The sequence below is a fragment of the Bufo bufo genome, chromosome 4 (assembly GCF_905171765.1).
Source record: "Bufo bufo chromosome 4, aBufBuf1.1, whole genome shotgun sequence".
Classification (NCBI taxonomy): Eukaryota; Metazoa; Chordata; class Amphibia; order Anura; family Bufonidae; genus Bufo; species Bufo bufo.
Window position 1 is genome coordinate 609,015,680 of NC_053392.1, and position 71,095 is coordinate 609,086,774.

General features: G+C 47.0%; 4 protein-coding genes across 4 annotated transcripts; all 4 read left to right on the top strand.

Annotated features, from left to right (window-relative positions):
• The first annotated feature begins 7,215 nt into the window (after positions 1 to 7,215).
• On the top strand, positions 7,216 to 9,524 carry LOC120997559 (hemoglobin heart muscle subunit alpha-type-like). Its single transcript, XM_040427649.1, has 3 exons — positions 7,216 to 7,315; positions 8,904 to 9,108; positions 9,388 to 9,524. Exons 1-3 carry the CDS (start codon positions 7,221 to 7,223, stop codon positions 9,496 to 9,498), a joined length of 411 nt encoding a protein of 136 aa, XP_040283583.1. The 5' UTR covers positions 7,216 to 7,220; the 3' UTR covers positions 9,499 to 9,524.
• Positions 9,525 to 23,854: 14,330 nt separating this feature from the next.
• On the top strand, positions 23,855 to 52,465 carry LOC120997563 (hemoglobin heart muscle subunit alpha-type-like). Its single transcript, XM_040427655.1, has 4 exons — positions 23,855 to 24,108; positions 25,885 to 26,089; positions 26,307 to 26,442; positions 52,382 to 52,465. Exons 1-3 carry the CDS (start codon positions 24,014 to 24,016, stop codon positions 26,415 to 26,417), a joined length of 411 nt encoding a protein of 136 aa, XP_040283589.1. The 5' UTR covers positions 23,855 to 24,013; the 3' UTR covers positions 26,418 to 26,442; positions 52,382 to 52,465.
• Positions 50,211 to 52,444, top strand: LOC120997560 (hemoglobin heart muscle subunit alpha-type-like). The gene is made up of 3 exons (XM_040427650.1): positions 50,211 to 50,310; positions 51,769 to 51,973; positions 52,252 to 52,444. Exons 1-3 carry the CDS (start codon positions 50,216 to 50,218, stop codon positions 52,360 to 52,362), a joined length of 411 nt encoding a protein of 136 aa, XP_040283584.1. The 5' UTR covers positions 50,211 to 50,215; the 3' UTR covers positions 52,363 to 52,444.
• A 15,277-nt stretch (positions 52,466 to 67,742) lies between the features above and the next one.
• Positions 67,743 to 70,348, top strand: LOC120997564 (hemoglobin heart muscle subunit alpha-type-like). Its single transcript, XM_040427656.1, has 3 exons — positions 67,743 to 67,831; positions 69,624 to 69,828; positions 70,108 to 70,348. The coding sequence occupies exons 1-3, from the start codon at positions 67,743 to 67,745 to the stop codon at positions 70,216 to 70,218; spliced, it is 405 nt and encodes a 134-aa protein (XP_040283590.1). The 3' UTR covers positions 70,219 to 70,348.
• The last annotated feature ends 747 nt before the right edge of the window (positions 70,349 to 71,095 follow it).

Genomic DNA, 71,095 nt, shown 5'->3' on the forward strand with positions numbered 1-71,095 from the left:
TGGAAGACCATTTCAGGGGACTACCTCTTGAAGCTCATCAAGAGAATGCCAAGAATGTGCAAAGAAGTAATCAAAGCAAAAGGTGGCTACTTTGAAGAACCTAGAATATGACATATTTTCAGTTGTTTCACACTTGTTTGTTATGTATATGATTCCACATGTGTTAATTCATAGTTTTGATGCCTTCATAGTCATGAAAATAAAGAAAACTCTTTGAATGAGAAGGTGTGTCCAAACTTTTGGTCTGTACTGTATGTGAGGCTCTCCACATCAATCAGGGTCTCCATACTCCTTATCATCCCCAAAGCAGTGGCAAGGTGGAGAGACTAAACGGTACTATCAAGAACAAGTTCTCTAAGATCTCCGCCAACACGGGTAAACCATGGTCCGAGTGTTTGTCCATTGCACTCTACTCTGCGCGCAATGCACCAAGACGGCCTCATGGGCTGTCCCCATATGAGATTCTGTTCGGGAATAGACAAAAGACGGGGTTGTACTTTCCCCAGCAGCTGTCATCTTCACATTCTCAGCTGATGGGGTATGTGCAGTCTCTTCAACGGGAACTCCAAAAGATACACCAGAGAGTTTATGAATCTATTCCTGATCCAGAATCTATAACTGGTTTGCATTCCATACAACCAGGTAATTGGCTGGTCGTTAAAAAACATCAGCGACAGGGACTGGTGGCGAGATATACCGGGCCGTACCAGGTTCTACTTACAACACCAACCTCCCTCAAGGTCAAGGAGCGTGACAGGCGGATCCATGCCAGCCATTGCAAGAATCTACTGGACCACAAAACGCAATGATCAGGTACCTCGTATTCTTTTATTCTTTCGGTCTAATGCACTGTGGAAAATGTTATGGAGTCACATCCGAATTTGTTATTCAGAATGCATTTGCAGTTAGCAAAGACGGCAAATAGATCCAACTGCTGGGTGTGCTCCAAACCACCTCCGTGTCAGAGCCTCCCGGCCATGGCGGCAGTTCATGCCCTTTATGACATCAGGGTGGGCATGAGAAAAATCAACCCTTTAGGTAAATCTGTGGAGCGTCACCTATCCATAGAGTTCAACCATAATTCTTAGATGGTAACGTCACTTATGGTCTTGATGTCAGCCCAGAGACTAGTAGTAGGCTTAGTAGACCCTTGTGGGTATCCGGTCAATTTGGGGTGACCCCAGATTTGTTTTAATATCAGCTCTGGATTTGGAGCTAAGTCCATGGGTCGGACCGAATGCCTATCTGGGATCATTGTCCAGATCGAAAATAGAATCCCTGACCATAACAACATAACCACCAGACACGACTATATCTCCTGGGGGGGGGAGGGTTTGACATTCAGGACGGTACAGCAATCCCTTTATCCATCCAGCTGTTGCTAAACTCCTGTAACCGGAACCCTAATGACCTTTGTGTCTCTCTAACTGGGCCCTATTACTTCTTGTGTGGGCAGGCTGCTTACAGAGTCATTCCCACGAATGCTAGAGGGTCATGCTCCCTCATGTCAGGTTAGTACAAATCCAATAGACAGCTCACGATACCTGTGTGTGTTGCGCGGGAAGGGGCAATCCCTAAACAACTGGTAATGAGAAAATCCCAGCAACGTTTTTTCTTCTGAGTAGATATTCTTTTATTTCATCCACAAATGATATGGTACAGGATGCGTTTCGGCCCGTCCAGCCTTTCTCAACTGCATTTGAGAATGGCTGGACGGGCTGAAACGCGTCCTGTACCATATCATTTGTGGATGAAATAAAAGCATATCTACTCAGAAGAAGAAACGTTGATGGGATTTTCTCATTACCTTAGTCAGGTTAGTCTCCGCCTCCTACATTGCTGATGGTCACGAGGATCTGATGGTGCAGAGGAGGGTGAGTATGGGAAGAAGGACTAGGAGGGAGCTGTTCTCTGCAGGGGACCGTGCTTGGGCATGGTTTCCAGCATGGACCGGATGGGGTATAGAACTTTTAAAGCGGCTGAACAAATTTTCTACCATAGTGGATGAGATGTTCAACAAGACAGTCGAAGCCATGAGAGAAGTCTCCTCCGAACAACGACAGTTAATCAACTCTTCTCCTCCAGGAGAAGATGGCTCTCGACTATCTTTTAGCTGAAAAGGGGGGTTTCTGTGAATTCATCGGGGAGGATTGCTGCACCTGGGTGAAAGATACTGGTGACAAGGTTCAGGCTCATCTAGATAGAGTTAAGGCGTTACAGGGGCAAGCACGTGTGATTGCAGATGAAGGTTGGAACCCCTTTAAAGGTCTGGGGGGCTTCGGTGATATGTTTTTATCTATAGGATCGTGGCTTAAGGAAATAGGAGTGTATGTCCTGTTACTGCTGTGCTTTCTATTTCTTTTCTATGTGGTGGTGAGAATGACCTGCTGTTTGATGAATCGAGTCGCGAGGAGCCATTCAGAGGACCACGTTATAATCGCAGAGAACCATCAGAGTCTTACTCCAGGAGGACCGACCCAAGAAGAACCACCGCATTTTAAGGAACCGTCATGGAGAATCACCCTTCCTTTTGAAGGCATTTTTTTTATTAGAGACACTTTAGAGACTTTTCACTGTCACCACCCTTGCCGGACGTCGCGGTCAAGCAACCGAAGAGGCCCAAGAATGATAGGCCAGGTTCTTCTTGTTAGTGCATCTGTAGTGTAGCATGTTCCCCTTTACATGTTTATTCCCTTTAGAGGTCTGGTTTGAGTGATTGTAGTGTTAGGGAGCCGCTGAAATGACGACATATGGCCAAAAAGGGGGGAACTGGTGTGGAAAATTATTGTTCGCCGTCTGGCCGCCATCTATCCTATGGAGATGCGCAGATTCATTCGCGTTCGAATCACGCAGAAACTTTCGCACAATGGTCTGGTCGTCCTGACCTGTAGCTGATTTGTGCCCGGCATAGTATTACTGCAGGATACCAGTGTCATGGCGCCGGCTGAGGCGGGAGGGATGGGGACCGTCGAACAAAGGTTTCTTCATCCGCGAGGATGAGCACGGCAACGAAAACGGCGCGAATAAGTTTGTGCGATCATTCACATCTTCGCCAGCCAATCACTTCATACCATAACCTGTCTCCCCATTGGTCATGATTGTAAGACCGCCTTCCAGCCAGTCACCTGTCTCCCCATTGGTCATGATTGTAAGACCGCCTTCCAGCCAGTCACCTGTCTCCCCATTGGTCATGATTGTAAGACCGCCTTCCATCTTCTGGTATAAATAAACGTCGCCTAGCTGTTGGAAACAGGCACATTATTGGATCCTACTTGAGAACGTTATTTTGGACGTTATCTGGCGGTCATTTTCGGTTGTGAGAACGAGACAAAGGAGCAAATGGCGATATCACCACTTACCTAATAAAATCTATCAAAAGGTAGACCGTTGTACAAATACACCTTGAAAGAACCAACTGGTCCTACCACATCCAGGGTGTCCCTGGCATGTTGACGTGATGTCCGGAGGATCTGGAACAAGGTCCCTGTGGCGATAGAGCAAAAATAATAATCACACAAGGAATAAATATATCAGGGGTCAGTACAGAGATCACTCCCATCATCTAGTTATCCCCAGGACTGTGACTGTGACGAGGGGACATCCTCTGCGTCTGGAGGAAAGAAGGTTTCTACACAAACATAGAAGAGGATTCTTTACGGTAAGAGCAGTGAGACTATGGAACTCTCTGCCTGAGGAGGTGGTGATGGTGAGTTCACTAAAAGAGTTCAAGAGGGGCCTGGATGTATTTCTGGAGCGTAATAATATTACAGGCTATAGCTACTAGAGAGGGGTCGTTGATCCAGGGAGTTATTCTGATTGCCTGATTGGAGTCGGGAAGGAATTTTTTCCCACTAAAGTGAGGAAAATTGGCTTCTACCTCACAGATTTTTTTTTGCCTTCCTCTGGATCAACTTGAATGATAACAGGCCGAACTGAATGGACGGAGGGCTTTTTTCAGCCTTAAACCCGTGCTGCGGACAAGAAATTGCGGTTTGCAATGCACGGGCACAGACCGTGGGGCAGCCGCATTCGGATTGCGGACCCTTTCACTTGAATGGGGTCTACGATTCGCATTCGACAGTCCGCACCGCAAAAAAATAGTGCATGCCCTACTTTTTTGCAGTGCGGAGGCACGGCTAGAAACACCATGAAAGCACTCCGTAGTGCTTCTGTGGGGTTCCGATCCGTGCCTCCGTTCCGCATCTCCGTGATTGCGGACCCATTCAAGTGAATGAGTCCGCCATCTGTGATGCGGAATGCACACGGCCGGTACCCGTGTATAGCTGGCCTAATATACTATGTTACTATGTAAGGAAGGGAAATCCCTAGCAGGGGGCGCTGTGCTGGTTCTGTAAGACCAACCCATTCTAATTAGGCTTAGACCTCCTGCACACGAACGTGTGCTGCCTGTTGCCGTATTGCAGACCGCATTTGTGGGTCCGCAATACATTGGCGCCGTTCCGTGGGCATTCCGCATTTATTTCAATGGGTCCGCAAATCCGGAGATGCAGAACAGAAGCACGGAACGGAAACCCACGGAAGCACTCCGTAGTGCTTCCGTGGGGTTTCGTCCCGTACTTCCGTTCCGCAAAAAGATAGAACATTTCCCATCTTTTCGCGGAACGGGTGGATCGCGGACCCATTAAAGTGAATGGGTCCGCGATCCGCTGTGGCTGCCCCACGGTCGGTGTTCGTGCTTTGCGGGGCGCACACGTTCGTGTGCAGGAGGCCTTAAGCGAATCGACTTTCAGATCATAGATCTGAAGTCAATTAGTTCAAAAACTTCAATGTTAATGCATTTTCTGCACAGCATTAAAATGTATGGGCTTCGTGGAGCCAAACTTCATCTCGCCCAAAGTCGCGTGAGACTTTGGTGAATTCCTACTGTGTTCATATCTGAGGATTTAAAAACAATTAAAATGGCAATCCGAACTTGGGTTTGGTACTGGCTGGTACCTCTACCAAAGCCCGCTTTAGATTCCTATTTTAAATGGTTTTTAAATAAGCAGATATGAATACAAGACTAATGCCCACATTGTGCCCCCTCACAGTAGTTATGTCCTCCTTGTACCCCCTTTGGCCCCTAGTGCCCTCTCCAGCTCTATTAAAAAATAAATAAATACCTGCTTCCCTGATGATCGGCACATCCTGCGTTCCCAGCAGCAGCAGGACGCGCTCACACACACATACGTCGCGCTGCAGGCGGCTGATTCCCGGGCTTTTAGCGCTCCTCCCCCTGCCAGCAGCGCGGCCTGAGCGGGGAGCGCCGGAGACCAGCGGAACAGTAAAGCAGGGAGCGGACGGCTTCCTGCTTCACCATGGAAATAAACCGCCCGACTCCCAAAAGTTGAAGTCCCATACTGGGATAAGTATAATAGGTAAAAAAAAAGAGAAAAAGCCCTTTCCCATCAGCAAGCCATTTTCAATTAGAAAATAAAAATAAAAAAAATAAAAAAAATAGACATATTAGATATCGCCATGTGTGTAACATCCATAAAAATATAATATGATCTGCCCTGTCAGGTGATCGACATAAAAAAAATAGTACCAAAATAGACATTTTTTGGTCACAAAAAGCAGAATATCAGGCAATCAAAAAAAATGAAAACATCTCATCCTGAAAAAAATCAAGCCCCACAGCAGTATATGAGCCCATATGGGGTGTTGCTGTGGTGGATTTACTCCTGTTACCCCAAGCCCCAATGAATATGGCCCAGTTCTCTAAGTCACCCCCCCTCCCCCGCACACCACATTTTGCTGTACTTGCTATACAGCAGCTCGTACCTCTCACCTCCAGGGCCTCCCAGGTGACGTCTCCTCCGATGTAGATCTTCTCTGTCATCATCTTCTCCATTTGGTCCGTACATCTTTTCTCAGCCGCCTCGTCTCTGCAGAGTGCGACACACAGACGTCTTAGCTTCCTCACTTCTCCATCATCACCCCCAACCTGGAGTCCCCACAGTGTTAGGGCTCATACACACGACCGTGTGCTGGCCAGGCCTGTGTTGCAGACCGCAATTCATGGGCACCGACTGTGGGGCAGCCACATGCGGATTGTGGACCCATTCACTTGAATGGGGTACGCGATCCGCATCCGACAGTCCACACCGCAAAAAAGTAGTGCATGCACTACTTTTTTTGCGGTGCGGAGGCACGGACAGAAAACCACTCCGTAGTGGTTCCGTGGGCTTCCGATCCATGCCTACGTTCCGTATCTCCATGATTGCGGACTAATTCAAGTGATGCCCTTGTATTGCGGACCCCCTGTATGCGGCCCGTGATACGGCCACGGTGTGCATGAGCCCTTATCCTGCTGCTCGCTGTGCCCCCCGATACCCCCAAATACTATCCTGAAGAAATAGTAATACTGCTCCTCATAGTCCCACCAATAGTAATTCCCTTCTAGAATGCTCCCATTAGTAATACTGCCCCCTACAGTGCCCCCAACAGTGATAACGCTACCATGTGTTACTCCACCCTGAGGTTTCCTCCTCGCACACATTCTCTCTGGAATCGTTTTCTCCCACTAAAAATATGCCAGAAAAATGTGTTTTGTTTTTTGTTTGTTTGTTTTTGCTTAGTAGAAGCGCTTTTTATTTTCTATCTTTCATTTTCCAAAGAAGCTCTGACAAATAAAAGGTGAAATCTGATTGGTTGCTATGGGCAGCTCAGCCAGATTCCCTTTGTACCAGTTTTGATAAAACTCCCCCGTTGTGTTTAAAAAAAAATGCAAGAGGAGCAAAAACACTCGCTTTATTGCCCTGAGTTTCATATTTAGACGTTCAGATAAGTTCTGGAGCTGGTGGTTTTCATGAAAAAAATAACGCACCAAAGAACGCAATAAACAGCAAAAAACATCACATAAAAACATTGGCCTAATTTATTACAACTAACAGCAGGACTTATAAAACCACAAGCGGGAAAAAAGCGATGTTTGAATTAACATTGAAATAATTGGGAATTTATCTTTGGTGCTAAATGTCAGTGAAAATCCATAACAAAAATCTGTCCTGTGAACATTCCCCTAATCTACAAGAGCCGCCAGCTGATTGTGTCTGCACTCCAGTCCAGGAGTTGTCAGCCAGGCCAGGTTGTCAGGCTCTCCTGTAGGGCCCCAGGTGTGCTGGATCAGCAGCCATTCCTCCCTATATAAAGGTGATGATGGAGTCTGGGGCCCCTCAGTGCAGATTGGCCCTTGTGCTGGAGCGTCACATCCCAGGATGGCGCTATCAGATGCTGAGAAGGCGGCTTTGGAGCCCTTGTTTGTGAAGATTGACGCTGACGCTGAGAAGATTGGAGGTGAAGCCATGGAGAGGTGAGCGGCAGAGCCAGATAGTCACTGCTACAAGGGGCTGGGAAGGAGGAGCTGATACATTGTTACACCTGGTGCTCCGCCCCCTGCACTACATGCAACAATGTATCAGATTTGTTTGGAATCTTCCTTGATCATGAAAAACTGTAATCCAGGAATGGAGCTGAGCATGCATGTTTATCTCAGTGGGGGAGGGGAATGTGTTGGTAGAAAGACAGTGTCCATAGAAGTCTAAAAGTATTTCTCACAAATGATTAATAGTTTTTTTTTTTTTTGAAGGTGGTAGAAGCGCTATACTCTGCATATAATCACACCCCGTATGTCTAGTGACTCTCTGTAAGCTGTCATGGGTTTTGGCCACTTTTTATTTTATTTTTATTATATTTCCGTGGTTAATCAGTTAAAATGTAAAACAAATACTAGAGGGTTCCATATGATTTAAATAAATTGGCTGCTTTCTGTCCCAGTGCTACACCTGTCCTCAGACTGATATCAGTTCAGCCTCATTCACTTCAATGAACTGAAGCACAATACAATCAGACCGGTGAGGCGCTGCTATCACATGAAGGTAGCGATGTCTTCCTAAAGCCTCATTCACACGTTCGAGAAGGTGGTCAGTGACGCATCCGTGAAGGATTCATGTTGGGTCCATGTTTCAGTGTTTGTTTGTTTTTTGCTGTCCGTGTTTCACTGACCCTGCACAGCTGAGAAATAATTTTCATAGTATCTCTTCCTAATGATCCGTGGCATCTGTGTTGCACCCATGGATTTCACGGACCCTTAGACTATAATTGGGGTGATGGATCCGTGAACATGGACAAAATAGAGCATGCATCAACACAGACATGTTAAAACATAGTGAATACACCCATTAAAATGAATGGCGACGAGTGCTGTCTGTGGAGAACACTGACATGTGAAAGAGGCTTAGGGCTTCTGCCACCCCCCCTCCCCCCACCACCATTTTTCAGTTTGACTTATTATATTTGTTAATGTAAGCAGATTCCATATATGCCCCTCTTACCTCGTGCAGTAATTACAGTAAAAAAACATACTTTTATTATATGTAAATTTCTTCACTACCAGCAAGTTGGGCTGATTTGCTGGTAGCCGCCGCATCCTCTGTTTGAAAAAACGCCCCCTCCTCCACTTGATTGACAGGGCCAGCGAGCGCCTGCAGCCTCAAATTCCGCGCCTGCACCGTGCTCTGAGAGAAGGACGGCCGCTCCTTCCTCAGTGCGCCTGCGCCGATGACGTCAGCCCTACACCCGGAAGAGAAGACAGAGGATGCGGCAGCTACCAGCAAGTCCGCCCAACTTGCTGGTAGTGAAGAAATTTACATATAATAAAAGTACGTGTGGTTTTTTTTTTTTTTTTTTTACTGGAATTACTGCACAGTTCGAGGTAAGAGGGGCATATATGGAATCTGCTTACATTAACAAATATAAAGTCAAAAACTGAAAATTGGGGGGTGACAGAAGCACTTTAATACTTCCTTCCCGCCCCCTTAGTGTCTGGCCATCTTTATTTCCTTGGTACATGGGGTAAGTACATTGTTCTCCTATAACACCGGATGCTCCTCTTTCCTCAGTCTCTTCCAGCACCATCCAGACACCAAGTCCCACTTCACTCACATGGACGTGACCCCCGGCAGTCAGGATCTGAAGACACATGGAGGGAAGATCATCCACGCCATTAATGATGCCCTCAACCACTATGTAAAACTGCAGGAGAACTTGGCCACACTGCGGGAGATGCACACCAACAAGCTCAAGCTCAGTGTGGACACCATCAAGGTGAGGAGCAGATCTGTCCAGTGGGGAGCAGAAAGTCTGCTGAAAAATGGTGCCACTCTTGCCCATGGCTGTATCTGGTACTGCAGTTCCTCCACAATCACTGTCAATGGTGTTGCACTACAGAACCCATGGACAAGTGGTGCCATTTCTGGGCAAAATGGAATCTAGGTAATACCAATAACAAATCTTCAATCTCCACATCTGATCTGCAATTATACGGCTGTGTGCATGAGCACTTATAAGAGTTGTGTGCATTAACTCCCATCATCCATCCCCCAGCTGCTGTGTGGTTGTCTACTGGAGGTCATCGTCAAGCATTTCCCAGATGTAGACAAGTCGGCCTGTGACAAGTTCCTCAATGAGGTTGCCGTTGCCCTGATCTCCAGCTGACCGGGAGGATTCTTCTCAGATCTATGTCTCCTGTAACAAGCGTCTGTCCTCCATGACCTGGGATCTCTTCTCCTGATCTGTGTAATAAATATTATATACTTGTACATCCCGTCTCCTGGTATTTTTAGTCTGAGCTTCTGTTGCCGTGAATTTGGTTAATAATGGCGTCTACATCACCAAATCCAGTAGACCAGGGATGCCCAACCTGCAGCCCTCCAGATGTTGTATAACTACAACTTCCAGCATGCCCAGACAGCCTACAGCAGGGCATGGTGAGAGTTTGGGTTTTACAACAGCTGGAGGGCCACAGATTGAGAATCCCTGCAGAAGAGTATGGGGGCGGAAGGAATGATGTCCCGAGGTGTAGAAGACATAAATGGGCTTGTCTGGTCTCGTATTTCATATTAATTCCTTATTCTTAACCATCTATCATTGGGCCAGTTTAAGATCTCTTGAGTTTTCCTTTGTCTCCCTCCTTACGGTGCAGCACCATGGATTGTCTGAATGTTACTTAGAACCTACAGAAGGTCGGGGGCCTCTAATCCAGGTTCTCTGGATGTCCTGTGGGGACACTTTATAAAACAGATTTGCAGTACAAATTCTTTGTTTAATATTCCAATGTATTCAGCCCACATAGTTTTGTATGGAAAGGTCAAGATTACCAGTCCTGACTCTGCCCCATAGGAGGCTAGGAGTTGGAGACTTAGGTCTGCCCCTAGGTTTAGTGTCTGTTAGCTGAGGAAGTACATGTGCTCACATCTCAAGCTAAGTCCTCAGTGTCAGACTGACCCACCAGAAGATCCTCCTGGTGCCCGTCTCTGATTCATTAATGGGTACGAAAGGTCCAGGGTTAAAAAAAAAGCCCATTTGGCGCTGCCTTTGAAGATAATCACTTGCCACTAGGGTCTATATCTATTAGGTTTTTAATTAATTAGACATTTATTAAGGATATAGAGGTTGGACCCAGAGAATAACTTCCTCTGGGCTAAGGAACCCCCCTCTAAGATTGTTAGGGATTCTCTGGGACTTAGAACTATCTCTGAGATATTGGTCTCAATAAAGCCACCTCATAGTGCTCCAGAGAGCAAGAACTAGAAGGTACAAAATTTGCAGGATGAGCACAGTAAGGTGTTTACTGACTAAACGTTTATTCCAATAAGAGAAAGCTATTCCCTATCCACAGGATGGAGGAAAATGAATTTTAGTGGGGGTTCTACTACTGGGACCCCCACTGGTCAAGAGACTGGGGACTTCATACTTCGTGGAGCAGCTGGTTGGAAATATATGCCACCGCTCCATTCTTTTTCTTTTTATGGGAGTGCTGGATGTAGCAAAGTAGTCCTGTAGATAAGAGAACTTTCTGTAACTGGAATTCCCCCTTAAGTCTGCAGTGAGGAGGACATAGCTGGTATCTCCTTTACACTTGGACATGCTCCTGGCCAGCTGTATCTTAAGCCCCTCAGCTGGAAATTATGGCCATGTTTGTGAGTCTTATTGCCAGCCTTAGATTCTGCAAAGAGACTTCGGAAAGATGGAGAGGAGTACTACAACCTCCATCATTGCTGATATCCATACATTGCTATTGGGAAGATTTGCACTGTGAATTGTTTGGAACTGCTTTTTGATACCGTTGGATGTACTACAGCTCCCATTCTCCACCATAGCAGAGGTGTAGCTAGGCTATCCAGCACCTGGGGCATGGGTTCAGAATTGCACCCCCTGCTGTTGCCACTCCGCCCAATGCATAACTGTACTCACCCAGTCCCACTGTTGTGGAAAATTATTGTTCGCCGTATGGTCACAATCTATCCTATGGAGATGCACAGACTATCGCACGATGGCGTGGTCGTCCCGACCTATAGCTGATTTGTGCCCGGCCTGGTATTACTGCAGGATACCAGTGTCATGGCTGAGGCGGGAGGGATGGGGACCGTCGAATAAAGGTTTCTTCATCCGTGAGGATAAGCGCGGCAACAAAAAGGGTGCAAATAAGTGTGTAAATGCGCAAACATTCACATCTTTGCCAGCCAATCACTTCATACCATAACCTGTCTCCCCATTGGTCATGATTGTAAGACCACCTTCCATCTTCTGGTATAAATAAACCTCACCTAGCTGTTGGAAGCAGGCACATTATTGGATCCTACTTGAGAAAGTCTCTGACGTTATTTTGGAGGAATTGAGCACACATCGACGCACACTACACCAAGGATTTCCTGGATGTACCTCTGGCAGTCGTTTTTGGTTGTGAGAACGAGACAAAGGAGCAAACGGCGATATCGGTTGGCGAGCCAGGTAGGAGGCCAAGTCGGCCAAAATCATGACGCATTTGAGTTAATTGCCCATCGGATCTGTTACACAGTCCAACAGCTCAACCCGATAGGGAAACGGCAAACCGGTGTCAGCTCATGTCAATCTGTTTCTTGAGGAATTGCCATACCCTCTATCCTGCCTCATTGACACCAGCGCAGCCAGAACTGTCCTAAAAACCCAAGACCTCAGAGGCAGGATTCCACTTTCTGGCAAGGCTACCCCCACCGTTGGACTTACAGGTCAATCAGTGACTCTCAGATAGACTAAACCATTGCACTGTAAGTTAGGCCAACACACAGAAGCAGTTAGATCTTTGATATCAGATGATGTCCCTATTATCCTTTTGGGGGCAGACATTCTGTCAGAAATTCAGGCCAAAATCTCCTATACTCCGGAGGGTGTTGTGGTTACTAGTGTACTCACAGACGAGCTGCTGTGCAGTGGTGGCATTTCCGTATACTGGAGAACCTGACAACTTTGTGTCCCTGGACGTACTGGCCGAGGTAGATCCTAAACTTTAGGCGGTTGACAAGTATTACTGGCCTATTGCCAGTACCTCCAGCCACTATACGGATTGCCCCCTGTTGCGTATTACCAAGATTACCGCAGTACCCGCTTTGACCCCCAGATTGACAGGTATCTTCAAATCGGGGTCTTGACCCCAACTCAATCCCCATGTAGCACTCCGCTATTTCCGGTGGCAAAGAAATCAGCCAAGGGCCAGGAAGTCACATTACTTGCTTCTATCCCTCCTAAAGCTTCGTACTTTAGTGTCATTGTCTTGTCCAATGCCTTTTTCTCTGTACCACTGGATCCCCAGTGTCAATATCTCTTTGCTTTTTCATTCCAGGGTAAACAACTTACATGGATCCGGTTACCACAAGGGTCCATGACTAACCAGTTGGAATACAGTTGTAAGCTAAAGGTGGTATTAGATCAGTGGGTGCCAGAGGATCCGGAGGTCGCCCTATTGCAATATGTGGACGAATTGTTAGTTTGTCGTTGCTTAACCATCTGGCATCCACTGGGAATAAGGCTAGCAAGGAGAAATTGCAGTTTTGTATGGAGAAGGTTACTTTTCTAGACCACTGTATCTCAAAAGGAACTTGACATTTGACAATGCAACGGATACATTCTCTCAAAGACTTTACTCAACCTCGTTATGCCCGACAGTTGAGAGCCCTTCTAGGTCTAATCAATTATAGCAGAGATTGGATCCCTAACATCTCATCCAAACTGGGTCCTCTCTATACTCTTCCGTCACAAACACCATTTCAATTAGTAACATAGTAACATAGTACATAAGGCCGAAAAAAGACATTTGTCCATCCAGTTCGGCCTGTCATCCTACAAGTTGATCCAGAGGAAGGCAAAAAAACCCTGTGAGGTAGAAGCCAATTTTCCTCACTTTAGGGGAATAAAAAATTCCTTCCCGACTCCAATCAGGCAATCTGAATAACTCCCTGGATGAACGACCCCTCTCTAGTAGCTATAGCCTGTAATATTATTACGCTCCAGAAATACATCCAGGCCCCTCTTGAATTCCTTTATTGTACTCACCATCACCACCTCCTCAGGCAGAGAGTTCCATAGTCTCACTGCTCTTACCGTAAAGAACCCTTTTCTATGTTTGTGTACAAACCTTCTTTCCTCCAGACGCAGAGGATGTCCCCTCGTCACAGTCACAGTCCTGGGGATAAATAGATGATGGGATAGATCTCTGTACTGACCCCTGATATATTTATACATAGTAATTAGATCTCCCCTCAGTCGTCTTTTTTCTAACGTGAATAACCCTAATTTTGATAATCTTTCAGGGTACTGTAGTTGCCCCATTCCAGTTATTACTTTAGTTGCCCTCCTCTGGACCCTCTCCAGCTCTGCTATGTCTGCCTTGTTTACAGGAGCCCAGAACTGTACACAGTACTCCATGTGTGGTCTGACCAGTGATTTGTAAAGTAGTAGGAATATGTTCTCATCACGGGCATCTATGCCCCTTTTGATGCAACCCATTATCTTATTGGCCTTGGCAGCCGCTGCCTGACACTGTTTTTTGCAGCTTAGTTTGCTGTTTATTAAAATTCCTAGATCCTTTTCCATGTCAGTGTTACCGAGTGTTTTACCATTTAGTATGTACGGGTGACTTGCATTATTCCTTCCCATGTGCATAACCTTACATTTGTCAGTGTTAAACCTCATCTGCCACTTATCTGCCCAAGCCTCCAATCTATCCAGATCCCTCTGTAGTAGTATACTGTCCTCTGGAGTATATATATATACAGTATACCGTCCTCTGTAGTATATATACAGTATACTGTCCTCTTCAGTGTATATATACAGTATACTGTCCTCTGTAGTATATATACAGTATAGCGTCCTCTGTAGTATATATACAGTATACTGTCCTCTGTAGTATATATACAGTATACTGTCCTCTTCAGTGTTAATTACTTTACACAGTTTAGTGTCATCTGCGAAAATTGATATTTTACTATGCAAGCCTTCTACAAGATCATTAATAAATATATTGAAGAGAATAGGGCCCAATACTGACCCCTGAGGTACTCCACTAGTGACAGTGACCCAATCTGAGTATGTACCGTTAATAACCACCCTCTGTTTTCTATCATTGAGCCAGTTACTTACCCACTTACAGACGTTTTCTCCGAGTCCGAGCATTCTCATTTTATATACTAACCTTTTATGAGGTACAGTGTCAAATGCTTTGGAGAAGTCCAGATACACGACATCCATTGATTCGCCGCTGTCAAGTCTAGTACTTACCTCCTCATAGAAACTGATTAAATTAGTTTGACATGACCGATCCCTCACGAAGCCATGCTGATATGGCGTTATTTGCTTATTTCCCATAAGATGCTCTAACATAGCATCTCTCAGAAAACCTTCAAGCAGTTTACCCACAACAGATGTTAAACTTACCGGCCTATAGTTTCCAGGCTCTGTTTTTGGACCCTTTTTGAATATTGGCACCACATTTGCCATGCGCCAATCCTGTGGGACATTCCCTGTCAGTACAGAGTCCGCAAATATCAGAAATAAGGGTCTGGCTATGACATTACTTAATTCCCTTAGGATACGGGGGTGTATGCCATCCGGTCCAGAAATTAACTGATGAAAACTGGTCAACCCTCCAGGATCTGATCCAGGAACTTTCTAAAGCCCGGCACTAGGTATTCCCAACTACAATCTACCCTTTTCCCTTTTCTGTCATGAAAGTAAAGGGCATGCCACTGGGGTACTGACCCAATTACACATCAAAGACTCAACTGGGTGCATCCGAGCTGTAGCTGCCTGCGCTGTACTATTGCACAAAGTAGGTGATATAATTTTAGATTCCCATTTGACCCTTTTCACCCCACACTCTGTCCAAGAGATCCTTAACCAGGTCCAAACCAAACATCTTTCGGCCAGCCATTTGACCAAATATGAAGTGGCTCTCCTTACCCCTACTAACCTTACACTAAGATGATGTACCATCCTCAATCCTGCATCTCTTATCCCAACTCAATCAGACTCTGAAGAAGAGAGGGGGGACGAAAGGATTGTGACCGACGCTAACACAACCATGACTGAAAACTCAGATGATCACAACTGTCTCAAGCTCATGGAGCTTGAGACAGAAGCAGTTAGCCCTGTCAAGGTGGTAAACCTCACACGGCCTACGCTGTAACAGTCGACAAAATAGTAGAAAAAGGCTCACTCAGCAGCCACATGTCGGACCAAGAGGCCGAACTAGACGCATTGGCCAGAGCCTGTGAGAAACATGAAGGATTAAGGATCAATGTATACACGGATTCAAGGTACGCTTTCGGAATAGCCCATGATTTCGGTCCAATTTGGAAGGCCAGAGGATTCCTCACTAGCTCGGGGAAACCTGTGAAGCACGCCGAACTAATCAACAGATTGTTCATAGCGTTTACACTCCCATTAGAAGTGGCTATCTTAAAGGTCAAAGCTCACACCACAGAGACCACCATGGAAGCTAGGGGCAATGCAATGGCAGATATGGCTGCTAAAGAACGAGCCCTAGACCCCTCTCCCCTGACGCTAATGCTGGCTAAACCCGCTGATGTGTCGTTGGATGAGTTCAAGAAGTTGCAAGCTCAGGCAGAGAACACAGAGAAGTGGAAATGGGCAGCGTTGGGGGCAACGGAGGGGGCTGATAAGATCTGGGATCTCGGTAGTAAGTGGTGGTTGCCAACAGTATTGTATCCAATGATGGCCCATTTAGCTCACTACTTCAGTGACCAGTCCAAAACTGTCATGTGTGCTCAAGTGGAAGAGTACTGGATAGCTCCAGGATTCTCCACCACAGCCACCAAATTTTCTAGTGCTTGCCTGGTCTGTGCTTTACACAACCCTGGACGACCGGCTATAACCCCAAAGAAACATTCCCCAAAACCTGAGTACCCTTTCCAGAGAATACAAATTGATTACATCAACATACCTAAAAGTGGGCCCCACGAGTATGCTTTGGTCTGTGTAGACATGTTTTCTGGATGGCCGGAGGCTTGGCCCGTTAAAAAAGCTAATGCCACAACAACCGCCAAAAAGATCCTTTCTGAGGTTGTCTGTCGATGGGCAGTACCCGAAGCCATTGAATCCGACCGGGGGACTCACTATACAGGATAAGTTTTCAAGGAGATATGTGAGGCTCTCCACATCAATCAGGGTCTCCATACTCCTTATTATCCCCAAAGCAGTGGCAAGGTGGAGAGACTAAACGGTACTATCAAAAACAAGATCTCTAAGATCTCCGCAAACAGGGGAAAACCGCGGTCCGAGTGTTTGTCCATTGCTCTCTACTCTGTGCGCAATGCACCAAGACGGCCTCATGGGCTGTCCCCATATGAGATTCTGTTCGGGAGTAGACCAAAGATGGGGTTGTACTTTACCTAGCAGCTGTCATCTTTACATTCTCAGTTGACGGGGTATGTGCAGTCTCTTTAACGGGAACTCCAAAAGATAGACCAGAGAGTTTATGAATCTATTCCTGAACCAGAATATATAACTGGTTTGCATTCCATACAACCAGGCGATTGGGTGCTCGTTAAAAAACATCAGTGACAGGGACTGGAGGCGAGATATACCTGGCCGTACCAGGTTCTACTTACAACACACACCTCCCTCAAGGTCGAGGAACATGACAGGTGGATCCACGCCAGCCATTGCAAGAAGCTACTTGACCACAAAGCACAATGAACAGGTACCTCGTATTCCTTTATTCTTTCTGTCTAATGCACTTTGGAAAATGTTATGGAGTCACATCCGAATTTGCACTTCGCAAAGATGGCAAATAGATCCAACTGCTGGGTGTGCTCCAAACCACCTCCGGGTCAAAGCCTCCCAACCATGGTGGCAGTTCATGCCCTTTATGACATCAGGGTGGGCATGAGAAAAATCAACCCTTTAGGTAAATCTGTGAAGCTTTACCTATCCATAGAGTTCAACCATACATTCTTAGATGGTCAAGTCACTTATGGTCTTGATGTCAGCCCTGAGACTTGTAGTAGGCTTAGTAGACCCAAGTGGGTATCCGGTCAATTAGGGTGACCCCAGATTTGTTTTAATATCAGCTCTGGATTTGGAGCGAAGTCCATGGGTCGGACCGAATGCCTATCTGGGATCACTGTCCAGATCGACCATAGAATCCCTGACCGTAACAACCTAACCACAAAACACGACTATATCTGCTGGGGGGGGGGGGGGGGGGGGGTGACATTCAGGACGGTGCAGCAATCCCTTTATCCATCCAGCTGTTGCTCAACTCCAGTAACCGGAACCCTAATGACCTTTGTGTCTCTCTAACTGGGCCCTATTACTTCTTGTGTGGGCAGGCTGCTTACAGAGTCATTCCCATGAATGCTTGAGGGTCATGCTCCTTAGTCAGGTTAGTACAAATCCAATAGACAGCTCACGATACCTGTGTGTGTTGCGCGGGAAGGGGCAATCCCCAAATACCTGGTAATGAGAAAATCCCAGCAACGTTTTTTCTTCTGAGTAGATATGCTTTTATTTCATCCACAAATGATATGGTACAGGACTCGTTTCGGCCCGTCCAGCCTTTCTTAACTGCAGTTGAGAAAGGCTGAACGGGCCGAAACGCATCCTGTAGCATATCATTTGTGGATGAAATAAAAGCATATCTACTCAGAAGAAACGTTGCTGGGATTTTCTCATTACCTTAGTCAGGTTAGTATCCGCCTCCTACATTGCTGATGGTCACGAGGATCTGATGGTGCAGAGGAGGGTGAGTATGGGAAGGACGGACTAGGAGGGAGCTGTTCTCTGCAGGGGACCGTGTTTGGGAATGGTTTCCGGCATGGACCGGATGGGGTATAGAACTTATAAAGCGGCTGAACAAATTTTCTACCATAGTGGATGAGATGTTCAACGAGACAGTCGAAGCCATGAGAGAAGTCTCCTCCGAACAGCGACAGTTAAAAACTCTTATCCTCCAGGAGAAGATGGCTCTCGACTATCTTTTAGCTGAAAAGGGGGGTTTCTGTGAATTCATCGGGGAGGATTGCTGCACCTGGGTGAAATATACTGGTGACAAGGTTCAGGCTCATCTAGATAGAGTTAAGGCGTTACAGGGGCAAGCACGTGTGATTGCAGATGAAGGTTGGAACCCCTTTAAAGGTCTGGGGGGCTTCGTGATATTTTGTTTTCTATAGGATCGTAGCTTAAGGAAATAGAAGTGTATGTCCTGTTACTGCTGTGCTTTATATTTCTTTTCTATGTGGCGGTGAGAATGACCTGCTGCTTGATGAATCGAGTCGCGAGGAGCCGTTCAGAGGACCACGTTTTGATCGCAGAGAACCATCAGGAGGACAGACCCAAGAAGAACCACCGCATTTTAAGGAACCGTCATGGAGAATCACCCTTCCTTTTGAAGGCATTTCTTTATTAGAGACACTTTGGAGACTTTTCACTGTCACCACCCTTGCCGGACGTCGCGGTCAAGCAACCGAAGAGGCCCAAGAATGATAGGCCAGGTTCTTCTTGTTAGTTCATCTGTAGTGTAGCATGTTCCCCTTTACATGTTTATTCCCTTTAGAGGTCTGGTTTGAGTGATTGTAGTGTTAGGGAGCCGCTGAAATGACGACATATGGCCAAAAAGGGGGGAACTGGTGTGGAAAATTATTGTTCGCCGTATGGTCGCCATCTATCCTATGGAGATGCGCAGATTCGTTCGTGTTCGAATCGCGCAGAAACATTCGCACGATGGTCTGGTTGTCCTGACCTGTAGCTGATTTGTGCCCGGCATGGTATTACTGCAGGATACCAGTGTCATGGCGCCGGCTGAGGCGGGAGGGATGGGGACCGTTGAACAAAGGTTTCTTCATCCGCTAGAATAAGCGCGGCAACGAAAACGGCGGGAATAAGTGTGTGAACGTGTGAACATAAGTTGTTGCGATCATTCACATCTTCCCCAGCTAATCACTTCATACCATAACCTGTCTCCCCATTGGTCATGATTGTAAGACCGCCTTCCAGCCAGTCACCTGTCTCCCCATTGGTCATGATTGTAAGACTGTCTTCCATCTTCTGGTATAAATAAACCTCGCCTAGCTGTTGGAAGCAGGCACATTATTGGATCCTACTTGAGAACGTCTCTGTGATGTTATTTTGGAGGAATTGCGCACACATCGACGCTCACTACACCAAGGATTTCCCGAATGTATTTCTGGCGGTGGTTTTCGGTTGCGAGAACGAGACAAAAGAGCAAACGGCGATATCACCACTTACCTAATAAAATCTATCAAAAGATAGACCGTTGTTCCAATACACCTTGAAATAACCAACTGGTCCTATCACATCCAGGGTGTCGCTGGCATGTTGACGTGATGTCCGGTTGATCTGGAACAAGGTCCCTGTGGCGATAGAGCAAAAATAATAATCACATAAGGAATAAATATATCAGGGGTCAGTACAGAGATCTCTCCCATCATATTTTTATCCCCGTGACTGTAACGAGGGGACATCCTCTGCGTCTGGAGGAAAGGAGGTTTGTACACAAACATAGAAGAGGATTCTTTACGGTAAGAGCAGTGAGACTATGGAGCTCTCTGCCTGAGGAGGTGGTGATGGGGAGTTCACTAAAAGAGTTCAGGAGGGGCCTGGATGTATTTCTGGAGCTTAATAATATTACAGGCTATAGCTACTAGAGAGGGGTCGTTGATCCAGGGAGTTATTCTGATGTCTGATTGGAGTCGGGAAGGAATTTTTCTCCCTTAGGCCCCTTTCACACGGGCGTTGCGGGAAAATGTGCGGGTGCGTTGCGGGAACACCCGCGATTTTTCAGCGCGAGTGCAAAACATTGTAATGCGTTTTGCACTCGTGTGAGAAAAATCATGCATGTTTGGTACCCAAACCCGAACTTTTTCACAGAAGTTCGGGCTTGGGTTAGGTGTTCTGTAGATGTTATTATTTTCCCTTATAACATGGTTATAAGGGAAAATAATAGCATTCTGAATACAAAATGCATAGTAGGTGATCAATTGAGGGTTAAAAAAATAAATAAAAATTAACTCACCTTCTCCTCTTGTTCGCGTAGTTCCCGGTCTCTTCTTTACTTCTTTAATGATGAGCTGTGGGCTAAAGGACCTTTGGTGACGTCAGATCACATGCTCCAATCACATGGTCCATCATGATGGACCATGTGATTGGAGCATGTGATCTGACGTCACCACAGGTCCTAGCCGATAGTTCATCTTTTAAGAAGTAAAGAAGAGACCGGGAACTCCGCGAACAAGAGGAGAAGGTGAGTTAATTTTTTTTATTTTTTTTAACCCTCAATTGATCACCTGCTAAGCATTTTGTATTCAGAATGCTATTATTTTCCCTTATAACCATGTTATAAGGGAAAATAATACAGTGAATAGACTGTCACCTAGAAACCATGCGTGAAAATCGCACCGCATCCGCACTTGCTTGCGGATGCTTGTGATTTTCACGCAACCCCATTCACTTCTATGGGGCCTGCGTGAAAAACGCAGAATATAGAACATGCTGCGATTTTCACGCAACGCACAAGTGATGCGTGAAAATCACCGCTCATGTGAACAGCTCCATAGAAATGAATGGGTCAGGATTCAGTGCGGGTGCAATGCGTTCACCTCACGCATCGCATCCGCGCGGAATACTCGCCCGTGTGAAAGGGGCCTTAAAGTGAGGAAAATTGGCTTCTACCTCACAGGGGATTTTTTGCCTTCCTCTAGATCACCTTGCAGGATAACAGGCCGAACTGGATGGACAGAGGGCTTTTTTCAGCCTTAGGCTACATGCACACGAACATTAGGGCTCCGTGCCCGTGCTGCGGACAACAAATTGCGGTTTGCAATGCACGGGCACAGACCGTGGGGCAGCCGCATGTGGATTGCGGACCCATTCACTTGAATGGGGTCCGCGATTCGCATTCGACGGTCCGCACTGCAAAAAAATAGTGCATTCGCTATTTTTTTGCAGTACGGAGGCACGGCTAGAAACACCACGAAAGCACTCCGTAGTGCTTCCGTGGGGTTTCGTCCCGTACTTCCGTTCCCCAAAAAGATAGAACATTTCCCATCTTTTCGCGGAACGGGCGGATCGCGGACCCATTAAAGTGAATGGGTCCGCGATTCGCTGTGGCTGCCCCACGGTCGGTGTTCGTGCATTGCGGGGCGCACACGTTCGTGTGCAGGAGGCCTTAAGCGAATCGATCTTCAGATCATAGATCTGAAGTCAATTAGTTCAAAAACTTCAATGTTAATGCTTTTTCTGCATAGCATTAAAATGTATGGGCTTCGTGGAGCCAAACTTCATCTCGCCCAAAGTCGCGTGAGACTTTGGTGAATTCCTACTGTGTTCATATCTGAGGATTTAAAAACAATTAAAATAGCAATCCGAACTTGGGTTTGGTACTGGCTGGTACCTCTACCAAAGCCCGCTTTGGATTCCTATTTTAAATGGTTTTTAAATAAGCAGATATGAATACAGGACTAATGCCCACATTGTGCCCCCTCACAGTAGTTATGTCCTCCTTGTGCCCCCCTTTGGCCCCTAGTGCCCTCTCCAGCTCTATAAAAAAAAACACAAATACCTGCTTCCCTGATGATCGGCACATCCTGCGTTCCCAGCAGCAGCAGGACGCGCTCACACACATACGTCGCGCTGCTGGCTGTGCAGGCGGCTGATTCCCGGGCTTTTAGCGCTCCTCCCACTGCCAGCAGCGCGGCCTGAGCGGGGAGCGCCGGAGACCAGCGGAACAGTAAAGCAGGGAGCGGACGGCTTCCTGCTTCACCATGGAAATAAACCGCCCGACTCCCAAAAGTTGAAGTCCCATACTAGGATAAGTATAATAGGTAAAATATATTTTCAATTTAAAATAAATAAATAAAAAAATAGACATATTAGATATCGCCATGTGTGTAACATCCATAAAAATATAAAATGATCTGCCCTGTCAGGTGATCGACATAAAAAAATTGTACCAAAATAGACATTTTTTGGTCACAAAAAGCAGAATATCAAGCAATCAAAAAGTCATATCAGCCCCAAAATGGTTCCAATGAAAACATCATCTCATCCTGAAAAAAATCAAGCCCCACAGCAGTATATGAGCACATATGGGGTGTTGCTGTGGTGGATTTTCTCCTGTTACCCCAAGCCCCAATGAATATGGCCCAGTTCTCTAAGTCACCCCCCCTCCCCCGCACACCACATTTTGCTCTACTTGCTATACAGCAGCACGTACCTCTCACCTCCAGGGCCTCCCAGGTGACGTCTCCTCAGATGTAGATCTTCTCTGTCATCATCTTCTCCATTTGGTCCGTACATCTTCTCTCAGCCGCCTCGTCTCTGCAGAGTGCGACACACAGACGTCTTAGCTTCCTCCCTTCTCCATCATCATCCCCCAACCTGGAGTCCCCACAGTGTTAGGGCTCATACACACGACCGTGTGCTGGCCGGGCCTGTGTTGCAGACCGCAATTTGCGGTCCGCAATGCATGGGCACCGACTGTGGGGCAGCCACATGCGGATTGTGGACCCATTCACTTGTATGGGGTCCGCGATCCACATCCGACAGTGCATGCACTACTTTTTTGCGGTGCGGAGGCACGGACAGAAAACCACTCAGTAATACTTCCGTGGGCTTCCGATCCATGCCTCCGTTCCGCATCTTCATGATTGCGGACCAATTCAAGTGATGCCCTTGTATTGCGGACCCCCTGTATGCAGCCCGTGATACGGCCACGGTGTGCATGAGCCCTTATCCTGCTGCTCGCTGTGCCCCTCGATACCCCCAAATACTATCCTGAAGAAAAATTAGTGCCCCCATAGTAATAGTTCTTCTCATAGTCCCACCAATAGTAATTCCCTTCTAGAATGCCCCCATTAGTAATACTGCCCCCTACAGTGCCCCCAACAGTGATAACGCTACCATGTGTTACTCCACCCCGAGGTTTCCTCCTCGCACACATTCTCTCTGGAATCGTTTTTTCCCACAAAAAATATGCCAGAAAAATGTGTTTTGTTTTTTGTTTGTTTGTTTTTGCTTAGTAGAAGCGCTTTTTATGTTCTATCTTTCATTTTCCAAAGAAACTCTGACAAATAAAAGGTGAAATCTGATTGGTTGCTATGGGCAGCTCAGCCAGATTCCCTTTGTACCAGTTTTGATAAAACTCCCCCGTTGTGTTTAAAAAAAAATGCAAGAGGAGCAAAAACACTCGCTTTATTGCCCTGAGTTTCATATTTAGACGTTCAGATAAGTTCTGGAGCTGGTGGTTTTCATGAAAAAAATAACGCACCAAAGAACGCAATAAACAGCAAAAAACATCACATAAAACATTGGCCTAATTTATTACAACTAACAGCAGGACTTATAAAACCACAAGCGGGAAAAAAGCGATGTTTGAATTAACATTGTAATAATTGGGAATTTATCTTTGGTGCTAAATGTCAGTGAAAATCCATAACAAAAATCTGTCCTGTGAACATTCCCCTAATCTACAAGAGCCACCGGCTGATTGTGTCTGCACTCCAGTCCAGGAGTTGTCAGCCAGGCCAGGTTGTCAGGCTCTCCTGTAGGGCCCCAGGTGTGCTGGATCAGCAGCCATTCCTCCCTATATAAAGGTGATGATGGAGTCTGGGGCCCCTCAGTGCAGATTGGCCCTTGTGCTGGAGCTTCACATCCCAGGATGGCGCTATCAGATGCTGAGAAGGCGGCTTTGGAGCCCTTGTTTGTGAAGATTGACGCTGACGCTGAGAAGATTGGATGTGAAGCCATGGAGAGGTGAGCGGCAGAGCCAGATAGTCACTGCTACAAGGGGCTGGGAAGGAGGAGCTGATACATTGTTACACCTGGTGCTCCGCCCCCTGCGCTACATGCAACAATGTATCAGATGTGTTTGGAATCTTCCTTGATCATGAAAAACTGTAATCCAGGAATGGGGCTGAGCATGCATGTTTATCTCAGTGGGGGAGGGGAATGTGTTGGTAGAAATACTGTGTCCATAAAAGTCAAAGTATTTCTCACAAATGATTAAGTTTTTTTTTTTTTGAGGATGGTAAAAGCGCTATACTCTGCATATAATCACACCCCGTATGTCTAGCGACTCTCTGTAAGCTGTCATGGGTTTTGGCCACTTTTTATTTATTTTTATTATTTTCCCTGGGTTAATTAATCAGTTAAAATGTAAAACAAATACTAGAGGGTTCCATATGATTTTAAAAAAAAATGGCTGCTTTCTGTCCCAGTGCTACACCTGTCCTCAGACTGATATCAGTGCAGCCTCATTCACTTCAATGGAACTGAAGCACAATACAATCAGACCGGTGAGGTGCTGCTATCACATGAAGGTAGCGATGTCTTCCTAAAGCCTCACTCACACGTTCGTGAGAAGGTGGTCAGTGACTGATCCGTGAAGGATTCATGTTGGATCCATGTTTCAGTTTTTTTTGCTGTCCGTGTGCCATCCGTGTTTCACTGACCCTGCACAGCTGAGAAATTTTCATAGTATCTCTTCCTAATGATCTGTGGCATCTGTGTTGCACCCATGGATTTCACGGACCCTTAAACTATAATTGGGGTGATGGACAAAATAAAGCATGCATCAACACAGACCATGTTAAAACATAGTGAATACACCCATTAAAATGAATGGCGACGAGTGCTGTCCGTGGAGAACACTGACATGTGAAAGAGGCTTAGGGCTTCTGTCACCCCCCAACCACCATTTTTCAGTTTGACTTATTATATTTGTTAATGTAAGCAGATTCCATATATGCCCCTCTTACCTCGGGCTGTGCAGTAATTCCAGTAAAAAACGTATTATTATTATTATATGTAAATTTCTTCACTACCAGCAAGTTGGGCGGACTTGCTGGTAGCCGCCGCATCCTCGGTTTGAAAAAACGCCCCCTCCTCCACTTGATTGACAGGGCCAACGAGCGCTCTCCTCCTCTCGCTGGCCCTGCCTGCAGCCTCAAATCCCGCACCTGCGCCGTACCGGTCGTCATTCGGCGCAGGTGCTCTGAGAGAAGGACGGCCGCTCCTTCCTCAGTGCGCCTGCGCCGATGACGTCAGCCCTACACCCGGAAGAGAAGACCTCTCTTCCGGGTGTAGGGCAGGCGCACTGAGGAAGGAGCGGCCGTCCTTCTCTCAGAGCACCTGCGCCGAATGACGACCGGTACGGCGCAGGCGCGGGATTTGAGGCTGCAGGCAGGGCCAGCGAGAGGAGGAGAGCGCTCGCTGGCCCTGTCAATCAAGTAATGGAGGGGGCGTTTTTTCAAACCAGCAAGTCCGCCCAAATTGCTGATAGTAAAGAAATTTACATATAATAATAGTACGTTTTTTACTGGAATTACTGCACAGCCCGAGGTAAGAGGGGCATATATGGAATCTGCTTACATTAACAAATATAAAGTCAAAAACCTGAAAGTTGGGGGGTGACAGAAGCACTTTAATACTTCCTTCCCGCCCCCTTAGTGTCTGGCCATCTTTGATTTCCTTGGTACATGGTATAAGGACACTGGTCTCCTATAACCCTGGATGCTCCTCTTTCCTCAGTCTCTTCCAGAACCATCCAGACACCAAGTCCCACTTCACTCACATGGACGTGACCCCTGGCAGTCAGGATCTGAAGACACATGGAGGGAAGATCATCCACGCCATTAATGATGCCCTCAACCACTATGTAAAACTGCAGGAGAACTTGGCCACACTGCGGGAGATGCACACCAACAAGCTGAAGCTCAGTGTGGACACCATTAAGGTGAGTAGCAGAAAGTCTGCTGAAAAATGATGCCACTCTTGACCATGGCTGTATCTGGTACTGCAGTTCCTCCACAATCACGGTCAATGGTGTTGCACTACAGAACCCATGGACAAGTGGTGCCATTTCTGGGCAAAATGGAATCTAGGTAATATCAATAACAAATCTTTAGTCTCTATACGAGTTGTGTGCACTGACTCCCATCATCCATCCCCAGCTGCTGTGTGGTTGTCTCCTGGAGGTCATCGTCAGGCATTTCCCAGATGTGGACAAGTCGGCCTGTGACAAGTTCCTCAATGAGGTTGCTGTTGCCCTGATCTCCAGCTGACCGGGAGGATTCTTCTAAGATCTATGTCTCCTGTAACAAGCGTCTGTCCTCCATGACCTGGGATCTCTTCTCCTGATATCTGTAATAAATATTATATACTTGTACATCCCATCTCCTGGTATTTTTAGTCTGAGCTTCTGTTGCCGTGAATTTGGTTAATAATGGCGTCTACATCACCAAATCCAGTAGACCAGGGATGCCCAACCTGCAGCCCTCCAGATGTTGTATAACTACTACTCCCAGCATGCCCAGACATCCTACAGCAGGGCATGGTGAGAGTTTGGGTTTTGCAACAGCTGGAGGGCCACAGATTGAGAATCGCTGCAGTAGACTATGGGGGCGGAAGGAATGGTGTCACGAGGTGTAGAAGACATAAATGGGCTTGTCTGGTCTCGTATATCATATTAATTCATTATTCTTAGGCCTCATGCACACGACCGTTGTGTGCATCCGTGGCCGTTGTGCCGTGTTCCGTTTTTTTTCGCGGACCCATTGACTTTCAATGGGTCCGTGGAAAAAACGGAAAATGCACCGTTTGGCAGCCGCATCCGTGAGCCGTGTTTCCTGGCCGTGAAAAAAATATGACCTGTCCTATTTTTTTCACGGCCAACGGTTCACGGACCCATTCAAGTCAATGGGTCCGTGAAAGAACACGGATGCACACAAGATTGGCATCCGTGTCCGTGATCCGTGGCCGTAGGTTAGTTTTTATACAGACGGATCCGAAGATCCGTCTGCATAAAAGCTTTTTCAAAGCTGAGTTTTCACTTCGTGAAAACTCGGAACCGACAGTATATTCTAACACAGAAGCGTTCCCATGGTGATGGGGACGCTTCTAGTTAGAATACACTACAAACTGTGTACAAGACTGCCCCCTGCTGCCTGGCAGCACCCGATCTCTTACAGGGGGCCGTGATCAGCACAATTAACCCCTTCAGGTGCGGCACCTGAAGGGGTTAATTGTGCTGATCACGGCCCCCTGTAAGAGATCAGGGCTGCCAGGCAGCAGGGGGCAGACCCTCCCCCCCCCGGGCAGACCCCCCCCCCCCCCCCTCCCCAGTTTGAATATCATTGGTGGCCAGTGCGGCCCCCCCCCTCCCTCTATTGTAATAATTCGTTGGTGGCACAGTGTGCGCCCCCCCCCCTCCCTCCCGCTATTGTAATAATTCGTTGGTGGCACAGTGTGCGCCCCCCATCGGCCCCCCCTCCCTCTATAGCATTAACAACATTGGTGGCCAGTGTGCGGCCTCCCATCTCTTCCCCCCCCCCCCCCCCATCATTGGTGGCAGCGGAGTTCCGATCGGAGACCCAGTTTAATCGCTGGGGCTCCGATCGGTAACCATGGCAACCGGGACGCTACTACAGTCCTGGTTGCCATGGTTACTTAGCAATAGTACAATAGTAGAAGATTCATACTTACCTGCTCCAGGCTGCTGCTGCGATGTTAGTGTCCGGCCGGGAGCTCCACCTACTGGTAAGTGACAGGTCTGTGCGGCGCATTGCTAAATGAACTGTCACTTACTAGTAGGAGGAGCTTCCGGCCGGACACGAACCTCGCAGCTCCCAGGTAAGTATGAATCTTTACTATTGTACTATTGCTAGTAACCCGCTGCCACCAATGATCGGGGGGGGGGGGGGGGGAAGATGGGAGGCCGCACACTAGCCACCAATGTTGTTAATGCTATAGAGGGAGGGGGGGCCAATGGGGGGCGCACACTGTGCCACCAACGATTTATTACAATAGAGGGAGGAAGGGGGGGGGGCACACTGTGCCACCAACGAATTATTACAATAGAGGGAGGAAGGGGGGGGGCACACTGTGCCACCAACAAATTATTACAATAGAGGGAGGAGGGGGGGGGGGGCCCGCACTGGCCACCAATGATATTCAAACTGGGGAGGGGGGGGGTCTGCCCCCTGCTGCCTGGCAGCCCTGATCTCTTACAGGGGGATATGATAGTACAATTAACCCCTTCAGGTGCCGCACCTGAAGGGGTTAATTGTGCTGATCACGGCCCCCTGTAAGAGATCGGATGCTGCTAGGCAGCAGGGGGCAGTCATGTACACAGTTTGTAGTATATTCTAACTAGAAGCGTCCCCATCACCATGGGAACGCCTCTGTGTTAGAATATACTGTCGGAAATGAGGTTTCACGATCTCACTCATATCCGACAGTATATTCTAACATAGAGGCGTTCCCATGGTGATGGGGACGCTTCAAGTTAAAATATACCATCGGATTGGAGAAAACTCCGATCTGATGGTATAAAAGGGACTCCAGACTTTACATTGAAAGTCAATGGGGACGGATCCGTTTGAAATGGCACCATATTGTGTCAACGTCAAACGGATCCGTCCCCATTGACTTGCATTGTAATTCAGGACGGATCCGTTTGGCTCCGCACGGCCAGGCGGACACCAAAACGACTTTTTTTTCATGTCCGTGGATCCTCCAAAAATCAAGGAAGACCCACGGACGAAAAAACGGTCACGGATCACGGGAAAACGGAACCCCGTTTTGCGGACCGCAAAAAAATACGGTCGTGTGCATGAGGCCTTAACCATCTATCATTGGGCCAGTTTAAGATCTCTTGAGTTTTCCTTTGTCTCCCTCCTTATGGTGCAGCACCATGGGTTGTCTGAATGTAACTTAGAACCTACAGAAGGTCGGGGGCCTCTAATCCAGGTTCTCTGGATGTCCTGTGGGGACACTTTTTATAAAACAGATTTGCAGTACAAATTCTTTGTTTAATATTCCGATGTATTAGTTTTGTATGGAAAGGTCAAGATTACCAGTCCTGACTGCCCCATAGGAGTTGGAGACTTAGGTCTGCCCGTAGGGTTTAGTGTCTGTTAGCTGAGGAAGTACATGTGCTCACATCTCAAGCTAAGTCCTCAGTGTCAGACTGACCCACCAGAGGATCCTCCTGGTGCCCAGTCTGATTCATTAATGGGTACGAAAGGTCCAGGGTTAAAAAAAAAAAAGCCCATTTGGCGCTGCCTTTGAAGATAATCACTTGCCACTAGGGTCTATATCTATTAGGTTTTTAATTAATTAGACATTTATTAAGGATATAGAGGTTGGACCCAGAGAATAACTTCCTCTGGGCTAAGGAACCCCCCTCTAAGATTGTTAGGGATTCTCTGGGACTTAGAACTATCTCTGAGATATTGGTCTCAATAAAGCCACGTCATAGTGCTCCAGAGAGCAAGAACTAGAAGGTCCAAAATTTGCAGGATGAGCACAGTAAGGTGTTTACTGACTAAACGTTTATTCCAATAAGAGAAAGCTATTCCCTATCCACAGGATGGAGGAAAATTAATTTTAGTGGGGGTTCTACTAATGGGACCCCCACTGGTCATGAGACTGGGGACTTCATACTTCGTGGAGCAGCTGGTTGGAAATATATGCCACCGCTCCATTGTTTTCCTTTTTATGGGAGCGCTGGATGTAGCAGAGTAGTCCTGTAGATAAGGGGGAATTCCAGTTACAGAAAGTTCTCTTAAGTCTGCAGTGAAGGGGACATAGCTGGTATCTCCTTTACACTTGGACATGCTCCTGGCCAGCTGTATCTTAAGCCCCTCAGCTGGAAATTACGGCCATGTTTCTGAGTCTTATTGCCAGCCTTAGATTCTGCAAAGAGACTTTGGAAAGATGGAGAGGAGTACTACAACCTCCATCATTGCTGATATCCATACATTGCTATTGGGAAGATTTGCACTGTGAATTGTTTGAACTGTGTTTTGATACCGTTGGATGTACTACAGCTCCTATTCTGCACCATAGCAGAGGTGTAGCTAGGCTATCCAGCACCTGGGGCATGGGTTCAGCATTGCACCCCCTGCTGTTGCCACTCCGCCCAATGCATAACTGTACTCACCCAGTCCCACTGTTGTGGAAAATTATAAATTCAAATAAGTGTGTGAATGCGCAAACATTCACATCTTTGCCAGCCAATCACTTCATACCATAACCTGTCTCCCCATTGGTCATGATTGTAAGACCACCTTCCATCTTCTGGTATAAATAAACCTCACCTAGCTGTTGGAAGCAGGCACATTATTGGATCCTACTTGAGAAAGTCTCTGAAGTTATTTTGGAGGAATTGAACACACATCGACGCACACTACACCAAGGATTTCCTGGATGTACCTCTGGAAGTCATTTTTGGTTGTGAGAACGAGACAAAGGAGCAAACGGCGATATCAGTTGGCGAGCCAGGTAGGTGGCCAAGTCGGCCAAAATCATGACCGCATTTGAGTTAATTGCCCATCGGAGCTGTTACACGGTCCAACAGCTCAACCCGCTAGGGAAACTGCAAACCGGTGTCAGCTCATGTCAATCTGTTTCTTGAGGAATTGCCATACCCTCTATCCTGCCTCATTGACACCGGCGCAGCCAGAACTGTCCTAAAAACCCAAGATCTCAGAGGCAGGATTCCTGCAGATCGACAGGTATCTTCAAATGCTCAAAATCCAGATCGACAGGTATCTTCAAATCGGGGTCTTGACCCCAACTCAATCCCCATGTAGCACTCCTCTTTTCCCCGGCGCCTCCACAACAGCACTCCAGGAGGGTGTCCCCGCCTCCCCAGGACAGGAAACAACGTAGAAGCTTAAGTTTAAAAGGCCCCCTCCCCTTACCTGCTTCAGTTTGTTGTTTCCTCTCCTCGGGATCGCGTGGAAGCCGCTCCTGCTACGGCGGGGGTTAAAGCGCACGGCCTGGAGGATTCCCCTGTCCGGGAGGGCCGTGCAGAGGTGGGGGTAACGGACTGCCCTGCACCTTAGGCGTAAGTCCGTCCATAAAGGCTGCCACTGGCCTCCGTTTCTTAGATTCGTTAAGGAATGAGGGATCAAGCGCGCATGCGCACGCACAGGCGGAAGTGAGTTTGCCAGTCCTCGGCGTCACTTCCGGTGGCGTGTGACGTCAGAGGACTGGCGGATATAGAGCCGGGAAAGCGAGGAGTCTGCGTCCTGCTTCACTTGCGGTCATGTCTACTCCCGTGGAAGCTCCTGAGACTCGCAAACCTGTGGATCCTGCCGCCCAGAGCCCGGTAAGCCTCCTTCCCTTACATGTAACCCGGAGGGGGTGGTGGAAGATTACACACTATTTTCCAATTTCCCTCACTAGTGGTGCTGGTGGTAGTATAGGCGATTACATGCCCTAAAATAGATTGAAATTACCTTTCAGGGCCTGGATACCAGCACCAGAAGATCTGGGGACTCTTTGTCTAAAAAGAGATGTGCTGTGTGTAAAAAATCCCTACCCTCTAAAACTAAAAAATCACTATGTCCCAAGTGTACGGACAAAATAGTGTCGGAAGAATCGCCCTCTCTTCTGGAGTCCATCCGGGGTATGATTAAAGAGGAGGTGAATTCGGCAATTAATGCTAGACTCCCTCCGTGCTCTCTTCAGCCCTCCACCTCGCAAAAATCTCAGGTGTCGCACCATCAGCCTGAGCCTGACTCAGAAGAGGGAGAGGTAGTGTCTCTAGAGGAATTCGAATCCTCTGAGGAGGAATCAGGGAAACCCCTATGTAGCCCAGAAGAAACCGAGAGGTTATTAAGAACCATCAGGGCCACAATGAAAATTGAAGAGACCAAGGAGCCTCAGTCCGTGCAGGACAAGATGTTCCAGGGACTGGGAGAAAAAAAGAGGAAAGTTTTTCCCGTCCACAATAATATTAAAACATTAATTAAAAAAGAATGGAAAGATCCGGAGAAAACTTGACCCCTCCTGAGGGGATAAAAGATACCGGTCTCCTTTAAGAGAAAATACCCATTCCTGGAAGAGGATTCAGTTTTATGGGATAAAACACCTAGAATTGATGCGCCGGTCGCCAGAATATCCAAGAAAACGTGTCTCCCCTTTGAGGACATGGGTCTGCTTAAAGACCCCATGGATAAAAAGTGTAAGGGGCTATTAAAACGAACCTGGGAGACAAACACAGCCATGCTCAGGCCCATTATAGCAGCCACCTGCACGTCAAGATCCCTATCAATATGGCTAGACCAATTGGAAGCACACCTGGCTGTGGGGACTTCTAGGGAAGAAATCCTAGCCTCAATACCTACCCTTAAGCAGGCATGTAATTTTTTGTCAGACGCATCAGCTGATCTGGTGAAACTATCAGCTAGATCCGCGGCCCTCTCTAATTCCACAAGAAGAGCTGTGTGGCTTAGATCTTGGACGGGAGACGCTAGCTCAAAAAGTAGGCTATGCGCCATTCCGTGTGAAGGGGATAAGCTTTTTGGTTCGGTTCTAGAGGACATTTTAGAAAAAGCGTCCGACAAAAAGAAAGGGTTTCCATCAGAAACAAAATTCTACCAACAACGTCGGTCCTTTCGTAGCCAAAGGAGGAATAAAACAGACCAAAAGAGGAGAGAAAACACTAATAGATGGCAATCCTATAGAGGGAGAGGGCGGGGGTTTCTTTTTAACCCCGAGTCCACCTCTAAGCCCAGTCAATGACGCCAGGTATCAAGTTGGGGGCAGGTTAAGAAAGTTTACCACAGCTTGGGGGAAGATCTCGTCCGCCCCTTGGATCATAAGCACCATATCCATGGGGTACAAGCTAGAATTCATTACGACCCCCCCAGAGCATTTCTTTATCAACAAGCCAATAAAAAAAACAGAAAGTCAACAAGCCTTAGAGTTGGAGATATCATCTCTCTTAGGAAAAGAAGTCATTGTACCAGTCCCAGAAGGTCAGGAGAGGCAGGGGTTCTATTCCCCCATATTCCTTATTCAAAAACCCAACAAATCCTTCAGGTTAATAATCAATTTAAAAAAACTGAACAAATATATGACCTACAAAAAATTCAGAATGGAGTCGATCAGATCTACAGTAAATCTCCTACCCAAAAATTGTTACATGGTAACTATAGACCTTGCGGACACATACTACCATGTTCCCATACACAGAGCCTACCAAAAATATCTCAGGATAGCCCTCCTTCTAGGAGGTCGGGAGTTTCACTTCCAGTTTCAGGCCCTGCCCTTTGGGATATCATCCGCCCCAAGAATTTTCTCAAAAATCATGGCCGAAGTGACAGGGTTCCTACACCTTCAGGGTATCCTAGTAGTCCCATACCTAGACGACCTCCTAGTAGCAGGCTCATCTCTTCAGGTTCTCCAGGATCATTTACAACTGGTGCAGGAGAAACTGACCGAGCTAGGCTGGCTAATAAATTTTCAAAAATCCGACTTAGTTCCCAGTCAACTGAAAAAATTTCTAGGGATACTGTTCGATTCCCACAATCTCATGTCCTTCCTACCTACAGAAAAACAGATAAACATAGGTCAAAAAGTCTCCAATATTTGCAAAGCAAAGAAAGTAACCATAAGAGACATCATGAGTCTGTTAGGTCATCTAACATCCACTATTCCCGCAGTGCGATGGGCACAACATCACACGAGAATCTTGCAAAAGTTCCTCCTAGAATCCTGGGACGGAGAACAAAGCTCTCTAAACAGGAAGGTAGAAATTCCACTAAAGGTGAAAATATCTCTCCTATGGTGGAAAATAAAAAGGAACCTCCAAAAAGGAGTCTTTTGGAGGCCGTTAAACCAGATCATTATAACTACCGACGCCAGCAGCCGGGGCTGGGGTGCCCATACAGGGAGTCATCTAATCCAGGGCTCCTGGAGTCCAGAGATGTCAGCAGCCTCTTCAAACGTAAGAGAGCTGTCGGCAGTATGGGAGGCGCTAACACATCTTCCAGGCGTAAAAACCTGTCATGTAAAGATACTGTCCGACAATGCTACTACCGTAGCCTACCTGAACCGACAAGGGGGTACCAGAAGCAAGAAACTACAAAAATTGACAGGAGAAATTTTAAACTGGGCAGAGAAGAATACAAAATCCCTGATAGCAGTCCATCTGAAAGGAGAGGAAAACGAAATAGCAGACTATCTCAGCAGAGAAGTTCTAAATGGGGGAGAGTGGTCTCTAGATCCCAACATGTTCAGGCAAATAACACTCAAATGGGGGCTACCAAAAGTAGATCTCTTCACAAACCAGAGAAACAGACAACTCGAGTTATTCGGTTCCCTCTCCAACAAAGATCACCCACTGATGGTGGACGCCCTGTCTTGCCCATGGCCAAAAGATCTCTTGTACGCATTTCCCCCGTACAACATAATCTCAAGAGTACTAATGAAGATAATAGAAGAGGAAGCACAACTAATATTAATCGTTCCCTTTTGGCCCAAAAGGTCCTGGTTTCCCCTCCTCTACAATCTGTCGGCAGGTACTGGTCTCTCCCATCATATCCGGGGCTACTACGGCAAGGGCCGGTACTTCATCCAGAGGGAGCAAACCTTCACTTAACGGCATGGAGAGTGAACAGGTCCACTTACAGCAAATAGGTCTATCAGATTCTGTAATATCTACCTTACTATGCAGTAAAAAGGCCTCTACCTCCCGGATCTATAAAAGAACTTGGGAAACCTTCCAAAGGTTTGCGGGAGACAGAATATACTACAGTCAGGAGACTAATATCCCACTCATACTGGACTTTTTACAAGCAGGCCTGGATAAGGGCCTCAGACCTAACACCATAAAAGTACAAGTTTCAGCATTAAGTAGTTCCTTGATGTAAGATTGGCAGACCTTCCACTAATAAAGAGGTTCATAAAAGGAGCATTCAGAAAATGCCCATTCATTCATTCAACCATTCCCCCATGGGATTTGAACCTGGTGCTAGAAGTCCTAATGGAGGCACCCTTTGAGCCTTTGGAAGAGATCTCACTTAAACTTCTGTCCTTAAAGACTGCTTTTCTGCTGGCTATAACATCAGCCAAGAGAGTAGGTGAGATCCAGGCATTCTCCTGTAAAGCACCTTATCTTACAATTTTAGATGACCGGATTATTCTTAGACACACCCCAATGTTTCTACCTAAAGTGGCCTCAAGGTTCCACCGCCAACAGGAGGTGTCACTTCCATCCTTTTGTGAGAATCCAACTTCAGACCTGGAGAGGAAATTCCATAACCTGGATGTCAGGAGATGTCTACTAACATACCTGGAAATCTCAGCGACATTCAGAAAATCGGACCACCTCCTCCTTCAATATCAAGGGCAGTGCAAAGGTTCAGCGGCAAGTAAAAGCACTATATCCAGATGGATCCGGAACACCATCGAATTTTGCTATCTACAGAAGAACTTGACCCCTCCTGAGGGGATAAAAGCACACTCTACCAGAGCTGTGTCGGCCTCATGGGCGGAAAACGCCTCGGCCTCAATAGACCAAATATGTACAGCAGCTACATGGAAAAATCCAAATACTTTCTTTAAACATTATAAGTTAGATATACTCAGAGGTCATGAGTTATCATATGGCAGAAAAGTTTTATCTGCAGTAGTCCCACCCTAGAGTTCATTTCTCTTTTAATCCTCCTGGAGTTCCGTTGTGGAGGCGCCGGGGAAAAGAGACGATTACTCTTACCGGTAATTGGATTTTCCAATAGCCTCCACAACGGCACTGGATTCTCTACCCAGGTGGTATAATTTATGTGGATTATTATGTTACTCATGTTATGTTGTCATTATATCAATACAGTTTTTTGAACCAACTAACTAACCGAGTCCTATCTCATTAACTGAAGCAGGTAAGGGGAGGGGGCCTTTTAAACTTAAGCTTCTACGTTGTTTCCTGTCCTGGGGAGGCGGGGACACCCTCCTGGAGTGCCGTTGTGGAGGCTATTGGAAAATCCAATTACCGGTAAGAGTAATCGTCTCTATTTCCGGTGGCAAAGAAATCAGCCAAGGGCCAGGAAGTCACATTACTTGCTTCCATCCCTCCTAAAGCTTCATACTTTAGTGTCATTGACTTGTCCATGCCTTTTTCTCTGTACCACTGGATCCCCAGTGTCAATATCTCTTTGCTTTTTCATTCCAGGGTAAACAACTTACATGGACCCGGTTACCACAAGGGTCCATGACTAGCCAGTTGGAATACAGTTGTAAGCTAAAGGTGGTATTAGATCAGTGGGTGCCAGAGGATCCGGAGGTCGCCCTATTGCAATATGTGGACGAATTGTTAGTTTGTCGTTGCTTAACCATCTGGCATCCACTGAGAATAAGGCTAGCAAGGAGAAATTGCAGTTTTGTATGGAGAAGGTTACTTTTCTAGACCACTGTATCTCAAAAGGAACTTGACATTTGACAATGCAACGGATACGTTCTCTCAAAGACTTTACTCAACCTCGTAATGCCCGACAGTTGAGAGCCCTTCTAGGTCTAATCAATTATAGCAGAGATTGGATCCCTAACATCTCATCCAAACTGGGTCCTCTCTATACTCTTCCGTCACAAACACCATTTTAATTAACTGATGAAAACTGGTCAACCCTCCAGGATCTGATCCAGGAACTTTCTAAAGCCCCGGCACTAGGTATTCCCAACTACAATCTACCCTTTTCCCTTTTCTGTCACGAAAGTAAAGGGCATGCCACTGGGGTACTGACCCAATTACACATCAAAGACTCACCTGGGTGCATCCGAGCTGTAGCCGCCTGCTCTGTACTATTGCACAAAGTAGGTGATATAGTTTTAGATTCCCCTTTGACCCTTTTCACGCCACACTCCAAGAGATCCTTAACCAGGTCCAAACCAAACATCTTTCGGCCAGCCATTTGACCAAATATGAAGTGGCTCTCCTTACCCCTACTAACCTTACACTAAGACGATGTACCATCCTCAATCCTGCATCTCTTATCCCGACCCAATCAGACTCTGAAGAAGAGAGGGGGGACGAAAGGATTGTGACCGACGCTAACACGACCATGACTGAAAACTCAGATGATCACAACTGTCTCGAGCTCATGGAGCTTGAGACAGAAGCAGTTAGCCCTGTCAAGGTGGTAAACCTCGGGCTACGCTGTAACAGTCGACAAAATAGTAGAAAAAGGCTCACTCAGCAGCCACATGTCGGGCCAAGAGGCTGAACTACATGCATTGGCCAGAGCCTGTGAGAAACATGAAGGATTAAGGATCAATGTATACACGGATTCAAGGTACGCTTTCGGAATAGCCCATGATTTTGGTCCAATTTGGAAGGCCAGAGGATTCCTCACTAGCTCGGGGAAACCTGTGAAGCACGCCAAACTAATCAACAGATTGTTCATAGCGTTTACACTCCCATTAGAAGTGGCTATCTTAAAGGTCAAGGCTCACACCACAGAGACCACCATGGAAGCTAGGGGCAATGCAATGGCAGATCTGGCTGCTAAAGAACGAGCCCCAGACCCCTCTCCCCTGACGCTAATGCTGGCTAAACCTGCTGATGTGTCGTTGGATGAGTTCAAGAAGTTGCAAGCTCAGGCAGAAAACTCAGAGAAGTGGAAATGGGCAGCGTTGGGGGCAACGGAGGGGGCTGATAAGATCTGGGATCTCGGTAGTAAGTGGTGGTTGCCAACAGTATTGTATCCAATGATGGCCCATTTAGCTCACTACTTCAGTGACCAGTCCAAAACTGTCGTGTGCTCAAGTGGAAGAGTACTGGATAGCTCCAGGATTCTCCACCACAGCCACCAAATTTTCTAGTGCTTGCCTGGTCTGTGCTTTACATAACCCTGGACGACCGGCTATAACCCCAAATAAACATTCCCCAAAACCTGAGTACCCTTTCCAGAGAATCCAAATTGATTACATCAACATACCTAAAAGTGGGCCCCACGAGTATGCTTTGGTCTGTGTAGACATGTTTTCTGGATGGCCGGAGGCTTTGCCCGTTAAAAAAGCTAATGCCACAACAACCGCCAAAAAGATCCTTTCTGAGGTTGTCTGTTGATCGGGAGTACCCAAAGCCATTGAATCGACAGGGGGACTCACTATATAGGATAAGTTTTCAAGGAGATATGTGAGGCTCTCCACATCAATCAGGGTCCCCATACTCCTTATCATCCCCAAAGCAGTGGCAAGGTGGAGAGACTAAACGGTACTATCAAGAACAAGATCTCTAAGATCTCCGCCAACACGGGTAAACCACGGTCCGAGTGTTTGTCCATTGCTCTCTACTCTGTGCGCAATGCACCAAGACGGCCTCATGGGCTGTCCCCATATGAGATTCTATTCGGGAGTAGACCAAAGATGGGGTTGTACTTTCCCTAGCAGCTGTCATTTTTACATACTCAGCTGACGGGGTATGTGCAGTCTCTTTAACGGGAACTCCAAAAGATAGACCAGAGAGTATATGAATCTATTCCTGATCCAGAACATATAACTGGTTTTCATTCCATAAAACCAGGCGATTGGGTGGTCGTTAAAAAACATCAGCGACAGGGACGGGAGGCGAGATATACCTGGCCGTACCAGGTACTACTTACAACACCAACCTCCCTCAAGGTCGAGGAACATGACAGGTGGATCCACGACAGCCATTGCAAGATGCTACGGGACCACAAAGCACAATGAACAGGTACCTTGTATTCCTTTTTTTCTTTCTGTCTAATGCACTTTGGAAAATGTTATGGAGTCACATCCGAATTTGCAGTTAGCAAAGACGGCAAATAGATCCAACTGCTGGGTGTGCTCCAAACCACCTCCGGGTCAGAGCCTCCCGACCATGGTGGCAGTTCATGCCCTTTATGACATCAGGGTGGGCATGAATAAAATCAACCCTTTAGGTAAATCTGTGAAGCTTTACCTATCCATAGAGTTCAACCATACATTCTTAGATGGTCACGTCACTTATGGTCTTGATGTCAGCCCTGAGACTTGTAGTAGGCTTAGTAGACCCGTGTGGGTATCCGGTCAATTAGGGCGACCCCAGATTTGTTTTAATATCAGCTCTGGATTTGGAGCTTAGTCCATGGGTCGGACCGAATGCCCATCTGGGATCACTGTCCAGATCGACCATATAATCCCGAAACAACCTAACCACCAAACACGACTATATCTGCTGGGGGGAGGGTGTGACATTCAGGATGGTGCAGCAATCCCTTTATCCATGCAGCTGTTGCTCAACTCCCGTAACCGGAACCCTAATGACCTTTGTGTCTCTCTAACTGGGCCCTATTACTTCTTGCGTGGGCAGGCTGCTTACAGAGTCATTCCCACGAATGCTAAAGGGTCATGCTCCTTAGTCAGGTTAGTACAAATCCAATAGACAGCTCACGATACCTGTGTGTGTTGCGCGGGAAGGGGCAATCCCCAAACACCTGGTAATGAGAAAATCCCAGCAACGTTTTTTCTTCTGAGTAGATATGCTTTTATTTCATCCACAAATAATATGGTACAGGACGCGTTTCGGCCCGTCCAGCCTTTCTCAACTGCATTTGAGAAAGGCTGGACGGGCCGAAACGCGTCCTGTACCATATTATTTGTGGATGAAATAAATATCTACTCAGAAGAAAAAATGTTGCTGGGATTTTTTCATTACCTTAGTCAGGTTAGTCCCCGCCTCCTACATTGCTGATGGTCACGAGGATCTGATGGTGCAGAGGAGGGTGAGTATGGGAAGGACGGACTAGGAGGGAGCTGTTCTCTGCAGGGGACCGTGTTTGGGTATGGTTTCCGGCATGGACCGGATGGGGTATAGAACTTATAAAGCAGCAGAACAAATTTTCTACCATAGTGGATGAGATGTTCAACGAGACAGTCGAAGCCATAAGAGAAGTCTCCTCCGAACAGCGACAGTTAAAAACTCTTATCCTCCAGGAGAAGATGGCTCTCGACTATCTTTTAGCTGAAAAGGGGGGTTTCTGTGAATTCATCGGGGAGGATTGCTGCACCTGGGTGAAATATACTGGTGACAAGGTTCAGGCTCATCTAGATAGAGTTAAGGCGTTACAGGGGCAAGCACATGTGATTGCAGATGAAGGTTGGAACCCCTTTAAAGGTCTGGGGGGCTTCGGTGATATTTAGTTTTCTATAGAATCGTGGCTTAAGGAAATAGAAGTGTATGTCCTGTTACTGCTGTGCTTTCTATTTCTTTTCTATGTGGCGGTGAGAATGACCTGCTGCTTGATGAATCGAGTCGCGAGGAGCCGTTCAGAGGACCACGTTATGATCACAGAGAACCATCGGAGTCTTACTCCAGGAGGACCGACCCAAGAAGAACCACCGCATTTTAAGGAACCGTCATGGAGAATCACCCTTCCTTTTGAAGGCATTTCTTTATTAGAGACACTTTGGAGACTTTTCACTGTCACCACCCTTGCCGGACATCGCGGTCAAGCAACCGAAGAGGCCCAAGAATGATAGGCCAGGTTCTTCTTGTTAGTTCATCTGTAGTGTAGCATGTTCCCCTTTACATGTTTATTCCCTTTAGAGGTCTGGTTTGAGTGATTGTAGTGTTAGGGAGCCGCTGAAATGACGACATATGGCGAAAAGGGGGGGGAACTGGTGTGGAAAATTATTGTTCGCCGTATGGTCGCCATCTATCCTATGGAGATGTGCAGATTCGTTTGTGTTCGAATCGCGCAGAAACTTTCGCACGATGGTCTGGTCGTCCTGACCTGTAGCTGATTTGTGCCCGGCATGGTATTACTGCAGAATACGAGTGTCATGGCGCCGGCTGAGGCGGAAGGGATGGGGACCGTTAAACAAAGGTTTCTTCATCCGCTAGGAAAAGCGCGGCAACGAAAAACGGTGCGAATAAGTGTGCGAACGTGTGAACATAAGTTGTTGCGATCATTCACATCTTCGCCAGCCAATCAATTCATACCATAACCTGTCTCCCCATTGGTCATGATTGTAAGACCGCCTTCCATCTTCTGGTATAAATAAACCTCGCCTAGCTGTTGGAAACAGGCACATTATTGGATCCTACTTGAGAACGTCTCTGTGATGTTATTTTGGAGGAATTGCGCACACATCGACGCTCACTACACCAAGGATTTCCCGATTGTATTTCTGGCGGTCGTTTTCTGTTGCGAGAACGAGACAAAAGAGCAAACGGCGATATCACCACTTACCTAATAAAATCTATCAAAAGATAGACCGTTGTTCCAATACACCTTGAAATAACCAACTGGTCCTACCACATTCCGGGTGTCCCTGGCATGTTGCCGTGATGTCCGGTTGATCTGGAACAAGGTCCCTGTGGCGATAGAGCAAAAATAATAAGGAATAAATATATCAGGGGTCAGTACAGAGATCACTCCTATCATATTTTTCCCGTATTATCCCCGTGACTGTGACGAGGGGACATCCTCTGGTTTCTACACAAACATAGAAGAGGATTCTTTACGGTAAGAGCAGTGAGACTATGGAGCTCTCTGCCTGAGGAGGTGGTGATGGTGAGTACAATAAAGGAATTCAAGAGGGGCCTGGATGTATTTCTGGAGTGTAATAATATTACAGGCTATAGCTACTAGAGAGGGGTCGTTCATCCAGGGAGTTATTCTGATTGCCTGATTGGAGTCGGGAAGGAATTTTTTATTCCCCTAAAGTGAGGAAAATTGGCTTCTACCTCACAGGGGATTTTTTGCCTTCCTCTAGATCACCTTGCAGGATAAAAAGCCGAACTGGATGGACAGAGGGCTTTTTTCAGCCTTAGGCTACATGCACACGAACATTAGGGCTCCATGCCGTGGGCCAGACCGTGGGGCAGCCGCATGCGGATTGCGGACCCATTCACTTGAATGGGGTCCGCGATTCGCATTCGACGGTCCGCACCGCAAAAAAATAGTGCATTTGCTACTTTTTTGCAGTACGGAGGCACGGCTAGAAACACCACGAAAGCACTCAGTAGTTCTGCGTACTTCCGTTCCGCAAAAAAAATAGAACATTTCCCATCTTTTCGCGGAACGGGCGGATCGCGGACCCATTAAAGTGAATGGGTCCGCGATCCGCTGTGGCTGCCCCACGGTCGGTGTTCGTGCATTGCGGGGCGCACACGTTCGTGTGCAGGAGGCCTTAAGCGAATCGACTTTCAGATCATAGATCTGAAGTCAATTAGTTCAAAAACTTCAATGTTAATGCATTTTCTGCACAGCATTAAAATGTATGGGCTTCGTGGAGCCAAACTTTCTCTCGTCCAAAGTCGCGTGAGACTTTGGTGAATTCCTACTGTGTTCATATCTGAGTATTTAAAAACAATTAAAATAGCAATCCGAACTTGGGTTTGGTACTGGCTGGTACCTCTACCAAAGCCCGCTTTGGATTCCTATTTTAAATGGTTTATAAATAAGCAGATATGAATACAGGACTAATGCCCACATTGTGCCCCCTCACAGTAGTTATGTCCTCCTTGTACCCCCTTTGGCCCCTAATGCCCTCTCCAGCTCTATTAAAAAAATAAAATAAAATACCTGGTTCCCTGATGATCGGCACATCCTGCGTTCCCAGCAGCAGCAGGACGCGCTCACACACACATACGTCGCGCTGCAGGCGGCTGATTCCCGGGCTTTTAGCGCTCCTCCCACTGCCAGCAGCGCGGCCTGAGCGGGGAGCGCCGGAGACCAGCGGAACAGTAAAGCAGGGAGCGGACGGCTTCCTGCTTCACCATGGAAATAAACCGCCCGACTCCCAAAAGTTGAAGTCCCATACTAGGATAAGTATAATAGGTAAAAAAAATATACGTTTGAAGTAAAAAAAAAAAAAAAAAGCCCTTTCCCATCAGCAAGCCATTTTCAATTTCAAATAGATAAAAAATAAATAAAAAAATAGACATATTAGATATCGCCATGTGTGTAACATCCATAAAAATATAATATGATCTGCCCTGTCAGGTGATCGACATAAAAAAATTGTACCAAAATAGACATTTTTTGGTCACAAAAAGCAGAATATCAGGCAATCAAAAAGTCATATCAGCCCCAAAATGGTTCCAATGAAAACATCATCTCATCCTGAAAAAAATCAAGCCCCACAGCAGTATATGAGCCCATATGGGGTGTTGCTGTGGTAGATTTTCTCCTGTTACCCCAAGCCCCAATGAATATGGCCCAGTTCTCTAAGTCATCCCCCCTCCCCCGCACACCACATTTTGCTCTACTTGCTATACAGCAGCACGTACCTCTCTCCTCCAGGGCCTCCCAGGTGACGTCTCCTCCGATGTAGATCTTCTCTGTCATCATCTTCTCCATTTGGTCCGTACAACTTCCCTTTCGTCCTAACCAGCAGCACAAGTGGGGTATTTGCCCCTGTGAAGCTGGTCAGGACAGGCGGAATTTTTAATGAACACAAAAATTTCTGCCTAAGTATCCTAATTAATCAATTAAGCCTCTACCCCATATAACCCGGCCCCTAACTGGACGGGGTTGCTTTTTTATTGTCCTGTGGACTCCAGGACAGGCTTGACTCCTTTCTGGAGTCTCCCATTGTTATCCATAGTGTTATTATATGGTTATTATAATCTTTAATTCTGCCTTTTTTGTTTTTTCTAGGTATCCTGGACCTGCCCTCTCCTACCTCTGTGGGAGCGTGCCTCCGGTGGATCACTTCGGAGCCCATCTGTGTGTATCAGATGCAGGGGGGTGATGGCGGCGGTTTGGCTCCTGCCTCTCACCTCATGTGCCGCTGAAGCGGTTGCTTCGCTCCTCCGGCGTCTCGCGAGTACCGGAAGTGCGTCATTGTCATCACTTCCGGTCCGCGGCTCCGACCTCCAGCGCTGTGCTCAGCGCTTCCCCTGTTAAAAATACATCTTAAGTTTGTGCCTCAGTTTTGCTGGGGCACCTAACGGGGGAATTAGGAAGGTTATGTTATATTTATTAAAATTGTACCTTTTGACCGGGAATCCACCCCCTGGGTGGGGGAGTGATTACAATCTCCTCCCCCTTGCTCTATTTAAGGCACCTGTGTGAGGCAGGTCAATGTTGCTCTCAGTTTTCTGAGCTCAACTGACTTCTGCTGTTGATTACTCCTGCGCTCTGGAAGTTTTTCCTTGAAGTCACCTTGCTTTCTTCTAAGATGTCATCGCCACCTCACGGTAAGGTACTGCTCTCCCTTTTTGTACCATTTTGGGTCCAAATTCTTATTCTGTTGTCTGTGTTTTAGGCAAATCTGCCCAGAAGCAGAAACATCTCGCCTGCTCCAGCTGCAGCACCCCATTGCCGGATTCGTACGAATTCCACCGATGCCCAGGCTGCCGTCCCAGACCAGCAGACCCAGAACCAACGGTGGTGGATATGTTTTCATGGATGAAACAGTTCATGGATACGTCCATTGCCGAGATCAAGGGAGCAGTCTCTAGCAAGAGGCCCAGACAGGCTTCTCCGGCTCCTGTACCTATGTCTGAAGACATCGTCTCCATTGAGGATAATTCTTCCTCTGAGGAAGAGAGTTCGGCCTTCCTTTTTCCGGCCGAAAAAACTCAAAGACTGTTACGCTCCATCAGGTCGAGGGACCATGCTGTTGAGCAAGGGGAAGCTCCACAGTCCACCTCTAGGGGGCCAAGGGCCTTTAAAGTGGACGAGTCTTTAAAGAAGTTAATGGCGACCGAGTGGAAACACCCGGAGAAGGGGCCAGTATTAACAAAAAGATTTAAACTAATGTTCCCTCTACAGGATGCGGATTCCTTAGTTTGGGTTCCACCTCCAAAGGTGGATATGGCCATATCAAAGCTCTCTAGAAGGACTCTAGTCCCCTCTGACGATGGCAGCAACCTAAAGGATCCCCTAGACAGACGAGCAGAGTGCACGCTTAGACGCAACTACTCGGCTGCCTCCGCCTCTGCCTCGGTTGCTATAGCGTGCTCTGAGGTATCAGAGTTCATCCGTGCACGCACTCTCAGAATCCAATCAGACTTGGATTCTGGGGTTGGCCGGGACGACATCCTGGACCAATTTAAAACTCTCCTACTGGGCATTGATTTCCTATCAGATTCCTCCCAACAGCAATTAAAATTAGCGGCCAAGTCTATGGCGCTCTCCTCAGCCAGCAGACGCCCACTCTGGTTAAAACCATGGGCGGCGGACAACACGTCCAAATTTAACCTTTGCTCCCTTCCTTATGAACCGGGTAGATTGTTCGGTTCTGAGTTAGATTCTCTCATGGAGAACCTAGCAGACAAAAAAGGTAAATCCCTCCCCCAGCAGTCCTTTCGGGGTCGAGGAAGAGGTAGAGGAGGAGGAGGAGGAAGATTTCAAGGGGGAGATAGAACCCAGAGGCGTTCTGAAGGTAGTAAGAGAGGTAGGGGTCGCGGTCGTGGGAACCGCAGGGCTGACCTATGACTCTCTGCAGCCTGTCAATTCCCCTTCCCCACCCCCCGGGGTCCCAGAAGAAGGACCAGTTTTCAGTCCCCCAGTCGGTGGACGTTTGAGGCTATTCAAAAATTTTTTGGATGCAAAAAATTCCAGACCCTTGGGTGCTACAAGTGATAGCATCAGGGTACACAATAGATTTAATTTCCCTTCCTCGGGACAAGTTCGTCCTAACAAGGACTTTAGCACCCGACAAACAATTAATCCTGGAAGACTCGGTTCTCCAGTATATACAGAAAGGAGCATTAGAGGAGGTTCCTCCTCGCGAGTGGCGGCAGGGGGTTTATTCCCCCATTTTTCTGGTACCAAAACCATCAGGAGACTGGCGGATGATCATCGATTTACGTTACCTAAATCGTTTCATCAGGAAGAAGCGTTTCCGGATGGAAACCATCCGCTCTGTAATAAACATCCTGAACCCAGGAGATGTGATGGTAACTATAGACCTGAAGGATGCCTACCTTCATGTTCCCATCTGCCCAGCACACAGGAAATATCTCAGAGTTGCTGTGGCCTTGCAAGGGGTAGTGAAGCACTACCAGTTTGCTGTATTGCCCTTCGGCATATCCTCAGCTCCGCACACCTTCACAAAGGTAGTGGCTCCTGTGGTCGCCCATTTAAGACTTCTTGGGCTAGAGGTCGTACCGTACTTGGACGATTGGCTTTTAAAAGCTGCAGAGTCAGCTTCAACAAGCTCTCCAGATTCTCCACGGTCTGGGTTGGTTGATAAATTGGGACAAGTCGCACTTAGTCCCCTCAACCACGAGAACGTTCTTGGGGTTTGTGATCGATTCACAACTGATGACCCTGTACCTGTCCCCACAGAGGAGGGACAGAGTAATAAAAGCCGCACAGTCTCTTATACCGCCCAAACGAGTCTCCATAAGGGTTCTTATGAGGATGTTAGGCCACATGTCAGCATCTGCAGAGGCAGTTCCTTGGGCCTTATGGCACTTACGCCCTCTTCAGGAGGAGGTCTTAGCAGCTTGGAGTCGCAAGCCCAAAGACCTAGACAGAATGCACTCCCTGTCGGTAGAAGTCCGTTCTTCGCTCAAGTGGTGGAAGAACCTAAAAGATGGGAGGTCTCTGATCCAACCCCGTTGGGTCACGTTGACCACGGACGCTTCACTGCTGGGCTGGGGGGCCCATCTGGAGGACAACCCAGTACGAGGTACTTGGAATCCCCAGGAGAAAATCCTCTCATCCAATTGGAGAGAGCTGAGAGCGGTCAAACTAGCCCTCCTTCATTTTGCTCCTCTCATTCGCAGTCAGGCGGTGAGAGTCCGGACAGACAACACAACTGTGGTCGCTTACCTGAACAGACAGGGAGGGACGAAATCCCAGACCCTCCTGAGGGAGGTGGGTTCTATTCTCTCTTGGGCAGAGGTCAACCTGTCCCACCTAATGGCAGTCCATATCAAAGGGGATCTCAATGTGGTCGCAGATCGCCTGAGTCGGGGTCTACCAGTTCCAGGGGAGTGGTCCCTGAACAAGAGTATCTTCTCCACGATTGTCCAGCGGTGGGGCACCCCGGAAATCGACCTGATGGCTACCCGATTGAATGCCAAGGTGAGCAAGTTCTGTTCCCTTTACAGGGAGGACAACCCGGTAGCAATAGACGCTCTGTCCATAACTTGGAGGTTCAGGCTGGCATACATCTTCCCTCCAATTTCCATGATACCAAGGGTATTGATGAAGATCAAGCAAGACCAGACCTCGGTGATCGCCATCATGCCATTCTGGCCAAAGAGGTCTTGGTTCACCCAGCTCATGCAGATGAGTCAGGGCAATTATTGGAGACTTCCCCTAATACAGGACCTTGTGTATCAGGACACAGGTCCCTGTCTAGATCTGAGGAGGCTCAATCTGACAGCCTGGAGATTGACAGGTCCCTTCTAGAAGCTAGAGGGTTATCTGTGGAGGTCCTGAGAACAATTTCTCACTCCAGAGCGGAATCTACAAGCAAGAAGTATTCTAGAATCTACAGAATATTCCTGCAATGGTGTAATGTCAGAGAGGTAGTTGCCTCAGACCCTCCTCTCTCCGCTATTCTACAATTCCTCCAGGATGGTCTAGACAAGGGTCTAAGCCCATCTACACTCAGAGCTCACGTCTCTGCCTTATCGGCATGCCTTAGCAGACCGATTTCTCAGGACCCCCTAATCAAAAGGTTCCTGAAGGGAGCCGAGAGGCTTAAACCCAGAATCCTGAGACCAGTCCCACAGTGGGACTTAACAGTGGTTCTAAAAGGGTTATGTGTTTCCCCCTTTGAGCCTTTGAATGAGGTAGACTTGAGGTTCCTATCCCTAAAGATCACCTTCTTACTAGCTATCACATCAGCTAAGAGAGTTGGGGAACTTCAGGCTCTGGGGGCTTCTGAGCCCTATTTAAAATTCCTTCAGGACAAGGTCCTGTTAAGGTTTTTGCCAACCTTTTTACCAAAGGTTCCTACTTTCTCTAATATCAATCAGACGATATGTCTGCCCACTTTTTCACCGGCTGCGACTTCTCCCGAGGAGGAAAAGCTCCGTACATTGGACATCTCAAGAGGTCTTAGGATATATTTGGACAGAACAAGTGAATTCAGAAGGTCGGAAAACCTCCTTCTGACCTATTCAGGGAAGAACAGGGGTCTGAAAGCCTCCAAACCCACTCTGAGCAGGTGGATTAAAGAAGCAATCCGTCTGGCCTTTCTGTCCCAAGATTTGACACCTCCTTCTTTTGTCTCCGCCCATTCTACCAGGGCTGTATCCACCTCTTATGCGGAGAAGAAACTGATTCCCCTGGATCAGATTTGTGCAGCCGCTTCTTGGAGTTCTCTGAACACCTTCATCTCGCATTATCGTCTAGAGGCTAGACAGGCGGAGGGAATGGCCTTTGGACAATCCGTTTTAAGTGCCGCCCTCTCCTGAGAGGGGAGTAGGGAGCCCTCCCAATTTGGGTGAGGTTTCTTGCTACTTCCCCACTTGTGCTGCTGGTTAGGACGAAAGGGAAGCGTCAATTTTGACGTAAATTTGTTTTCCCTTAGTCCTAACAGCAGCACACAAATTTCCCTCCCCTTGTGTGATTATTATCATTTACTTGTTATAAAGCAACCCCGTCCAGTTAGGGGCCGGGTTATATGGGGTAGAGGCTTAATTGATTAATTAGGATACTTAGGCAGAAATTTTTGTGTTCATTAAAAATTCCGCCTGTCCTGACCAGCTTCACAGGGGCAAATACCCCACTTGTGCTGCTGTTAGGACTAAGGGAAAACAAATTTACGTCAAAATTGACGCTTCTCTCAGCCGCCTCGTCTCTGCAGAGTGTGACACACAGACGTCTTAGCTTCCTCCCTTCTCCATCATCACCCCCCAACCTGGAGTCCCCACAGTGTTAGGGCTCATACACACGACCGTGTTCTGGCCGGGCCCGTGCTGTGGACCGCAAATTGCGGTCTGCAATGCATGGGCACCGACTGTGGGCCACCGCATGCGGATCGCGGACCCATTCACTTGAATGGGGTCCGCGATCCACATCCGACAGTGCATGCACTACTTTTTTGCGGTGTGGACGCACGGACAGAAAACCACTCTGTAATACTTCCGTGGGCTTCCGATCCATGCCTCCGTTCCGCATCTCCATGATTGCGGACCCATTCAAGTGATGCCCTTGTATTGCGGACCCCCTGTATGCGGCCCGTGATACGGCCACGGTGTGCATGAGCCCTTATCCTGCTGCTCGCTGTGCCCCCCGATACCCCCAAATACTATCCTGAAGAAAAATTAGTGCCCCCATAGTAATAGTGCTCCTCATAGTCCCACCAATAGTAATTCCCTTCTAGAATGCCCCCATTAGTAATACTGCCCCCTACAGTGCCCTAAACAGTAATAACGCTACCATGTGTTACTCCACCCCGAGGTTTCCTCCTCGCACACATTCTCTCTGGAATCGTTTTCTCCCACTAAAAATATGCCAGAAAAATGTGTTTTGTTTTTTGTTTGTTTGTTTTTGCTTAGTAGAAGCGCTTTTTATGTTCTATCTTTCATTTTCCAAAGAAGCTCTGACAAATAAAAGGTGAAATCTGATTGGTTGCTATGGGCAGCTCAGCCAGATTCCCTTTTACCAGTTTTGATAAAACTCCCCCGTTGTGTTTAAAAGAAAATGCAAGAGGAGCAAAAACACTCGCTTTATTGCCCTGAGTTTCATATTTTGCATAGACGTTCAGATAAGTTCTGGAGCTGGTGGTTTTCATGAAAAAAAAAAAAAAAACGCACCAAAGAACGCAATAAACAGCAAAAAACATCACATAAAACATTGGCCTAATTTATTACAACTAACAGCAGGACTTATAAAACCACAAGCGGGAAAAAAGCGATGTTTGAATTAACATTGAAATAATTGGGAATTTATCTTTGGTGCTAAATGTCAGTGAAGATCCATAACAAAAATCTGTCCTGTGAACATTCCCCTAATCTACAAGAGCCGCCGGCTGATTGTGTCTGCACTCCAGTCCAGGAGTTGTCAGCCAGGCCAGGTTGTCAGGCTCTCCTGTAGGGCCCCAGGTGTGCTGGATCAGCAGCCATTCCTCCCTATATAAAGGTGATGATGGAGTCTGGGGCCCCTCAGTGCAGATTGGCCCTTGTGCTGGAGCGTCACATCCCAGGATGGCGCTATCAGATGCTGAGAAGGCGGCTTTGGAGCCCTTGTTTGTGAAGATTGACGCTGACGCTGAGAAGATTGGAGGTGAAGCCATGGAGAGGTGAGCGGCAGAGCCAGATAGTCACTGCTACAAGGGGCTGGGAAGGAGGAGCTGATACATTGTTACACCTGGTGCTCCGCCCCCTGCACTACATGCAACAATGTGTCAGATTTGTTTGGAATCTTCCTTTAACATGAAAAACTGTAATCCAGGAATGGGGCTGAGCATGCATGTTTATCTCAGTGGGGGAGGGGAACGTGTTGGTAGAAAGACAGTGTCCATAGAAGTCTAAAAGTATTTCTCACAAATGATTAATAGTTTTTTTTTGAGGATAGTAAAAGTGCTATACTCTGCATATAATCACAACCCGTATGTCTAGTGACTCTCTGTAAGCTGTCATGGGTTCTGGCCACTTTTTATTTATTTTTATTATTTTCCCTGGGTTAATCAGTTAAAATGTAAAACAAATACTAGAGGGTTCCATATGATTTAAAAAAAAAATGGCTGCTTTCTGTCCCAGTGCTGCACCTGTCCTCAGACTGTGATATCGTTAAGCCTCATTCACTTCAACTGATGTACAACACAGACCGGTGAGGTGCTGCTATCACATGAAGGTAGCGATGTCTTCCTAACGCCTCATTCACACGTTCGAGAAGGTGCTCAGTGACGCATCCGTGAAGGATTCATGTTGGGTCCATGTTTCAGTTTTTTTTGCTGTCCGTGTTTCACTGACCCTGCACAGCTGAGAAATAATTTTCATAGTATCTTTTCCTAATGATTCGTGGCATCTGTGTTGCACCCATGGATTTCACGGACCCTTAGACTATAATTGGGGTGATGGATCCGTGAACATGGACAAAATAGAGCATGCATCAACACAGACCATGTTAAACATAGTGAATACACCTATTAAAATGAATGGCGATGAGTGATGTCTGTGGAGAACACTGACATGTGAAAGAGGCTTAGGGCTTCTGCCACCCCCCCTCCCCCCACCACCATTTTTCAGTTTGACTTATTATATTTGTTAATGTAAGCAGATTCCATATATGCCCCTCTTACCTCGTGCAGTAATTACAGTAAAAAAACGTACTTTTATTATATGTAAATTTCTTCACTACCAGCAAGTGTAGGGCTGACGTCATCGGCGCAGGCGCACTGAGGAAGGAGCGGCCGTCCTTCTCTCAGAGCACCTGCGCCGAATGACGACCGGTACAGCGCAGGCGCGGGATTTGAGGCTGCAGGCAGGGCCAGCGAGAGGAGGAGAGCGCTCGCTGGCCCTGTCAATCAAGTGGAGGAGGGGGCCTTTTTTTTTTTTAACAGAGGATGCGGCTGCTACCAGCAAGTCCGCCCAACTTGCTGGTAGTGAAGAAATTTACATATAATAAAAGTACGTTTTTTACTGGAATTACTGCACAGCCCGAGGTAAGAGGGGCTGTGCCTGGCTATCTTGATTTCCTTGGTACATGGGGTAAGTACACTGTTCTCCTATAACACTGGATGCTCCTCTTTCCTCAGTCTCTTCCAGCACCATCCAGACACCAAGTCCCACTTCACTCACATGGACGTGACCCCCGGCAGTCAGGATCTGAAGACACATGGAGGGAAGATCATCCACGCCATTAATGATGCCCTCAACCACTATGGAAATCTGCAGGAGAACTTGGCCACACTGCGGGAGATGCACACCAACAAGCTGAAGCTCAGTGTGGACACCATCAAGGTGAGGAGCAGATCTGTCCAGTGGGGAGCAGAAAGTCTGCTGAAAAATGGTGCCACTCTTGACCATGGCTGTATCTGGTACTGCATTTCCTCCACAATCACTGTCAATGGTGTTGTGCTAAAGAACCCATGGACAAGTAGAGCCATTTCTGGGCAAAATGCAATCTAGGTAATATCAATACCAAATCTTCAATCTCCACATCTGATCTGCAATTATACGGCTGTGTGCATGAGCACTTATACGAGTTGTGTGCATTAACTCCCATCATCCATCCCCAGCTGCTGTGTGGTTGTCTACTGGAGGTAATCGTCAAGCATTTCCCAGATGTGGACAAGTCGGCCTGTGACAAGTTCCTCAATGAGGTTGCCGTTGCCCTGATCTCCAGCTGACCGGGAGGATTCTTCTCAGATCTATGTCTCCTGTAACAAGCGTCTGTCCTCCATGATACTGATGACTGCTCCATGATCGGGGATCTCCTTTTCCTGATCTCTGTAATAAATATTATATACTTGTACATCCCGTCTCCTGGTATTTTTAGTCTGAGCTTCTGTTGCCGTGAATTTGGTTAATATTGGCGTCTACATCACCAAATCCAGTAGACCAGGGATGCCCAACCTGCAGCCCTCCAGATGTTGTATAACTAAAACTCCCAGCATGCCCAGACAGCCTTCAGCAGGGCATGGTGAGAGTTTGGGTTTTACAACAGCTGGAGGGCCACAGATTGAGAATCCCTGCAGTAGACTATGGGGGCGGAAGGAATGATGTCACGAGGTGTAGAAGACCTAAATGGGCTTGTCTGGTCTTGTATATCATATTAATTCCTTATTCTTAACCATCTATCATTGGGCCAGTTTCAGATCTCTTATTGGGTTTTCCTTTTTGTCTCCCTCCTTACGGTGTCTGAATGTAACTTAGTACCTACAGAAGGTCGGGGGCCTCTAATCCAGGTTCTCTGGATGTCCTGTGGGGGCACTTTATAAAACAGATTTGCAGTACAAATTCTTTGTTTAATATTCCGATGTATTACAGCCAACATAGTTTTGTATGGAAAGGTCAAGATTACCAGTCCTGACTCTGCCCTATAGGAGTTGGAGACTTAGGTCTGCCCGTAGGGTTTAGTGTCTGTTAGCTGATGAAGTACATGTGCTCACATCTCAAGCTAAGTCCTCAGTGTCAGACTGACCCACCAGAAGATCCTCCTGGTGCCCAGTCTCTGATTCATTGATGGGTGCGAAAGGTCCAGGGTTAAAAAAAAAAAAAGCCCATTTGGCGCTGCCTTTTGAAGATAATCACTTGCCACTAGGGTCTATATCTATTAGGTTTTTAATTAATTAGACATTTATTAAGGATATAGAGGTTGGACCCAGAGAATAACTTCCCTCTAAGATTGTTTGGGATTCTCTGGGACTTAGAACTATCTCTGAGATATTGGTCTCAATAAAGCCACCTCACAGTGCTCCAGAGAGCAAGATCTAGAAAGTCCAAAATTTGCAGGATGAGCACAGTAAGGTGTTTACTGACTAAACGTTTATTCCAATAAGAGAAAGCTATTCCCTATCCACAGGATGGAGGAAAATTAATTTTGGTGGGGGTTCTACTAATGGGACCCCCACTGGTCATGAGACTGGGGACTTCATACTTCGTGGAGCAGCTGGTTGGAAATATATGCCGCCGCTCCATTCTTCTCCTTTTTATGGGAGCGCTGGATGTAGCAGAGTAGTCCTGTAGATAAGAGAACTTTCTGTAACTGGAATTCCCCCTTAAGTCTGCAGTGAGGGGGACATAGCTGGTATCTCCTTTACACTTGGACATGCTCCTGGCCAGCTGTATCTTAAGCCCCTCAGCTGGAAATTACGGCCATGTTTGTGAGTCTTATTGCCAGCCTTAGATTCTGCAAAGAGACTTTGGAAAGATGGAGAGGAGTACTACAACCTCCATCATTGCTGATATCCATACATTGCTATTGGGAAGATTTGCACTGTGAATTGTTTGGAACTGCGTTTTGATACCGTTGGATGTACTACAGCTCCCATTTTGCACCATAGCAGAGGTGTAGCTAGGCTATCCAGCATCTGGGGCATGGGTTCAGCATTGCGCCCCCTGCTGTTGCCACTCCGCCCAATGCATAACTGTACTCACCCAGTCCCACTGTTGTGGAAAATTATTGTTCGCCGTATGGTCACCATCTATCCTATGGAGATGCACAGACTATCGCACGATGGTGTGGTCGTCCCGACCTGTAGCTGATTTGTGCCTGGCCTGGTATTACTGCAGGATACCAGTGTCATGGCGTCGGCTGAGACGGGAGGGATGGGGACCGTCGAATAAAGGTTTCTTCATCCGCGAGGATAAGCGCGGCAACAAAAAGGGCGCAAATAAGTGTGCGAATGCGCAAACATTCTCATCTTTGCCAGCCAATCACTTCATACCATAACCTGTGTCCCCATTGGTCATGATTGTAAGACCGCCTTCCATCTTCTGGTATAAATAAACCTCACCTAGCTGTTGGAAGCAGGCACATTATTGGATCCTACTTGAGAAAGTCTCTGACGTTATTTTGGAGGAATTGAACACACATCGACGCACACTACACCAAGGATTTCCTGGATGTACCTTTTGGCGGTCGTTTTCGGTTGTGAGAACGAGACAAAGGAGCAAACGGCGATATCAGTTGGCGAGCCAGGTAGGAGGCCAAGTCGGCCAAAATCATGACAGCATTTGAGTTAATTGCCCAGAGTAACCATCCTAGGCAAAGGAGAAACAAAGGGAATAAATATTCTAGTCCTGTCTGTTTCCTTTGCCGTCAGAAAGGTCATGTAGAACGCCACTGTCCAGAGTATGAGAATGAGGAGGACCAGGATTCTCCCAAACCTCGTAAGACCACCCCTGACCGGCCCTATGCACATAAACCAAACCCAGGGAAATCGTACCGCAATACGGATAGCCCTCCGGGAACCTACCATTTCATCCCCGATCCCGTACCTACCCATAACATCGGAGCTGTTACACAGTCCAACACCTCAACCCGCTAGGGAAACGGCAAACCGGTGTCAGCTCATGTCAATCTGTTTCTTGAGGAATTGCCATACCCTCTATACTGCCTCATTGACACCGGCGCAGCCAGAACTGTCCTAAAAACCCAAGACCTCAAAGGCAGGATTCCACTTTCTGGCAAGACTAACCCCACCGTTGGACTTACAGGTCAATCAGTGACTCTCAGAGAGACTAAACCATTGCACTGTAAGTTAGGCCAGCACACAGAAGCAGTTAGATCTTTATTGAGCTCAGATGATGTCCCTATTAACCTTTTGGGGGCAGACATTCTGTCGAAAATTCAGGCCAAAATCTCCTATACCCCGGAGGGTGTTGTGGTTACTAGTGTACTCCCAGACGAGCTGCTGTGTGCAGTGGTGGCAGTTACGTATACTGGAGAACCTGGCAACTTTGTGCCCCTGGACGTACTGGCCGAGGTAGATCCTAAACTTTGGGCGGTTGACAAGTATGACGTCGGCCTATTGCCAGTACCTCCAGCCACTATACGGATTGCCCCCGGTTCCGTATTACCAAGATTACCGCAGTACCCGCTGAGTGTAGCGCAGATGGACAGCCTCAAAATACAGATTGACAGGTATCTTCAAATCGGGGTCTTGACCCCAACTCAATTCCCACGTAGCACTCCTCTATTTCCGGTGGCAAAGAAATTAGCCAAGGGCCAGGAAGCCACATTGCTTGCTTCCATCCCTCCTAAAGCTTCGTACTTTAGTGTCATTGACTTGTCCAATGCCTTTTTCTCTGTACCACTGGATCCCCAGTGTCAATATCTCTTTGCTTTTTCATTCCAGGGTAAACAACTTACTTGGACCCGGTTACCACAAGGGTCCATGACTAGCCAGTTGGAATACAGTTGTAAGCTAAAGGTGGTATTAGATCAGTGGGTGCCAGAGGATCCGGAGGTCGCCCTATTGCAATATGTGGACGAATTGTTAGTTTGTCGTTGCTTAACCATCTGGTATCCACTGGGAATAAGGCTAGCAAAGAGAAATTGCAGTTTTGTATGGAGAAGGTTACTTTTCTAGACCACTGTATCTCAAAAGGAACTTGACATTTGACAATGCAACGGATACATTCTCTCAAAGAGTTTACTCGACCTCTTAATGCCCGACAGTTGAGAGCCCTTCTAGGTCTAATCAATTATAGCAGAGATTGGATCCCTAACATCTCATCCAAACTGGGTCCTCTCTATACTCTTCCATCACAAACACCATTTCAATTAACTGATGAAAACTGGTCAACCCTCCAGGATCTGGTCCAGGAACTTTCTAAAGCCCCGGCACTAGGTATTCCCATCTACAATCTACCCTTTTCCCTTTTCTGTCACGAAAGTAAAGGGCATGCCACTGGGATACTGACCCAATTACACATCAAAGACTCACCTGGGTGCATCCGAGCTGTAGCCGCCTGCGCTGTACTATTGCACAAAGTAGGTGATATAGTTTTAGATTACCCTTTGACCCTTTTCCCCCCACACTCCAAGAGATCCTTAACCAGGTCCAAACCAAACATCTTTCGGCCAGCCATTTGACCAAATATGAAGTGGCTCTCCATACCCCTACTAACCTTACACTAAGACGATGTACCATCCTCAATCCTGCATCTCTTATCCCGACCCAATCAGACTCGGAAGAAGAGAGGGGGGACGAAAGGATTGTGAGCAACACTAACACGACCATGACTGAAAACTCAGATGATCACAACTGTCTCGAGCTCATGGAGCTTGAGACAGAAGCAGTTAGCCCTGTCAAGGTGGTAAACCTCACACGGCCTACGCTGTAACAGTCAACAAAATAGTAGAAAAATGCTCACTCAGCAGCCACATGTCGGGGCCAAGAGGCTGAACTACACGCAATGGCCAGAGCCTGTGAGAAACATGAAGGATTAAGGATCAATGTATACACGGATTCAAGGTACGCTTTCGGAATAGCCCATGATTTCGGTCCAATTTGGAAGGCCAGAGGATTCGTCACTAGCTCGGGTAAACCTGTGAAGCACGCCGAACTAATCAACAGATTGTTCGTAGCGTTTACACTCCCATTAGAAGTGGCTATCTTAAAGGTCAAGGCTCACACCACAGAGACCACCATGGAAGCTAGGGGCAATGCAATGGCAGATCTGGCTGCTAAAGAACGAGCCCTAGACCCCTCTCCGCTGACGCTAATGCTGGCTAAACCCGCTGATGTGTTGTTGGATGAGTTCAAGAAGTTGCAAGCTCAGACAGAGAACTCAGAGAAGTGGAAATGGGCAGCGTTGGGGGCAACGGAGGGGGCTGATAAGATCTGGTATCTCGGTAGTAAGTGGTGGTTGCCAAGAGTTTTGTATCCAATGATGGCCCATTTAGCACACTTCTCCAGTGACCAGTCCAAAACTGTCATGTGTGCTCAAGTGGAAGAGTACTGGATAGCTCCAGGATTCTCCACCACAGCCACCAAATTTTCTAGTGCTTGCCTGGTCTGTGCTTTACACAACCCTGGACGACCGGCTATAACCCCAAAGAAACATTCCCCAAAACCTGAGTACCCTTTCCAGAGAATACAAATTGATTACATCAACATACCTAAAAGTGGGCCCCACGAGAATGCTTTGGTCTGTGTAGACATGTTTTCTGGATGGCCGGAGGCTTGGCCCGTTAAAAAAGCTAATGCCATAACAACCTCCAAAAAGATACTTTCTGAGGTTGTCTGTCGATGGGCAGTACCCGAAGCCATTGAATCCGACCGGGGGACTCACTTTACAGGACAAGTTTTCAAGATTATATGTGAGGCTCTCCGCATCAATCAGGGTCTCCATACTCCTTATTATCCCCAAAGCAGTGGCAAGGTGGAGAGACTAAACGGTACTATCAAGAACAAGATCTCTAAGATCTCCGCTAACACGGGTAAACCGCGGTCCGAGTGTTTGTCCATTGCTCTCTACTCTGTGCGCAATGCACCAAGACGGCCTCATGGGCTGTCCCCATATGAGATTCTGTTCGGAAGTAGACCAAAGATGGGGTTGTACTTTCCCTAGCAGCTGTCATCTTTACATTCACAGCTGACTGGGTATGTGCAGTCTCTTCAACGGGAACTCCAAAAGATAGACCAGAGAGTATATGAATCTATTCCTGATCCAGAATATATAACTAGTTTGCATTCCATACAACCAGGCGATTGCGTGGTCGTTAAAAAACATCAGCGACAGGGACTGGAGGCGAGATATACCTGGCCGTTCCGGGTTCTACTTACAACACCAACCTCCCTCAAGGTCGAAGAACATGACAGGTGGATCCACGCCAGCCATTGCAAGAAGCTACTAGACCACAAAGCACAATGAACAGGTACCTTGTATTCCTTTATTCTTTCTGTCTAATGCACTTTGGAAAATGTTATGGAGTCACATCCGAATTTGCAGTTAGCAAAGACGGCAAATAGATCAAACTGCTGGGTGTGCTCCAAACCACCTCCGGGTCAGAGCCTCCTGACCATGGTGGCAGTTCATGCCCTTTATGACATCAGGGTGGGCATGAGAAAAATCAACCCTTTAGGTAAATCTGTGAAGCTTTACCTATCCATAGAGTTCAACCATACATTCTTAGATGGTCACTTCACTTATGGTCTTGATGTCAGCCCTGAGACTTGTAGAAGGCTTAGTAGACCCGTGTGGGTATCCGGTCAATTAGAGCGACCCCAGTTTTGTTTTTAATATCAGCTCTGGATTTGGAGCTAAGTCCATGGGTCGGACCGAATGCCCATCTGGGATCACTGTCCAGATCGACTATAGAATCCCTGACCGTAACAACCTAACGACCAGACACGACTATATCTGCTGGGGGGAGGGTGTGACATTCAGGACGGTGCAGCAATCCCTTTATCCATCCAGCTGTTGCTAAACTCCCGTAACCGGAACCCTAATGACCTTTGCGTCTCACTAACTGGGCCCTATTACTTCTTGTGTGGGCAGGCTGCTTACAGAGTCATTCCCACGAATGCTAGAGGGTCATGCTTCTTAGTCAGGTTAGTACAAATCCAATAGACAGCTCACGATACCTGTGTGTGTTGCGCGGGAAGGAGCAAACACCTGTTAATGACAAAATCCCAGCAACGTTTTCTCTTCTGAGTAGATATGCTTTTATTTCATCCACAAATGATATGGTACAGGACCCGTTTCGGCCCGTCCAGCCTTTCTCAACTGAAGTCTCCTCCGAACAGCGACCGTTAAAAACTCTTATCCTCCAGGAGAAGATGGCTCTCGACTATCTTTTAGCTGAAAAGGGGGGTTTCTGTGAATTCATCGGGGAGGATTGCTGCACCTGGGTGAAATATACTGGTGACAAGGTTAAGGCTCATCTAGATAGAGTTAAGGCGTTACAGGGGCAAGCATGTGTGATTGCAGATGAAGGTTGGAACCCCTTTAAAGGTCTGGGGGGCTTCGGTGATATTTTGTTTTCTATAGGATCGTGGCTTAAGGAAATAGAAGTGTATGTCCTGTTACTGCTGTGCTTTCTATTTCTTTTCTATGTGGCGGTGAGAATGACCTGCTGCTTGATGAATCGAGTTGCGAGGAGCCGTTCAGAGGACCACATTTTGATCACAGAGAACCATCGGAGTCTTACTCCAGGAGGACCGACCCAAGAAGAACCACCGCATTTTAAGGAACCGTCATGGAGAATCACCCTTCCTTTTGAAGGCATTTCTTTATTAGAGACACTTTGGAGACTTTTCACTGTCACCACCCTTGCCGGACATCGCGGTCAAGCAACCGAAGAGGCCCATGAATGCTAGGCCAGGTTCTTTTTGTTAGTTCATCTGTAGTGTAGCATGTTCCCCTTTACATGTTTATTCCCTTTAGAGGTCTGGTTTGAGTGATTGTAGTGTTAGGGAGCCGCTGAAATGACGACATATGGCCAAAAAGGGGGGAACTGGTGTGGAAAATTATTGTTCGCCGTATGGTCGCCATGTATCCTATGGAGATGCTCAGATTCGTTCGTATTCGAATCGCGCAGAAACTTTCGCATGATGGTCTGGTTGTCCTGACCTGTAGCTGATTTGTGCCCGGCATGGTATTACTGCAGGATACCAGTGTCATGGCGCCGGCTGAGGCGGGAGGGATGGGGACCGTTGAACAAAGGTTTCTTCATCCGCTAGGATAAGCGCGGCAACGAAAACGGCGGGAATAAGTGTGTGAACGTGTGAACATAAGTTGTTGCGATCACACACATCTTCGCCAGCCAATCACTTCATACCATAACCTGTCTCCCCATTGGTCATGATTGTAAGACCGCCTTCCAGCCAGTCACCTGTCTCCCCATTGGTCATGATTGTAAGACCGTCTTCCAGCCAATCACCTGTCTCCCCATTGGTCATGATTGTAAGACCGCCTTCAATCTTCTGGTATAAATAAACCTCGCCTAGCTGTTGGAAACAGGCATATTATTGGATCCTACTTGAGAACGTCTCTGTAATGTTATTTTGGAGGAATTGTGCACACATCAACGCACACTACACCAAAGATTTCCCGATTGTATTTCTGGCGGTCGTTTTCTGTTGCGAGAACGAGACAAAAGAGCAAACGGCGATATCACCACTTACCTAATAAAATCTATCAAAAGATAGACCGTTGTTCCAATACACCTTGAAATAACCAACTGGTCCTATCACATTCCGGGTGTCCCTGGCATGTTGCCGTGATGTCCGGTTGATCTGGAACAAGGTCCCTGTGGCGATAGAGCAAAAATAATAATCGCATAAGGAATAAATTTATCAGGGGTCAGTACAGAGATCACTCCCATCATATTTTTATCCCCGTGACTGTGACGAGGGGACATCCTCTGCGTCTGGAGGAAAGAAGGTTTCTACACAAACATAGAAGAGGATTCTTTACGGTAAGAGCAGTGAGACTATGGAACTCTCTGCCTGAGGAGGTGGTGATGGTGAGTACAATAAAGGAATTCAGGAGGGGCCTGGATGTATTTCTGGAGTGTAATAATATTACAGGCTATAGCTACTAGAGAGGGGTCGTTCATCCAGGGAGTTATTCTGATTGCCTGATTGGAGTCGGGAAGGAATTTTTTTCCCTTAGGCCCCTTTTACACGGGCGTTGAGGGAAAATGTGCGGGTGCGTTGCTGGAACACCCGCGATTTTTCAGCGCGAGTGCAAAACATTGTAATTAGAGTTGAGCGAACACCTGGATGTTCGGGTTCGAGAAGTTCGGCCTAACTTCCCGTAAATGTTCGGGTTCGGGATCCGAACCCGAACCGAACTTTGTCCCGAACCCGAACCCCATTGAAGTCAATAAGGACCCGAACTTTTGGGCACTAAAAAGGCTGTAAAACAGCCCAGGAAAGAGCTAGAGGGCTGCAAAAGGCAGCAACATGTAGGTAAATCCCCTGCAAACAAATGTGGATAGGGAAATGAATTAAAATTAAAATAAAAAAAATAAAAATGAACCAATATCAATTGGACAGAGGTCCCATAGCAGAGAATCTGGCTTCACGTCAGCAGAGAATCAGTCTCTTCATGCCATAGCAAAGAATCTGGCTTCATGTCAGCAGAGAATCAGTCTCTTCATGCCATAGCAGAGAATCTGGCTTCATGTCAGCAGAGAATCAGTCTCTTCATGCCATAGCAGAGAATCTGGCTTCATGTCAGCGCAGAATCAGTCTTCATGTCATAGCAGAGAATCAGGCTTCACGTCACCCACCACTGGAACAGGCCACTGTCACACATTTAGGCCCAGGCACCCAGGCAGAGGAGAGGTCCCGTAACAGAGAATCTGGCCTTATGTCAGCACAGAATCTGTCTTCATGTCATAGCAGAGAATCAGGCTTCACGTCACCCACCACTGGAACAGGCCACTGTCACACATTTAGGCCCCGGCACCCAGACAGAGGAGAGCGGTCCCGTAACAGAGAATCTGGCCTTATGTCAGCGCAGAATCTGTCTTCATGTCATAGCAGAGTATCAGGCTTCACGTCACCCACCACTGGAACAGGCCACTGTCACACATTTAGACCCAGGCAGAGGAGAGAGGTCCCGTAAAAGAGAATCTGGCCTTATGTCAGCGCAGAATCTGTCTTCATGTCATAGCAGAGAATCAGGCTTCACGTCACCCACCACTGGAACAGGCCACTGTCACACATTTAGGCCCCGGCACCCAGACAGAGGAGAGCGGTCCCGTAACAGAGAATCTGGCCTTATGTCAGCGCAGAATCTGTCTTCATGTCATAGCAGAGAATCAGGCTTCACGTCACCCACCACTGGAACAGGCCACTGTCACACATTTAGGCCCAGGCACCCAGGCAGAGGAGAGAGGTCCCGTAACAGAGAATCTGGCCTTATGTCAGCGCAGAATCTGTCTTCATGTCATAGCAGAGAATCAGGCTTCACGTCACCCACCACTGGAACAGGCCACTGTCACACATTTAGGCCCCGGCACCCAGACAGAGGAGAGCGGTCCCGTAACAGAGAATCTGGCCTTATGTCAGCGCAGAATCTGTCTTCATGTCATAGCAGAGAATCAGGCTTCACGTCACCCACCACTGGAACAGGCCACTGTCACACATTTAGGCCCAGGCACCCAGGCAGAGGAGAGAGGTCCCGTAACAGAGAATCTGGCCTTATGTCAGCGCAGAATCTGTCTTCATGTCATAGCAGAGAATCAGGCTTCACGTCACCCACCACTGGAACAGGCCACTGTCACACATTTAGGCCCCGGCACCCAGACAGAGGAGAGCGGTCCCGTAACAGAGAATCTGGCCTTATGTCAGCGCAGAATCTGTCTTCATGTCATAGCAGAGAATCAGGCTTCACGTCACCCACCACTGGAACAGGCCACTGTCACACATTTAGGCCCAGGCACCCAGGCAGAGGAGAGAGGTCCCGTAACAGAGAATCTGGCCTTATGTCAGCGCAGAATCTGTCTTCATGTCATAGCAGAGAATCAGGCTTCACGTCACCCACCACTGGAACAGGCCACTGTCACACATTTAGGCCCCGGCACCCAGACAGAGGAGAGCGGTCCCGTAACAGAGAATCTGGCCTTATGTCAGCGCAGAATCTGTCTTCATGTCATAGCAGAGAATCAGGCTTCACATCACCCACCACTGGAACAGGCCACTGTCACACATTTAGGCCCAGGCACCCAGGCAGAGGAGAGAGGTCCCGTAACAGAGAATCTGGCCTTATGTCAGCGCAGAATCTGTATTCATGTCATAGCAGAGAATCAGGCTTCACGTCACCCACCACTGGAACAGGCCACTGTCACACATTTAGGCCCCGGCACCCAGACAGAGGAGAGCGGTCCCGTAACAGAGAATCTGGCCTTATGTCAGCACAGAATCTGTCTTCATGTCATAGCAGAGAATCAGGCATCACGTCACCCACCACTGGAACAGGCCACTGTCACACATTTAGGCCCAGGCACCCAGGCAGAGGAGAGAGGTCCCGTAACAGAGAATCTGGCCTTATGTCAGCGCAGAATCAGTCTTCATGTCATAGCAGAGAATCAGGCATCACGTCATCCACCACTGGAACAGGCCACTGTCACATATTTAGGCCCAGGCACCAAGTCAGTGGTGTAGCACAGTCGATATGAACCACATGAAGTTTCATCAAATATCCAGTCTGCAGGTTTGCAATAGGGTCATACCAATATACAGGAGCTGCAGCAATGATCACTTGTTAAATATAGTTCCATATATTCATAAGCTGTTAGCAGAGAGTCAGGACATGCTAAATAAACCTCTTCAAATGTGCTATTAGATAACTGAGGAAAGTTTTAACAGACAGAGTCTTTACAGTGGACTCTTCTAGAAAGCCCCCTGTGTATTCTGCTACTTGGTTTGGTCTCCTCAGTGCAGACATTTACTATGAAGTAGGTAGGATCTCTGTCTAAGTTCTCTAAAGCTAAAGTTCATTTATCTATTGTAAAAAGTTATAATATATACCCATAATAGTTCTGTAGAATGTAAAGAGGTGACTGTATGTTTTTTAGCAGCCTTTAAACCCTGCAGCACATGCTAGGCTGAGTAGATGATGTACAGTTAAAGAGACATGTGTTCTTCCTAAAATGGCTGCAAGACATGCTGTATTCCAGGTCACCCTGCTGCAATATCTTTGTAAATGATTTTCTCTTGTTCATTTTTCTGTATGCTTTGTTATATCCTGTAACATGTATGTGGGAATGTAATATAATGAATGCCTGTTATGATATAGGTGGGCTGGTGACCTGGCTGTATACCACATAGTGGCAGTTTTTCCCTGTTGTATTACAGGCTCCAGCCAAGTGCACTACACCTCAATAAAGCTTTAAACCACAGAAGACCTGAGTGTCGTCCCTTAGAGTCCACTTAGAGTTTATGCCTGGAGAAGCTGGTGACCGAGTGAGTGTGAAAGCTGGAGGTGTCGCAGATGGTGCAAGGAAAAGACGGTTACATTTGGTGCCGTGACTCGGATGTCATCATTCTGCTCAAAGTGACCAGTGAAGATACCTAAAGTCACCAGTGTGCGAGTTCTGAGGTGATTGTGCCACGGCGGAGCTGCTAGGCGGCAGATTGACCTTATTAGCGGTTTATATCCTCTCAGGAATAGAAGATGAGTGGACGAGCCAGAGCCCGCGGAAGAGCACGTGCCAGGGGGCAGCCCAGCCAAGGACAGCCTGGACAGGAGCAAGAGGCTCAAGAACCTAGACGCATTGAAAGACCCCAGCAGCCACCAGCCGAGCCTTTGCTTGTGGGAAGAGGGCGCCAGAGAGGCCCGCCAGTAGTGGAGAGACCTCCGACTGATGTTCTGCAGCTTTCAGCTGGATTTCAGGACATATCCCTCGGAGAACGGGGTGGCCGCAGGCGTGACTTCCATGACCTTGGAGTGAACATCCGGCAGACCATTGAATAGAAATGTGAGACCTGTTTTTTTTTTGCACTGTGTGACAGGTTAAGGTTTAATCACAGAATCAGACTTCTATCTGCACGGTAGCGTGTGTCTTAGGTTTTTCTGAATCACACTATCAGTACCTTCAATGTAAGATATCCTTTTTGGGATAGATTTCAAGTAGGCCTCAAATACCAGAAACTAGTTATTTTGAGAATGGCAAATTTGGGAATAGTTTTTCAACCCAGAAAAAAAATAGGGCTTTTACGGTCGCTACAAATAACTTGACCAGATTAAACAGTACAGATTTGCTTGAATAGAAATGGAAGACCTGTTTTTTTTTTGCACTGTGTGACAGGTTAAGGTTTAATCTCAGATTTAGACTTCTATCTGCACGGTAGCGTGTCTTAGGTTTTTCTGAATGACACTATCAGTACCTTCAATGTAAGATATCCTTTTTGGGATAGATTTCAAGTAGGCCTCAAATACCACAAACTAGTTATTTTCAGAATGGCAAATTTGGGAATGCTTTTTCAACCCAGAACAAAAAGTCTGCTTTTACGGTCACTACAAATAACTTGACCAGCTAAAACTGTGCAGATTTGGTTGAATAGAGATGTGAGACCTGTTTTTTTTTGCGCTGTGTGACAGTTATAGGTTTAATCACAGAATGACACTTCTATCAGCACGCTAGCGTGTGTCTTAGGTTTTTCTGAATGACACTATCAATACCTTCAATGTAAGATTTTCTTTTTGGGATAGATTTCAAGTAGGCCTCAAATACCACAAACTAGTTATTTTGAGAATGGCAAATTTGGGAATGCTTTTTCAACCCAGAACAAAAAGTCTGCTTTTACGGTCACTACAAATAACTTGACCAGCTAAAACTGTGCAGATTTGGTTGAATAGAAATGTCAGGTCTATTTTTTAGGCGCTGGGTGACAGGCTCAACTTGCCCCTGATGTAATATATGGCCAAAAAATAACCAGACTGTTGATGGTTAAATGCACTTGGGTGACACAGGCTCAGCCTGCACCAGATGTAGTATACGGCCAAAAAATAACCAGACTGTTGATGGTTAAATGCACTTCGGTGACACAGGCTCAGCCTGCAGCTGATGTAGGATATAGCACAAAATAACCACACTATCGATGGTTAAATACACTTGGTGATAGCTCGTGCTGGCGCACCACAAGTCACAAAATGGCCGCCGATCACCCCAGAAAAAAAGTGATCTAAAAACGCTCTGGGCAGCCTCAAAAAAGTGAGCAAGTCAATAATAGAACTTCAATGATCCACAGCTGCAGATCGATCACAGAATGAAGTCTTTTGGAGGAGTTAATCTGCCTAATCTCGCCCTAACGTCGCAGCTGCAACCTCTCCCTATACTGATCATAGCAGAGTGACGTGCGGCGCTACGTGACTCCAGCTTAAATAGAGGCTGGGTCACATGGTGCACTGGCCAATCACAGCCATGCCAATAGAAGGGAAGGCTGTGATGGCCTCTTGGGACAAGTAGTATGACGCTTGTTGATTGGCTGCTTTGCAGCCTTTCAAAAAGCGCCAACAAAAGCGCCGAACACCGAACCCGAACCCGGACTTTTACGAAAATGTTCGGGTTCGGGTCCGTGTCACGGACACCCCAAAATTCGGTACGAACCCGAACTATACAGTTCGGGTTCGCTCATCCCTAATTGTAATGCGTTTTGCACTCGCGTGAGAAAAATCACGCATGTTTGGTACCCAAACCCGAACTTCTTCACAGAATGGGTCACGGACGCATCCGACAGTCCGCACCGCAAAAAAGTAGTGCATGCACTACTTTTTTGCAGTGCGGAGGCACGGACAGAAAACCACTCCGTAATACTTCCGTGGGCTTCCGATCCATGCCTCTGTTCCGCATCTCCATGATTGCGGACCCATTCAAGTGATGCCCTTGTATTGCGGACCCCCTGTATGCGGCCCACGGTGTGCTTTAGCCCTTATCCTGCTGCTCGCTGTGCCCCCATAGTAATAGTGCTCCTCATAGTCCCACCAATAGTAATTCCCTTCTAGAATGCCCCCATTAGTAATACTGCCCCCTACAGTGCCCCCAACAGTGATAACGCTACCATGTGTTACTCCACCCCGAGGTTTCCTCCTCGCACACATTCTCTCTGGAATCGTTTTTTCCCACAAAAAATATGCCAGAAAAATGTGTTTTGTTTTTTGTTTGTTTGTTTTTGCTTAGTAGAAGCGCTTTTTATGTTCTATCTTTCATTTTCCAAAGAAGCTCTGACAAATAAAAGGTGAAATCTGATTGGTTGCTATGGGCAGCTCAGCCAGATTCCCTTTTACCAGTTTTGATAAAACTCCCCCGTTGTGTTTAAAAAAAATGCAAGAGGAGCAAAAACACTCGCTTTATTGCCCTGAGTTTCATATTTAGACGTTCAGATAAGTTCTGGAGCTGGTGGTTTTCATGAAAAAAAAAAACGCACCAAAGAACGCAATAAACAGCAAAAAACATCACATAAAAACATTGGCCTAATTTATTACAACTAACAGCAGGACTTAAAAAAACAACAAGCGGGAAAAAAGCGATGTTTGAATTAACATTGTAATAATTGGGAATTTATCTTTGGTTCTAAATGTCAGTGAAAATCTGTAACAAAAATCTGTCCTGTGAACATTCCCCTAATCTACAAGAGCCGCCGGCTGATTGTGTCTGCACTCCAGTCCAGGAGTTGTCAGCCAGGCCAGGTTGTCAGGCTCTCCTGTAGGGCCCCAGGTGTGCTGGATCAGCAGCCATTCCTCCCTATATAAAGGCGATGATGGAGTCTGGGGCCCCTCAGTGCAGATTGGCCCTTGTGCTGGAGCTTCACATCCCAGGATGGCGCTATCAGATGCTGAGAAGGCGGCTTTGGAGCCCTTGTTTGTGAAGATTGACGCTGAGAAGATTGGAGGTGAAGCCATGGAGAGGTGAGCGGCAGAGCCAGATAGTCACTGCTACAAGGGGCTGGGAAGGAGGAGCTGATACATTGTTACACCTGGTGCTCCGCCCCCTGCACTACATGCAACAATGTGTCAGATTTGTTTGGAATCTTCCTTTAACATGAAAAACTTTAATCCAGGAATGGGGCTGAGCATGCATGTTTATCTCAGTGGGGGAGAGGGATGTGCTGCATGTCCATAGGGATCTAAGGCTATCGGCACGCATTGCAGATTGTGTGGGGTGTGTTTGTTTTGTTTTTCTGACCCACAGTCAGTAAATGCTGACATGTGAACAGACCAAATTAAGTGAATGGGTACATAAGCTGTCTGTGAAAAATGTGGACAGCACATGTCAGTGAAAAACGGAAATGTGAATGCGGTTTAAGGTTGGTTTCACACAAGTGAGTTCAATGTGTTGAACTCGCAGCGTGTGTCTGCTAGAGCTCCTGTCCTGACCTATGTAGCACTGATAGGACTGCATAGCATTATATTGTGTTTGATGCTATGTAACCTTTTGGAGTTCTGAATGTATTGGATAACACTGACGGCATTGTCCAATCCAGGGTTAGGGTACTTTCAAACTTGCAGCAGTGTGATCCGGCGGGCAGTTCCGCCGATCTGCCGCTGACTGAAAGCATTTGTGAGACGGATGCGGATCCGTCTCACAAATGCATTGCAAGGACGGATCCGTCTCTCCGCTTGTCATGCGGACCGACGGATCCATCTTGTACATTTTTTATTTTTTCACATTTTTACCGATCTGCGCAGGCCGGAACGACGGATCCGGTATTCTGAATGCCGGATCCGGCGCTAATACATTCCTATGGGAAAGAATGCCAGACCTGGCATTCAGGCATGTCTTCAGTTTTTTTCGCCGGAGAGAAAACCGTAGCATGCTGCGGTTTTCTCTTTTGCCTGATCAGTCAAAACGACTGAACTGAAGACACCCTGATGCATCCTGAACGGATTGCTCTGCATTCAGAATGCATGGGGATGAAACTGTGACGAACTCTATGCCGGAAAAGAAAAACGCAAGTGTGAAAGTACACTTGCATAGCACCATAATCAATATAATCCTATGCGACCCCTGTCAGTCCTGGGAGGTCAGGACGGGTGCTCTTGCAGACACTGAGTTCAACGTATTGAACTCCCTTGTGTGCACCCAGCCTAAGGACTTCACAAGGGTTAATATTTCTCTCCTGTGATGCTGTTTGAGGGGTGGTGGTAAAGGCAGTATATAAATATCTGTTAAGATAGATTAGGTGACTTTCTTAGATTTGGCCATATGATCCTTATTAGAGGGTTTTTTTCAGGATTTTTTTTTTTTATCCTGTTTTGCAGAGCGGCTCTACTCTTGTCTAGAAGTTCTATCTGGTATTGTATTTCTATTCAATTGAATAGGGCAAAGCTGTAATACCAGATATGTCCTGTGGGTGAGTGGTGCTGTTTTTAATAGTTCTTAACCTGTTTGGTGTGTAAATAGGATGAACATAGGCAGAAAAAAATGATTAAAGTGGGTTGTACAGGATTGGAAAAACATGGATGCCTTCTTAAAAAAAAAAAAAAAAAAATTGCCACCCTTAGTTTTGGATATTCCAGCTCCGTCTCATGCACTTTGATGGCAATACCAGGCACAATCAGACGGTTTATGTGCTGCTTTTGCATGAAGGCAGTTTTTTTTTTTTGTGTTTTTTTTTTGCCCAATTCACTGTCTGGACACCATAAATTTCTTTGATACATCTGTGGGGTAGACATGTTCTCCTATGACCTCTTTCCTCAGTCTCTTCCAGCACCATCCAGACACAAAGTCCCACTTCACTCACATGGATGTGACCCCTGGCAGTCAAGATCTGAAGACACATGGAGGGAAGATCATCCATGCCATTAATGATGCCCTCAACCATTATGGAAATCTGCAGGAGAACTTGGCCACACTGCGGGAGATGCACACCAACAAGCTGAAGCTCAATGTGGACACCATCAAGGTGAGGAGCAGATCTGTCCAGTGGTGTACATACAGTCTGCCACATTCTATGAAATGGTGCCACTCTTGTCCATGGTTGTATCTGGTATTGTAGTTCTTCCTTACTTTCAATGGCTGAGTTGTAGAACCAGACACAACCCATGGACAGAATTGGAGCCATTTCTGAGGTTAAAGGCAGCTAGACCTGTCAAAAACATACACCCCCATCCTTCTAAGAGTTGTTGTAGTGTTGAGCATGCACTGACCCCCCCCCCCCCCCCCCCTCATCATCCATCCCCAGCTGCTGTGTGGTTGTCTCCTGGAGGTCATCTGCAAGCATTTCCCGGATGTGGACAAGTCGGCCTGTGACAAGTTCCTAAATGAGGTTGCAGTTGCCCTGATCTCCAGCTGACCGGGAGGCATCTTCCTCAGATCTATGTCCATGTGTCTCCTGTAACAAGCGTCTGTCCTCCATGATACTGATGACTGCTCCATGACCTGGGATCTCCATTCTTATCTGTAATAAATATTATATACTTGTACAGCCTGTCTCCTTGTGCTTTTTAGTTTGAGCTTCTGTAATGAAGACACCATTGACCAAATTCACCATCAGAATCCAGTAGATTATGGCGCGAGGAAGGAAGGATGTCACGAGGTGTAGAAGACATAAATGGGGTTGTCTGACTCCTATTCAATTATGGAGAATTCCCCAACTTTAATCTGTGTACAATAGAGGACCTGGGACATCTGTTATGCAATAAGATCATTGATTAGTGTGCTGGTGTAATTCATGTCTCCAGTGGTGGTGCTGTAGGGAAACATTTCAGTTTCTCACTGATTATAGCTGATCCTGGGTTAAGTTTAGGTGTTTCTTCAATCTAAAAATTATATTTAATCTCCAACAGGAAGCTCCATCTCCACCTGACATATATGTGTTCCTGTAAAATAAGTGTAGGATAATCTGTGCTTTCAATTCTTTTTATGCTGGGTTTTTACTAGAAATTTATGAGTCTGTAATTGGGACGGGCATGCTAAATACTCAATCAGTCAGGCTGTGTGTAGACATGGGGAATGGCAATGCTCAATAGCTAACTTGCTTATTTCCATTATGAACATATGAATGAGTACTTCAGACTTTCCCCATGCTGTGGTCAGTGAGTTCTGTTGGCCTGGTATATACCACAAAATGGAATAATCGGAAAAACAATATTTTTATTGGGAATGTATTAAAACTTGAGAGCTCCAGCTATATTATCTGCTATTATAAATGCTGATGTGGGAGAAGGGGA

Excerpts from the sequence above, each read along its gene's own strand:
- LOC120997564 (XM_040427656.1), top strand. The coding sequence starts at position 67,743 with ATGGCGCTATCAGATGCTGAGAAGGCGGCTTTGGAGCCCTTGTTTGTG. Across the intron at positions 67,832-69,623 it reads GGAGGTGAAGCCATGGAGAG|TCTCTTCCAGCACCATCCAG; the intron begins GTGAGCGGCAGA and ends CTCTTTCCTCAG. Across the intron at positions 69,829-70,107 it reads TCAATGTGGACACCATCAAG|CTGCTGTGTGGTTGTCTCCT; the intron begins GTGAGGAGCAGA and ends ATCCATCCCCAG.
- LOC120997559 (XM_040427649.1), top strand. The coding sequence starts at position 7,221 with ATGGCGCTATCAGATGCTGAGAAGGCGGCTTTGGAGCCCTTGTTTGTG. Across the intron at positions 7,316-8,903 it reads GGAGGTGAAGCCATGGAGAG|TCTCTTCCAGCACCATCCAG; the intron begins GTGAGCGGCAGA and ends CTCTTTCCTCAG. Across the intron at positions 9,109-9,387 it reads TCAGTGTGGACACCATCAAG|CTGCTGTGTGGTTGTCTACT; the intron begins GTGAGGAGCAGA and ends TCCATCCCCCAG.
- LOC120997563 (XM_040427655.1), top strand. The coding sequence starts at position 24,014 with ATGGCGCTATCAGATGCTGAGAAGGCGGCTTTGGAGCCCTTGTTTGTG. Across the intron at positions 24,109-25,884 it reads GGATGTGAAGCCATGGAGAG|TCTCTTCCAGAACCATCCAG; the intron begins GTGAGCGGCAGA and ends CTCTTTCCTCAG. Across the intron at positions 26,090-26,306 it reads TCAGTGTGGACACCATTAAG|CTGCTGTGTGGTTGTCTCCT; the intron begins GTGAGTAGCAGA and ends ATCCATCCCCAG.
- LOC120997560 (XM_040427650.1), top strand. The coding sequence starts at position 50,216 with ATGGCGCTATCAGATGCTGAGAAGGCGGCTTTGGAGCCCTTGTTTGTG. Across the intron at positions 50,311-51,768 it reads GGAGGTGAAGCCATGGAGAG|TCTCTTCCAGCACCATCCAG; the intron begins GTGAGCGGCAGA and ends CTCTTTCCTCAG. Across the intron at positions 51,974-52,251 it reads TCAGTGTGGACACCATCAAG|CTGCTGTGTGGTTGTCTACT; the intron begins GTGAGGAGCAGA and ends ATCCATCCCCAG.